Consider the following 72,089-nt stretch of genomic DNA (forward strand, 5'->3'; position numbering starts at 1 on the left):
TCAAAGTTGTTCCATTGTTACTCAAAAACACACCTCTTCATACATATGTTTGGGCCACATGCACTACAAAAAAAATACACTTCCGTGATGATATGTGTTTGTCACAGTAGGTCGCATTTTTTGTCATGCATGTACATCCATGATAAATTTATGACAGAATCAAGATACTCATACCTGTGATGTCGTAGAAGTGTTCCATGACATTACCAAAATTATCATCACGGAAGTGTCCACTTCCATGACGATAAATCGCGCGTCACAGAAGTGCTTTGGTCAAGGGTGACCGACACGTGGCATCCACCGTAACGGAACGCCGTTAAGCTATCGGGTCCGGTTTTGGATCCGATAACCCATTAACAGCCACGACCAACGGGGATTTTCCACGTGTAAAATCATCATTGGCTGGAGGAAACACGTGTCGGCTCACCATTAGGACAGATGTCATCCACTCATTGGACCCAAAGCGCCTATGATACGTCAACACGTGGCACGGCCCAACAGAGGCCCATTCTTGTGAAAAGGCCGGCCCATTTGACTTGGTCAAAAGGTGGCGGGCCGGCCCACAGCAAGCCTGTTAACGACCTGTTCGCATATAGCCCATTTACAGCCCGCTAACCCAGGGCCCGTTTACGGCCTCACCGAATTAGGCCCAGTAGCGTTATCTGGGCCGTCAAATATAATTCCAGCCCGTTTTAACTTCTGGCCCATGTATGGCCCATGACGTATTTCGGCCCATATGAGGCCCTTATTACTCTCGGCCCATTAACGGCCCGTGGTAAAACTGGCCGTAATGAACAGTGTATCACTTTATACCCATTAACGGCCCGTGGTGAAACTGGCCCGTAATGAACAGTGTATCACTTTATACCCATTAACGGCCCATTATTCAGTTGGGCGTTTCCAGCCCATGTTATCTTTCGGCCTTCTCAGGGCCCATTTATTCTTGGGCTCATTTCCAGCATTCGGTTACTTACGGCCCGTTACTGTCATTTTCTGCTTGTGGGCCAAATTCAGCCTGTGCTTACAGTCGGCCTGTTTGTGGCCCGTTAATACGTTGGGCCGTTTTCATAGCGTCATCAAATACGGTCGATTAACGACGGCCCATTATGGTCGGCCCATGAACGGACGATTCCAACTCTAGCCCGTTTACGGCCATAAAGCGGTATGTTATTGGCCCATGTTTAGGCAATCGATCATACGGCCCGTAGAAGGCCCATTGATAATACGGCCCGTAGAAGGCCCATTGATGATACGGCCCGTAGAAGGCCCATTGTTTCTACGCCCCGTAGAAGGCCCATTGTTTCTACAGCCCGTAGAAGGCCCAGTGTCACTACAGTAAATATGTAGCCCATGGTTATTGTGGCCTAGTTTTAAAAAAAAAGGTTATTGCGGCCACTAGGAAACCGCGGAAAAAGAACAGCACTGCCTACAAGCAAACAAATAAACAAGACAACAAAGCTGGGCTATCACGGCTATTACACATATTACATCCACTGGGCATCAAAGTTCGCCACCAGTGCAAATATAGGGAAGAATGGAGCATATCATATACACTGGTTGTCAAAGTTGGCGACCAGTGCAAATAAACGCCGTAGCAAAACATGTCCAGAACTGAAACCACTTCAGAAGATCTCAAGAAACAATATCCTGGGTACCCATAATGCTGGCAAGATGCTTAGCAAGCTTATTAACTTTCTCTTGTTTGGCGCTTAAATCCTCCAGCGCTTGTTGTCGCACCAGAAGGTATGCATCTGAATTCTGCAGGGACTTCCTCAGTCCTTCAGCTTCCTGTCACAACACATCTGATCGATGTCTTTCAACTTGAAGCTGGGACTCAAGAAGACGAACTGATTTAGGCAGCGAGTTCGAAGAGCTTGTGCCAGCAGTAGCGGCCAGTAACTCGAACACTACATCAAGACAGGACTTCTGGGTTCTCTCACTGTCGTCAAGGTAGTTTTTATCAGCTTTCTTGGAGACCAACAGGGATGTCTCACTATGTTGAACCTTATCTGCATTACTTCCTTCACCATTGCATAACGGGGTACTGTTCTCCAATATTTTGTCCCCATTCTAAAAGAGAAACACGCATACACATCACAGGTTTACCATGTTGTATGTGAAACTCATTTTGGTAAATCAGTTCAGTAGTAAAGTGCACAGGATAACAGCATGAAACAAACATATATCTATGTACCATGGTCACTTTATGGTCTATATCATTCTAGTTTTTGTTGCCAAATCAAGATAGAGACACAGTTCAAATAATATTTGTTCAAGACAAAGCAGAATAGACAGAATATAAGTGTGGGAAACTATAGAGACACTTGTAATGTGCATGACATGAGAACATAACTGTTTATTCAATTGAAACTGAAATCAATATAGAGCAAGTTACAACAGCAAACCAGTTAAAGAAACAAGTTTAAAACATACCTGTTGCACCATTGGAGTTTCAATTCCATCCTTCAAATTTGAAAATAGTTGGTCTGAGTAAATACAGTGATGCAAGAGCAAAGGAGTATGAACCATAGCTACAGAACCTGACCTGAGAACAATTCTTCTTCTCCTTTAAGCATTGAGTTGGATTCGGAGTGGTGGTCCTCGTGCTTTGGGCACTGCAGTTACCTTACTAACTGCTCGTGTTTGGGTGCTCTGTGGTGGAGACGGTGCTGTGTCAACTGGAACTGGGTTACTATCTGCTGGGGTTGGGGTTAGAAGGGGTGTAGCTGGTTCTCTGTCCAACTGGGTAGGGGTACAATCTGCGAGAGTCTGGGTTATGTGTGGTGGGGCTGGTTCTTGGGCAAGTACAACCGTGGTTCTATCTGCATCAACTGGTAGCACTATCTTTTCTGAAGACCGTGTTGTTACTCCCTTAGATACTGCCATCACCCTCTCCAATTCAAATGGTTGATAAACAAGAAAAGTAATTGAATGTACAGACATTGTATGATAGACAGGTGCAATGGATAGTGGGGAATAAAAGAGGGCATGAAATAATTCACATTTATGTTGTCTAACCAAACAGGATAGCATGACACAATTTCACATATATGATGGCTAACTAAACAGGATAGCATGAAACAATTTCACATTATGATGGCTAACTAAAAAAGATGTAAAGACATAGTTCAAAATATGATGACTATGTAAACATGATGACATGATATAACTATATAATGTGTTTATTAAATAGGTTGGCATGCCATAATTCACATACATGCCGCCTATGGAAACATGATAGCATGATATAATTCCCGGATAGAATGACATAATTCAAAATATGATGACTGTAAACACTAAACAGGATGAGATGATATAACTATATGATGTCTTTATTAAATGGGTTGCCATGCCATAATTCAGATAGATGTTGTGTATGTAAACATGATGGCATAATATAATTCAAATATATGATTTATATAGTAAGCAAGTAAGAAGATGGAAATCCATATATGATGTAAAAACTAAGCAATGCAAGACAACATGCATGACATGGGTAATATAACCCTGCCAAGTTTGAGCATAGACCTCAGGGGGGAACTAGGACTGATCATCAGTCTCTGAATCCTCCTCTGAAGAGCTCTGTGTATCCAGCAAGATGTCTGCTTCAGCAGGTAGCATTGTCTGCTCTGAATACCTTGTTTTCACTCCAGATACTTCCATCACCGCTTCAAATGGATGATGCACAGGAAGAGTAGTTGAATATACAAACATTGTCGACAAATGGAACACGTAATACAAAAAAATGATAGCATGATATAATTCACATACATGATGATTGGCTCAACAGCATGGCATTGCATAATTCACATATATAATGCCTTGGCAACAAGATAGCATTGCATAATTCACATATATAATGTCTTGCAACAAGATGGCAATGCATAATTCACATATATGGTAATTAGACACTAAACAGGTGGCATTCACACAAAGCATGTTTAAACTAATCAAATGACATCGCAATGCAAGACACCATACACACGATATGAGCAACATAATCCTGCCAAGTTAATTAGAGCATACACCTCGGGGGGGAAATAGGACTGGTCATCTGTCTCTGAATCCTCCTCTGAGGAGCTATCCGTAACCAGCGAGATATGCGCTTCGTCAGATAGCATAGTCTGCTCTAAAGAACTTGTTTTCACTCCAGAATTTTCCATCACCATGTCAAATGGCTGATGCACACGAAGAGTAGTTGAATGTACTAACATTGTTGAAAAATGTAATACGTAATGAAAAAAAAGATGGCCTGATATAATTCACATATAAGATGACTGGCTAAGTAGGATGGCATTGCAAAATTCACATATATGATGCTTGGCTAAACAAGATGGCATTGCATAATTCACATAAACGATGAATAAACTAAACAGATGGCATTCACACAAAGCATGTCTAAACTAAGCAGTTGACATATTTGATGTATAAAGTAAGCAATGCAAGGCACCATATGCATGATATAACCAACATCAGCATGCCAAGTTAGAGCGAAGACCTCATGGGGTAAATAGGAGTGGTATTCTGCTTCTGAATCACCCTCAGAACAGTTATCTTCCTCTTTATTACGATCCGAAATGGGTGGAGGGGGCTGCCTTTGTGCCCACCATGGAGCGACGTCTGCATGAAATTTTATTGCCACGCAAGGCTCGTCTCTTTTGCTCTACATGTTCAGTTCCATTGTGTACAATAACTGACATGCATAGGAATAAAACATAGTGAGATTATGTAAGGAGTGCATGCACAAATCCAGAGTGATGGTAGCAAACTGTGGATAGACCCAAAACCAATGATAGCAGGCAGATAATAGCTTTAGTTAAAAAATACATAGAATGGCTCCTTTAATGTTTGTTTGCACCCAACATGAAACTCAGAGTAGACACCCGAGATTAACCAGATAGTAGACAGATAGTATTGATTGCTGCCCCAATATGTACCCCACAACCATTTAAAAACTCAAGTTTTAGCATAAGTTTGGACCTGACTTGGAGTCTAATAGGTGAACACGACGATAAAGTAGCATTTCATCATATTAAGCGATGCATAACGTAAGCAGACACGGAAGAGTGCGACCTCTCTTGCGGACCCGTGTAGTCCTCAAGGTCATCTCCTCAGTTGATGATGGTAATGCAGTTGTCGTGGCTGCCGGTGGCGGGGAAGAAGATCTGAGGCGGCAAAAGACAGTCTGGAGAGCGGATCCCTGATGTGGTGAACCCTTCCGTCGTTGGAGCAGCTGAGCTGGGGTGGAACACAGCACCGCAGGAGCAGGACAAACCACACAAGGTTTTCTTGGACACATATCTGTAACAGAAATAATTGTGTAAGGGCTTGTTTGAATTTGAGGATTCTAATAATGCAGGGATAGGAAATAGACAGGAATAGGATAGGAATGCACGTGCAAAACAGAGAATTTAAAAACACAGGATTTCTGCCAATCTGGGTGTTTGGTTCACAAGAATTGGAAGATCACAGCATGCAAAGAAGCATGGTGAGATTAAGCCAAACCACAGGAAGTGTACAACCTCTTTGGGGAAGCCATGTCGATCTCAGCGTGATTGGGTTGGCCGGTGAGGATGCTCCGGCTGACTTGGCTGTCGGAGGAGGGGAAGAAGATCTTAGGCGTCTGGAGATGGAGCCCGAGGTACTGCTCCGCTGTGATGGAGGGTTTCATCGTTGGAGCAGCTCCGGTGAGTTGTACGACGCCGAGGCTGAAGCAGGACAAGAGAGACAACGTTAACCTGAGTAGAATTCTAATAGCATCTCCAATAGATGACGTAAAATACATAACGACAAAGTGCTAGATGTATACATCAACCGCTCATCTCTAAACTTAACTGTCGAAACTGAATTTAACTGTCGAAACTGAACTTAACTGCCGAAACTGAATTTTGCTGTCGAAACTGAATTTTACTGTCGAAACTGAACGCACTAGAGGTGAGGCTACACGTCAGTCGACTGACTTTTTCATCTCTGGTCAGTCGATTTTGCAGCCATTGGATACGAAATCAAGGGCCTGCAGTTCATCTTCAACCTCCACCCCCCTGAGCCGCCAGCCACCACCGGCCAAACAGCCCCCACCCGCCCCGAAAACACTCCCCACCGCCGGTCCGCCGCCGCCCCGGCCATCCCTCTAGGCCCCCCGTGCCGAGCTTTTTCTCCGGCGATCCCCACGCCACCGCCCCACCACCGCTGGCGACCACCGCCCCCACCCTGAACCCTAAGATAGATAGTGGGGTACTTCTCCGGCGAGCCCCCCTCCCCGCTGCAGCCGGTTCTTTCTTAACTCCGGTGAGCCCGCTCCCCGCTGCAGCCGGTTCTTTCTTAACTCCAGCGAGCCCCCCCCACCCCTTGAAAATTGATTGACCCAAAAGTCGATTCAGTCGACTGAAGTGTAGCTAAATCGGAGCAGCATCGCAAGCAAGAGCAAGAGCGAGAGCAGCAGCGCGAGCAAGAGCAAGAGCAAGAGCAGACCAGGCAGGGGACCGACAGCAAGAGCAGAGTGTAACATCCCAAATTTTCAATTTGGAATGTTATACATAGATCATCATTGCATACCATATTTTTTATTGCATTTTGACAAATCCTTGATAAATCCTAAGCAACTCAAGGACCCTTGGAGAGAGTTGGGGATTTTCTCGATTTTTCATATTTGATTTTATCAAATAATAAAACGAGGATTTTGGTTTTAATTATTTTCTCTCCGGAAAAATATTTCATTTAAAAATAAATGAGAGGAGAAAATATGACTTCTCCAAAACAATTGAAATATTGGAGGAAAAATATTAAAATCATATATTGGATTTTATCCGGATTTTATTTGCAATTTTAATTGCATTAAAAAATATTGCACGTTTTAAAAAAATGCATTTTTGTATCAAAAAATGTTCACCCTGTTCTAATTATTTTAACGAGACGGGGAAAATTTGTTTTATCTTTTTTGGATTTTTATTTATTTTTCTATGAATTTTTCGGCGGAATGTTTAAAAAAACAAAACGCGCCGCGCCCGACCGGGCCGAGGCCCCACCGAGCAGCCGGCCCAGCCGCGCGTCTCCTCCGCGAGCACGCCAGCGCCGCCGCGCCCGTGTCCGGCTCGGACACCGCCGGAGCCCCGCCGCCTTGCCCCCTCCTTATATACCCCGCCGCACCCCGCCGCCCTCGCCGAGCCCCGCCGGAGCCCGCCGACCCCGCCGGAGCCCCGTTCCGACGAGGTACCGACTCGCCGCCGTTGCCGGTTTTCTAAAAAAACCGTTCGTTTTTTAAAAAAAACCCTGGATCGGTTTATTTCTTCGGTTTTATTATTTAGTGAACGTTCACCGACCCGTTCGTTTTACCGAACGCGTTCGTCGGATTTTCTCTGTTAACGAACGTTCGTTCTTTAACCGTTCGTCAGTTTTTCTTTTTCGTCGGATATTTCCGCGATTATCTCAGATCTCGATTTCTGATCGGATCTTCGTTTCTGTTTAACTTTTCGCTCGTTTATCGGAATCAGGCGATTCAAGCGCCTAGAGTTTCATCTCGAAATTCTCTTTCCGTTTAACCTACTCAAACAAGTTTTTGCTACTGTAAAATTTGACCTAGATCCAGATTAGTAAACGAAGCTTGTTTCTTTCGCCGTTTGACTTTCGTTGCTTCGTTCGAGTTGATTCTTTTTGCAAACCGGAGTTCTTAAGTTGAACTTTCTGGTTGGATCTTTCATTCGAGTTTTACCTATGCATTAGATGAGTACTTATTGTTTGCTTGTTTGTTTGCGATAGAGTACCCGGAGTGTGCCGCTTGTTACTTCGAATCGCTAGGTTTCACGGATCATCAGCAAGGCAAGTAACACTTTGATCATACCTTTCCATACCCAGTTTTATTGCATTAGATCAATCCTCAAACATTGCATGGTTAGGATCTAATTAAATTGTGGGTATTGGGAAGTAGTTGAGGTAGTACCTATTACCTGTTTATTTATCAAACCCTTGGGAGTTACTTCTACGTTGCTATTATATTTGCCATGCTATGCTCGTAGACGTGGTTTGGGTTTGAGTGAAATTCATGACAGATGTGAGATTGTTAATAATGGTTTACTTAAGGTGGCAACTAAAACTCACATCTGGGTGGATTGAGGCACCTGGAGAACCCAGTGTTGTCTGATTTTATAAGGACCGCCACCCAGGCTCAAAGGGATCATAAGATTATTCATGCTAGAAACTTCCGTGTGCAGCCACAAGCTATTATGGGCTCTAGCATAGTTGAGTAGGTTACATGATCTCTTGAAGAGGTGGGCTAGCAGATGTAGGGGAAAGTAGGTGTAACTGTCCATCCGGAGTAAAGAGTGATTGTTTCTGAAAGACTGTGTCTCGGTCATCCGTTTCTCAAACATCATGTAGTGCGAGAATCAAGCGGAGGCGATCGAGTCTTGTGGGGAAAAGTGCGCAAACCTCTGCAGAGTGTACAAACTAATCATGGTTAGCCGTGTCCCCGGTTATGGACAACTTGAGTATCTAGTACCTGGATTATCATGTGAATCTCAACACTATGTTACTTTTAATTAATCTTGTTGGGTTAATGATGACATTTAATTGGGATTGAGATGCTGTCAACAACCTCAATGTTCAACAACCACCATGATAGTTAAATAAAATTGATTCCTTTGCAGTAGGGAAAAATTGGCTTTTCGCAAAACAGTAACCATAGAGCTTTCCACCAGCCATATATGCATGTAGTATAGCATTATTATGTTCATTTTCTCTATGTGTTATTTTGCCAGCATATTCCATGTGCTGACCCGTTTTCGGGTTGCAACGTTTCATGTTGCAGACTTTTCAGTCGACGAGTAAGGTGCTTAGGTCGTGGTCTTATACTCAGTGATGCCGTTGGAGTTGATGGACTCACTTATCTTCCAAGTCTTCCGCTGTTATCGTTTTTAGATGGCCTTAAGCCATATTTATCATACTTATTCTCTTTGGAGATATTCGATGTAATAAGTGTGTGTTTGCTACTCTGTTATAAATCCTCCATTTGTACTGTGCGTGTCAGCATTACTGATCCAGGGATGACACTGGTGCACAGCAGCACAGACCATTTGAGGTCTGGTCGCTACACAGAGCAGCAGCGCGAGCGAGAGCTAAAGCAGCAGCAGCTCCTACTGATGGGGACGTCACAGCCGAGGGAGCGACGCCGTGGAGGAAGTGGCCGGCAACGCCGTGTCGGCTCGGGACGAAGCGCCGGCAGCACCGTCAGATCGAATCAAGAAGAAAATGCGACGATTAGTGTACAACCTCTTTGGTGGCACCGATTAGGCCGCTGCTTCATCCGAGGAAACGGTGATGCTGATGTTGTTCCGGTGGTGCAGGTGAAGACGGCGGTGTGGGAATGGAGGTGGCGCGAAAGACGAGGGGAACGTCGGGGCAGCTCCTTGGAAGTGGAGGACGGGGTGGCTGAACCGGCGGGACGACCAGATCGACAATGGATCCTCATCCGGTACGGTGGATGAGGGACGTTGAGGTGTTGCTGTGGACGACGCCGTTGGGGAAGAGGCTCCGGCTGGGTGGCGGACGGAGGAGGGTGTGGGGCTTCGCGGGTTTTCCCGGCCTCGGTGTACGAATGGGTGGGCGGATGGGATGGGAGACGGGAACCATGGCTTAGGGACGCGCTTGTCCGAAATGTGGGGTAAGTTATGAAAGTACCCCCACCGATTTGAGGCGGTTCTTTCGGTTCAGGGGTATCACGGGCATTTCGCGTGTTGGGATTTCACAGGAGGTGGGAGTTTTCGCGTGCGTTGTAGTTTTGGAATAGCAAGGCGCGGGTTAAGATGGATGGAGTTGTGAGAGCACAACGAGACAAAGATATATCTTAAATATTTCAGGCTAACAAGGCGCGGGTTGAAGAGGCGGGAGTTTCGCAGCATGATAGACAGAGACGCTAGCTTGAAATTTCGGCATAACAAGGCGCGGCTTGAAATTTCGGGAGAACAAGCTTAACGTGTACCCAAAAGAAAAAAAGACAATTTAGACTAGTATGATATACTACGTACAATGTGTTTAACACGCACAACACACACAGACACCATTTAGACTAGTAAGGTACACGTGCATTGCACGCATGAGATTTGGCAACCAAATTATGAATAAATACCACATTATAGCATGTAAGCTTTGAGTCATATATGCATGATGTAGATGTTCGTTTAATTCTTATAGTTCATTTCATTCAAAATCATCTAGTTTTTATAAGAAAGCTAATCTATTTTAAGATTCATGGAATTGTGCTTTGTAAGGCATAAAGTAAAAACAAATCATGTAGAAAAACATTTGGGCAATTCTGATATGGAAGATTATAGAACAAAGAAGAAGTGCTTGTGTTTTGAGGTTTGTGCATTATGCTTAAGTTCAACCATAGAGTCTTCTAGATTGTACATGTGGCAAAATCTGGTGGAATCTAGATGATATACAACGGCCAGTAGTGCTCAAATTTGCCAGCTCTGCACCATCAGATTGGCCTCATCCAACGACCATCTTTCAAAGTTAAAGTTATCCGCACACTATATAAAAATAAAAAATATAATATATATATATATGGGTATAGATATAGATATGTGATGCGAAAGCCACCCATCATCTCCAATTAGAATAGTGTGTCCATGCACGGATGCAATGTGGCCAAACGATGTCTGCCATCGGTATCTCAAATTCAAACCAGTCTGACCTTGTTCAATGTGTATACATTACAACATGCTCATTTCCAAACCACACCGCGCAGATCTCCGTTATATTCATGCATGCATGGGTTTCAAACATCATGATCTCTTATTCAAATATTTGAATTCAACTTTACATTGATTATGACCTGACCTAGTCTTTTACACCCACACATTGGTCTTCTCTTTATAATTGTACCACTGACTTTCCCTCGTGCATGCATGCACACACACTACCAGTCGGCATTATCCATCGCACACATGCAATCTTTTTCTTCAGGTCGGTCTCCCATGAAGGTACACACACACACATCCCCTCTCCATCATATGGGGCATTCTTTATCTCTCACGTGCATGCGCAACGATCGATGTTCTATGTGTGTGTATATATAGCTAGGTCTTTCATAGTTTTCCACATAAACCGATCAATCTATATATCTAGTGAGGTCCCACCCTCTTTCCCATGTCCACATCGATCAATCTATACCTCTCTATATAGGATTACATATATAGCTAATACACCCACATTAATTATAAATCCAGCGCCCCCCTCTCATCATCCATGCCTTCCGCTTCATCTCTCAGACGCGCGCACAATGGCGAAGACAGGGGGCAGCAAGGGCCCTGCCCCCCTAACATCACTATATATCGAGGCTAATATGAATGCGATCATTAGACAATTGCTGGTAAAAATGGTTTAAGTTGATGAATTGTCCCTCCTCGTAAAGGATTAGCAATGCTTGGCCCCCTAGCTCATGGGACATTTTTCATGGCTCCGCCACTGCGCACAACAGCGCACGTTCTCGCCCCCTCTCTCTAAATATCTATCTCGCAGTTGTGCACTCCTTCATAGTCTCCGTCCACTCGGCCCCTCGCACCATCTTCTAGCCCCCCACCGGATTTTGCCACATGTACAATCTAGCAGACTCCATGGTTGAACTTAAGCATAATGCACAAATCTCAAAACAACAGTGGTTCTCCTTTGTTCTAGAATCTTCCGTATCATAACTGCCCAAACTTTTTTTCTAGTTGAATTGCCATTATTTGTTTTTACTTTATGCTTTACAACGTACAATTCCATGAATCATAAAATAGATTAAGGGCTTCTTTGATTCAAAGGATTCTCGAAGGATTTTGGAGGATTCTAATCCTTAGGAATTTTTCCTATCTTGGTTGTTTGATTCGTAGGATTGTAAACCATAGGAATTTTTCCATATGATTCATTTGCCCTAGATTTCATAGGAAACATCCCATCCACTCAAACCTCATTGAAAGAATTATGCGTTTTTTCTATGCACAATCAAACACTCGTACCATCCTGTAGGATTTAAGACAACATTCCACTCTAATCCCATGTTCTTCCTATTCCCGCGTTTTGGAAATCCTACGAATCAAAGAGGCCCTAGGTTTTTTATAAAAACTAATTGATTTTGAATGAGATGAAATATAAGAATTAAACGAAGGTCTACATCAGGCATATATGACTCAGAGCTTACATGCTACAGTGTGGTATTTATTTATAATTTGGTTGCAAAATCTGACGCGTGCAATGCACGTGTACCTTACTAGTACTTCGAGTATGTGCAAAACACAATGGCACGCTACATAGTGTCTCTCTTACAGTTCATGAAGCCACGTGGCACATGTGGAGGCGTTGTCGTGACATCCTTTGGTGGATTGATCACAGTGATGTGCTGCTGGTTCTAGAAGAATGTACTCGTCCTCCCTGAGCCGCACTGGCGGTACATGCATGAAGCGAAGATGTGCACGCACGCCACACACGCACTCATTCCCTCGCACGCACACGCGGGTACACGGGCGGATGCAATTTTGTACCAAGATCCACCCCATGTGATAATTTGACGCGCGTAAAGTCCTTCACTTCATTGATGGTCAATTAATACAGCGCATGCAAATTGAGTGGACGTAAGGGCGGAAGAAAGACATTACTACTCCACTGCGCGCATGCGAGTAGTTAAATCATGGGTTGCTAGTAGTACTTCCATTGGTCTCCTTCGAATTTTGTGCCAATTTTTGACAATAACATAATATTTACGTATCTGAGCAGTGTAGTCTACTTGAAATTTATGTTCCACTAAACTCATCGGGGGCTGTTTCGGGCCTCGAAACCAAAAACCATCAATTAATCTTTACCTTGTTCCCATCACATTCGAAAGTACTAGTGCTACAATTAAGTGCAAGCGTGCTCACACCTACCAGTACGTACCAAACCTAAACGTGTTCCAACTATGCAGGTTTTAGTACTAGTGCTAGTACTTAGGTTATAAAAAGGGGAACTACCTAACCGAAAATTACTCTACCTTCCTCCTCATAAGTCCTCCTTCTTCGTCCGTCCTTGCCATGGCCGGTGTGCAGATCTCTAGGTCGAGAACTACTCGTAACAAGGGAGGGGCAACCAAGGATGCGGAAAAAAAAGAGGGCTCGCCGCCACGAAGAGACCTCGAAAGATCTCTCACGGGCAGGCGATGGCTCCCAGGAGCGCCCTAGACGCGGAGGCGAACATGCCGAGCTGGCGGCGCTGGAGTCGTTATCCCTCGACGGCATGCCCGGTCAGCTCAATAAGCACCTCAATAAGCAGAAGGAGTTCATCCATGGCTTGGTGGAGCTGCTGAAGGAGAGCCTCGATGACATGCCCGCTGAGCTCAATGAGCAGGGGGAGTTGACCGCCGGCTTGGTGATGCTGCTGAAGAAGAGCATTGTCTCGGAGAAGAAGGCGACCAGCGAAATCCTGCAACTTCAGGAGGACAAGGTGAAGCTCTGCCACGAGCTCGACCTGCTGAAGGAGGAGAACGCCGGCTAGAAGAAGCTGCATGAGAATAGTAGTTCCTCGATGAAGATGTTGCAGGCCCTCGTCATGGAACAGAAGGAGGAGTTGGCGAAGCTCCGCATCGAGCACCCGGCTGCTGTGAAGGTACGTAATGCGGCCGTGGAACAGATGATGAAGGCTCGCGTCGAGAAATCCCGCGTGATGGACACAATGATGAAGATGGCGGAGGAGACGCGCAAGGAGATGGAGGTCGTGGAGGCGATGAAGAAGCAGTTACGACTCCGTGGCCAGCAACCCTTCATGTAGTGAGAGCAGCGCCCCAGACTTGTGTGTGCGTCTTCCTTCTTTTTTGGGGGTGATAATCCTCCTTCTTCTTTTGCTCCTGTGTTTCTTATTTTGCTTCGGGTGTTTCGCCGCACGTGTCAACTTCTCTGCGAGGCATGAATAGAACAATGCTAAAAATGAGATGACTAGCAAATTAGATCATTCTTTATCACCAATAGAACAATGCCTCTTGCTAGTAATATATAATAAGAGTAGAGAGTAGAGGATATGGCACTGGGCTGCCGTGTTTCGTGCTCCTCCGTCGTACTCCAGTGGAAAACTTGAGTATACCGCACAGTTCTTTGCTCCTCCTCAGGTCGTCGGCACATTTATACGAGCAGTCAAATCACAAGGCCCCGCCTTCCAGAAGTAATGAGCCGTCAAATCACAAAGGCCCTCGCCTCTCGTGAAAAGGACCAAGCTAGACTGCCCCGCCCTCTAGCCTTTTAAAAAATGTATACATTTGTACAGTAGTAGTAACAATGGATTGCGCCATGGAGCAAAACTAACAAGATGTAATTAAAGAAAAAATGTGGTACATATAGAGAGCGCTCATCGCCAAATTATGCATATACTATATGACACTACCCACTATGAAGGTACTAGTAACATAGACTAGTAACTAGTCTATGCTACTCTCCACTATGACCAGCCAAAGTTGAGGCGCGGATACCAACGAGGGCCTGGTTGTGTCTATACTTGGACAACTCACCCGACTGCATGCGCACCAGGCAGACGAAGCTCGTGTCGTGTTGGTGCCGTGTGCGGCCTGCACATTAACCAAAACCTCGCGCCTCCATCTTAGCCTCCGCGTTTTAAACTTCTCAATCTCAAGGCCAAGGAGCAACGTGAAACCTATGATAGAGCCAATCAGATGGTTGAGAACACTACAATTCGTAGCTACAGATGCGTGTGTGAGAGAGGATGAGTGCATGCGTGCACCTCTTCTCAGAGTACAAGTGTATGTGGGTGGCATCGACCTAGGGAGCAGTGATGGTGCGTGCGAGAAGTCCCGAGAGATAGGTGTAATGCATCTGAAAAAAAGACTAGTCTATAGCTCGCCACGAGGCTATTCCTGTCGAACGCCAAGCATAAGATATGTATCCGAAGGTCCCAGCTTTTGCACGTACACAGCAGTAGAAAAAGAACTAGTACCATGGCATATGCTACACCACGGCCGAGAAAACGTGCCGACGTTACGCCATCCGGGAATAGTGCCGCACTTCGAAACTAGAACCGTCAATAAATTTTGAGCGTGTCTCGTCACATTCCAAATTACTACTACTACCACGCTATATTTAATTGCAAACCTATTCACACCGATCACAACCTAAACGGTTTCCCACTTAGGAGCGTACTAGTAGTACTCGGTTATAAATACTACTATGCTAAGATGACTGCACATTCCTCCTCAACTCCTCATCCACAAAAAACAATCAAGTCAATCAAGCCATGCCCAGCATGAGTTCTGGGTCGAGAGATTTCCACTAGGGAGAGGTGAGCATGGAAGAGGAAGCACGAGAGATGTCCCTCCTCGCCGCGAAAGCAGCCGACATGTCCAGCTGTGCAGCAGTAGCAGCACAGAGGTCCTGTCACGCCGCCGAAGCAGCACGGAGGTCCCACCGCACCGTCGATGTAGCAGACTGGTCCGGCCACGCCGCGGAAGCAGCAGAGATGTCCCGCCGCGCCGCCGCAGCAGCACGGAGGTCCCGCCGTGCCTCGGCGGCCTAGGAAAATTTCTTGCGGGCAGGCGAGGACTCTTACAGGCGCATGCGTGCAATGGTCCATAGCCAGATGGATCAGATCTTCGGCTGGGCGAGGTTGCAGGACGATGCTACCGGCGTCATCCGGCAACTAGGGGAGGGCAATGTGAAGCTCCGGGGCGAGCGCGACCTGCTGAGGGTGAAGATCGCCGGAAGGGCGAAGCAGGCGGAGGAGACCGCTGCCTTGTTGTAGAGGACGGGCGTCATCGTCAAGAAACTTATGGACGAGAATGCCATGCTCCGCATCAAGCGCAATAGGCTGGTGGAGGAATCCGTGGATGCTGCCAAGCAGCGTATTAAGGACATGAAACTGATGAAAGAGATCATCGCCCGCCGCGAGAACTAGTCTCCGCGACCTGCAACGCATAAAGAAAGTAGAGATCAGCGAGCCAGATCATTGTATGCGTCTTCCTTCTTCTTTTGCCCTTGTGTATTTCGGGCGTAGCCGCATGTTGCTTTTTTTAATTATCTTCCTAATTATGTAAGACAATTATTATCCACTCTCGTCGTCCTTATATATATTCATCAGTCTTGCTATAAGTCGCAGTAGATGCTATATAGGTCCGTCGGATCTTACATCAAGATCCGTGCAAAATTTTCTTTTCAGATTTTCTTTTTTCTCTTAAATCTCAGTCGAGTGAGACATTGCCACGCCATTAAACAGAGGCTCGGGCGCCATTAATGGAGACCTTGGGAGAGAGGTGGATGGCAGACGGAAGTCAAAGGGCTCTCCTCCCGATAAGCACGCGCAGGGGTCTGATCGCACGCCTCCCGTACTCAAATAGATACCCTGCACGGCGCCTCCTAGCTAATAAAAAAAGGGGCGCGTGGCGGCACGTAAATGGTAAATAGAACGCCCACGGTTTCAATAATACTTGTGTTTCCGATTGTAACGTGACAGCACTTGTTCCAAAATGACTTTGTTGATTGTTAATGTGTGCGCCTTCGCAAATCGGACAGCAAAATTACCACAACATGTTGGTGCCATGTCATGACACCAAGCCAAGTTTCATGATTTTCATGCATCTTTCGGATTTACAGGAATTAAAAAACCAAGTTCCAGCCGAGCCATGACGCCCAGATGTTTGAATTCCATTCCCATTTCTGGCATGGGACCTAGAAATTTACCCGAGGACACACATGTGATTTTTCAACCAGCTTTGCTGCACTGGAGCATGTGCTTGTATTTAAAATTTGAATTATGTACACAAAGGTGACACGTTCCCTCTCAGAACCACGAGCCTTCTTGAGAGAAGCTCCGGTTTGCAGAAAGCTTATACCAAAACTTGTTCCTATTCTGCAATTTTTTTTACCACAGCATGGTAGTACCATGACATGACACCATGCCAAGTTTCATGATTTTCAGGCGTGTTTTGGATTTACAAGAATTTTAAAACCAAGCTTCTCAATGTTCTCGGCTGAACCACGATGCCCAGATGTTTGAATTTCATTCCCATTTCTTGCATGGGACCTAGAAATTCACCCGAGGACACAGATGTGATTTTTCAGTCAACTTTGGTGCACGGGAGCATGTGCTTATAGTTCAAATTTGAATTATGCACATTAAATGACCAGAAACTCAATTAATGTATAAAAAAGGCCAAACGAACCCGGAATAATTCCAAAATTTAACAGGGCACTCATATAGTTCTATGTTGCCTCTTTAAAGAAAATCTAGGGGGAGGCAGCGTATATTGTTTCGCACACAAATGTATAAAGAAATAAACAAATTAGCATACCTATTTAATTCTTGGGTTCTTATTATTTATCCCACTAGTTGTGTATCACTACTTAGTTTTGCCATTAGAAGTTACAACTACTCAAAAAATGTCATCGATCCGTGAGATGCATGCTCAAAAATGCAATTAGACATCTAAAAAATGCCATCGTTAAGTTAGATGTTTGCTCAGAAATGCCATTAGACATTGTTATTTTCACGTCAAACCCGTTGACCATGTTACATGACAAAAATAAGCCGATTCTCACAATGATAAGTTAATGGTGTCCAGAACAACACACCCCCCAAATAAAACTAAGCACCCTAGAATTCTTTGACAAAACTAAGCATCCTGAAATTCTTTGACAACTAAACTGCTGGCTATATGATGTTGGCCATATATATTGTACGTATATAATGTCAAGAAACGAGTGGTAGTACTATACCAACTAAAAGATGAAATGTACGAAATATAACGAGAAGAAACATAACATAGTTCTGCTGGGGGCTCAGCACAGCACACCCTCAAATAAAAATAAGCACACCAGAAATTAAACGAAGCAACTAATCCGGTAGACACTGCATTAGAACCACCATGAGCAACGACACTGCCACCTTACTCGGAGTCCTCGTCCACGTCCTCGACTTCGTCCTTGTACCTCTTCCTCTTGGGCAATACTTCTTTGCTTGAACCGCACACTTGGCTCTTGCTCTTCATGCACCCCTTGTAGATATGGAAACAAAGGTAGCCATCCATTGCAGCGTAGTGGATGTGGTCTATATCTAGTACATTCCACTACCATGCATGACGATTGAACGTGTACAGAGGTTTCTCTAGTTTACCGTACGAAGGATGAACCATGGCTCCTGCCAGCTGGGTCAGCATTGAAGGTTGATCAAGGGAGGGCACCAGCCCTTCCTTCTGGAGGTCAAAGGGGTCACCTACAACGAGGCCTATCCGACCCAGGATTTCCTTGTCGTTCCTAAAGTCTACAGTAACAAATTTGACTCGGCCGCCCTTGAGGAACTTCTTAAATTCCTCGCACTCAACGTCGGCATGGCATATGTGGTAGACCAACCATAAGTCATTCACGCAAACCTGGATCATGGCAGGCTTCTTCTTCTCTGTCTCCTTTATTTTCTTCTCGCTTCCCAGAACTGTGGTGTACTCAACATCTAGCCCAGCGACCCACTCATCATTTGAGTTTTCGAACATGCGTTTGAAGCGAGCAAGGCATTCTTTCACCGTTGCAGAAGAACGGGTGTAGATGACGTCGAACTCATCGCCGGTGATGGTTCTAACCTTGTACTCACTGCCGATCATGGAGATTTGGGAAGCCATGGATTTGGGAGGAGGGTTAGGATTAGTGGAACTGCCGTAATGTGAAAGGACGGGATGACTAGGAGCGGTTTATCAATTGTAAAAATGTCGAGTGGGGGGCGTGTGCGAATGGTAGGGTAGTGGCTTGCCTGGTGGATAAATGGATTCATGCACAGTACTATGGGGGCCCAATTAGATGTCATGTCTACTCGATGCCCAATTAAATGGCATTCGATGTCATGTCAAGCGTTAGGAAAATTAAGGTGATACGAGGCTTTCCATTCTCCCATGATACGGGCTTCCGAGAGCCCTTGGATCTGAGATCGAACGGTTGCATGGCGTGATTCTAGACCTATTGGTGAATATCCTATCCTGGAGGGTTATTCTGCAAATTTTCAGCAACTTAGCATGCGACTGTTCGATCTCAGATCCAAGGGCTGCCAGCAGCCCGTATCATGGTCGCACCTACCACGACCATCGCCTCGCTCGCGCGGTCGTGCCCTTGGAGATTTAACACGTTGCGTTAGGCTATCTGATGTTGGCATGTCATACATAGTCATCACTTAGTCACCCATACAACAAGGTTAGCTATAAGGTTGGCTATAAGAGTATTCTTTGTTTACTTCTCTCTATCTCTTTCTTCATAGTATTTATTGTATTTGCCAAGGAGTGACCTCTTACAATGAAATGGTGCTTAGATGAGGTGCTATGGGCATTAAATGGCTTAGCAACTCAAGCCCCCAATGCATAGGTGCTTAGTTTTTTGTTGCTAAGTTTGCTTCATCTAGGTACACGCGCTTATCACCATTTCTTCCTGGGGTCACCAAACTAGTCTCTCTCTTCTTAATTAACTTGCCACATCAGACTTTATGCCTATGTGGCAGGCTTAGCACCTGTAGGATCAAGTACAATAGTGGGCTATAAGCCCGCTTTACATGGCATTTTTGCATATGTGGGGGAAAGAGGCAAGGAAAATGTGGAGGAGTGGGCTCTCAAGCAAGAGCCAGCATCTACATGGTGGAGCATCGGGAGAGGCACCTGTATGGAGGTGGTCAGGAATCGGGAGACTCACGCCGGTCGTAGTGCCGCAGTTAAAATGATAATGGCAAGTCAAATCAGCGGGCCCCACCTGTCCAGAAGTAACTCGCTATCAAATCACACAGCCCTACGTTTGCAGCAGCCTACTCCCTCATCTTCTCGCATCTCTGTCGAACCGACTAGGCGGAACTGCCCTGCCTACCGCGCGGGAAAAGCTCCGCCCTCGACTTTTAAATAGTACAGTATACTAATTTTGTATCCATGGATTGCGCCATGGAGCAAAGCCTCAAGAAAACGGCAGTACACATGTACGGAGTATACAGCACGCCCGTCGCGTTCGCGTCGCACCCCAAACGGTCGGTCGGTTTGGCACGCCGCTCTCCGAATGGAATGCGCGTCATATTGCGTTTGCACACACATGTGGGACCGCAATTGAGAACCGACCATAGGCACACTCCCCGGCCCTGCAAGTCGGGTGAGTTAATAGAAGAGAGAGTTGAACGATGGTACTACTAGAGAAGTGTTGTAGGAGTACATACGTTGGTACCTAGATGATCCCTGCAAGACACGGAAGATCAGTTCATCCATGCATGTGACCAGACTCCAGCAGACACGCCTGGATTGGCTATCGTCTACATATCGTGCAGGCTGTGTTGTACAGGGTTGTAGTTCTGGTGAGAAATCTAAAAAATGGTTTCTTTTCATCTCGCAAAATTAGGTGTCATGTGCTTCAGATCACTGCGAGGGTTAAACAGCGACAACGGAGTTGGGCTAGTCATTGGGGGCACATGCACGAAGACTACTCGGCTGCCATCTAGGTCAAGCCAGCTATGTTAATTAGGACATCTATTGACGGACCCCTTTTCTACGAGTTTATCTTTAATTTGAGCTTTGATCCTCGTCTAGTTTGTCCGTCGGGATTCATCTTGTCTCCTTTGGGCAGTGAGGTTATGATTTCATGTCATGTGGCATTTTTTTCGTGTTATATGTTATAATCCGGTGCTTCAGATCAAAATGACGACAACTGCGCCTCTGGGGCACATGCATGAAGACTTCTCGACAGTCATTGCCGAGGTCAAGCCGGCTCTGGACGGTAGATAAAGGAAAACTATGTTGGGGAACGTAGTAATTTCAAAAAAAATCCTACGCACACGCAAGATCATGGTGATGCATAGCAACGAGAGGGGAGAGTGTTGTCCACGTACCCTTGTAGATCAACAGCGGAAGCGTTATCACAACACGGTTGATGTAGTCGTACGTCTTCACGATCCGACCGATCAAGTACCGAACGCACGGCACCTCTGAGTTCAGCACACGTTCAGCTCGATGACGTCCCTCGAACTCTGATCCAGCCGAGTGTTGAGGGAGAGTTTCGTCAGCACGACGGCGTGGTGACGATGATGATGTTCCACCGACGCAGGGCTTCGCCTAAGCTCCGCAACGGTATTATCGAGGTGTAATATGGTGGAGGGGGGCACCGCACACAGCTAAAATATCGTATATCAAGTGTGTCTTTGGGGTGCCCCCCTGCCCCCGTATATAAAGGAGCAAGGAGGAAAGGGCCGGCCAAGGGGAGGTGGCGCGCCCAAGGGGGGAGTCCTACTCCCACCGGGAGTAGGACTCCTCCTTTCCTTGTGGGAGTAGGAGAAGGGAAGGGGAAAGGAGAAAGAAGGAAGGGGGAGCCCCCCCTCCCTAGTCCAATTCGGACTAGCCCATGGGGAGGGGTGCGGCCACCCTTTGGGGTCTTTTTCTCCTTTCCCGTATGGCCCATTAAGGCCCAATACGAATTCCCGTAACTCTCCGGTACTCCGAAAAATACCTGAATCACTCGGAACCTTTCCGAAGTCCGAATATAGTCGTCCAATATATCGATCTTTACATGTCGGCCATTTTGAGACTCCTCGTCATGTCCCCGATCTCATCCGGAAATCCGAACTCCTTCGGTACATCAAAACTCAATAAAACTGTCATCGTAACGTTAAGCGTGCGGACCATACGGGTTCGAGAACTATGTAGACATGACCGAGACACCTCTCCGGTCAATAACCAATAGCGGGACCTCGATGCCCATATTGGCTCCCACATATTCTACGAAGATCTTTATCGGTCAGACCGCATAACAACATACGTTATTCCCTTTGTCATCGGTATGTTACTTGCCCGAGATTCGATCGTCGGTATCTCGATACCTAGTTCAATCTCGTTACCGGCAAGTCTCTTTACTCGTTCCGTAATACATCATCCCGCAACTAACTCATTAGTCACAATGCTTGCAAGGCTTATAGTGATGTGCATTACCGAGTGGGCCCAGAGATACCTCTCCGACAATCGGAGTGACAAATCCTAATCTCGAAATACGCCAACCCAACAAGTACCTTTGGAGACACCTGTAGAGCACCTTTATAATCACCCATTTACGTTGTGACGTTTGGTAGCACACAAAGTGTTCCTCCGGTAAACGGGAGTTGCATAATCTCATAGTCATAGGAACATGTATAAGTCATGAAGAAAGCAATAGCAACATACTAAACGATCGGGTGCTAAGCTAACGGAATGGGTCAAGTCAATCACGTCATTCTCCTAATGAGGTGATCCCGTTAATCAAATGACAACTCATGTCTATGGTTAGGAAACATAACCATCTTTGATTAACGAGCTAGTCAAGTAGAGGCATACTAGTGACACTCTGTTTGTCTATGTATTCACACATGTATTATGTTTCCGGTTAATACAATTCTAGCATGAATAATAAACATTTATCATGATATAAGGAAATAAATAATACTTTATTATTGCCTCTAGGGCATATTTCCTTCAGTCTCCCACTTGCACTAGAGTCAATAATCTAGTTCACATCGCCATGTGAATTAACATCAATAATTCACATCATCATGTGATTAACACCCATAGTTCACATCTCTATGTGACCAACACTCAAAGGGTTTACTAGAGTCAATAATCTAGTTCACATCGCTATGTGATTAACACCCAAAGAGTACTAAGGTGTGATCATGTTTTGATTGTGAGATAATTTTAGTTCAACGGGTCTGTCACATTCAGATCCGTAAGTATTTTGCAAATTTCTATGTCTACAATGCTCTGCACGGAGCTACTCTAGCTAATTGCTCCCACTTTCAATATGTATCTAGACCGAGACTTAGAGTCATCTAGATTAGTGTCAAAACTTGCATCGACGTAACCCTTTACGACGAACCTTTTGTCACTTCCATAATCGAGAAACGTATCCTTATTCCACTAAGGATAATTTTGACCGCTGTCCAGTGATCTACTCGTACATCACTATTGTATTCCCTTGCCAAAATCAGTGTAGGGTATACAATAGATCTGGTACACAGCATGTCATACTTTATAGAACCTATGGCCAAGGCATAGGGAATGACTTTCATTCTCTTTCTATCTTCTGCCGTGGTCGGGTTTTGAGTCTTACTCAATTTCACACCTTGTAACACAGGCAAGAATTCTTTCTTTGACTGTTCTATTTTGAACTACTTCAAAATCTTGTTAAGGTATGTACTTATTGAAAAAAAACTTATCAAGCGTCTTGATCTATCTCTATAGATCTTGATGCTCAATATATAAGCAGCTTCACCGAGGTCTTTCTTTGAAAAACTCCTTTCAAACACTCCTTTATGCTTTGCAGAATAATTCTACATTATTTCCGATCAACAATATGTCATTCACATGTACTTATCAGAAATGATGTAGTGCTCCCACTCACTTTCTTGTAAATACAGGCTTCACCGCAAGTCTGTATAAAACTATATCCTTTGATCAACTTATCAAAGCGTATATTCCAACTCCGAGATGCTTGCACCAGTCCATAGATGGATCCCTGGAGCTTGCATATTTTGTTAGCACTTTTAGGATCGACAAAACTTCCTGGTTGCATCATATACAACTCTTCTTTAATAAATCCATTAAGGAATGCAGTTTTGTTTATCCATTTGCCATATTTCATAAAATGCGGCAATTGCTAACGTGATTCGGACAGACTTAAGCATAGATACGAGTGAGAAACTCTCATCGTAGTCAACACTTTGAACTTGTCGAAAACCTTTTTGCGACAATTCTAGCTTTGTAGATAGTTACACTACTATCAGCGTCCGTCTTCCTCTTGAAGATCCATTTATTCTCAATTGCTTGCCGATCATCGGGCAAGTCAACCAAAGTCCACACTTTGTTCTCAAACATGGATCTCATCTCAGATTTCATGCCCTCAAGCCATTTTGCGGAATCTGGGCTCACCATCACTTCTTCATAGTTCGTAGGTTCGTCATGGTCTAGTAACATAACCTCCAGAACAGGATTACCGTACCACTCTGGTGCGGATCTTACTCTAGTTTACCTACGAGGTTTGGTAGTAACTTGATCTGAAGTTACATGGTCATCATCATTAACTTCTCACTAATTGGTGTAGGAGTCACAGGAACAGATTTCTGTGATGAACTACTTTCCAATAAGGGAGCAGGTACAGTTACCTCATCAAGTTCTACTTTCCTCCCACTCACTTCTTTCGAGAGAAACTCCTTCTCTAGAAAGGATCCATTCTTAGCAATGAATGTCTTGCCTTCGAATCTGTGATAGAAGGTGTACCCAACTGTCTCCTTTGGGTATCCTATGAAGACACATTTCTCCGATTTGGGTTTGAGCTTATCAGGATGAAACCTTTTCACATAAGCATCGCAACCCCAAACTTTTAAGAAACGACAACTTTGGTTTCTTGCTAAACCACAGTTCATAAGGCGTCGTCTTAACGGATTTTGATGGTGCCCTATTTAACGTGAATGCAGCTGTCTCTAATGCATAACCCCAAAACGATAGTGGTAGATCGGTAAGAGACATCATATATTGCACCATATCTAATAAAGTACGATTACGACGTTCGGACACACCATTACGCTGTGGTGTTCCGGGTGGCGTGAGTTGCGAAACTATTCCGCATTGTTTCAAATGTAGGCCAAACTCGTAACTCAAATATTCTCCTCCACGATCAGATCGTAGGAATTTTATTTTCTTGTTACGATGATTTTCAACTTCACTCTGAAATTCTTTGAACTTTTCAAATGTTTCAGACTTGTGTTTCATTAAGTAGATATACCCATATCTGCTCAAATCATCTGTGAAGGTGAGAAAATAACGATATCCGCCACGAGCCTCAATATTCATCGGACCACATACATCTGTATGTATGATTTCCAACAAATCTGTTGCTCTCTCCATAGTTCCGGAGAACGCTGTTTTGGTCATCTTGCCCATGAGGCACGGTTCGCAAGTACCAAGTGATTCCAAAATTCCATCAGTATGGAGTTTCTTCATGCGCTTTACACCGATATGACCCAAACGGCAGTGCCACAAATAAGTTGCACTATCATTATTAACTTTGCATCTTTTGGCTTCATTATTATGAATATGTGTATCACTACGATCGAGATCCCACAAACCATTTTCGTTGGTGTGTATGACCATAGAAGGTTTTTATTCATGTAAACAGAACAACAATTGTTCTCTAACTTAAATGAATAACCGTATTGCAATAAACATGATCAAATCATATTCATCCTCAACGCAAACACCAAATAACACTTATTTAGTTTCAACACTAATCACGAAAGTATAGGGAGTGTGCGATGATGATCATATCAATCTTGGAACTACTTCCAACACACATCGTCACCTCGCCTTTTACTAGTCTCTGTTTATTCTGCAACTCCCGTTTTCGAGTTACTACTCTTTAGCAACTGAACCAGTATCAAATACTGAGGGGTTGCTATAAACACTAGTAAGTACACATCAATAACATGTATATCCAATATACCTTTGTTCACTTTGCCATCCTTCTTATCCACCAAATACTTGGGGCAGTTCCGCCTCCAGTGACCAGTCCCTTTGCAGTAGAAGCACTTAGTCTCAGGCTTAGGTACAGACTTGGGCTTCTTCACTTGAGTAGCAACTTGCTTGCCGTTCTTTTTGAAGTTCCCCTTCTTCCCTTTGCCCTTTTCTTGAAACTAGTGGTCTCGTCAACCATCAACACTTGATGTTTTTCTTGATTTCTACCTTCGTCGATTTCAGCATCACGAAGAGCTCGGGAATTACTTTCGTCATCCCTTGCATACTATAGTTCATCACGAAGTTCTACTAACTTGGTGATGGTGACTAGAGAATTCTGTCAATCACTATTTTATCCGGAAGATAAACTCCCACTTGATTCAAGCGATTGTAGTACCCAGACAATCTGAGCACATGCTCACTAGTTGAGCGATTCTCCTCCATCTTTTAGCTATAGAACTTGTTGGAGACTTCATATCGCTCAACTCGGGTATTTGCTTGAAATATTAACTTCAACTCCTGGAACATCTCATATGGTCCATGACGTTTCAAAACGTCTTTGAAGTCCCGATTCTAAGCCGTTAAGCATGGTGCACTAAACTATCAAGTAGTCATCATATTGAGCTAGCCAAACGTTCATAATGTCTGCATCTGCTCCTGCAATAGGTCTGTCACCTAGCGGGCATCATGGACATAATTCTTCTGTGCAGCAATGAGGATAATCCTCAGATCACGGATCCAATCCGCGTCTTTGCTACTAACATCTTTCAACATAATTTTTCTCTAGGAACATATCAAAAATAAACACAGGGAAGCAACAACGCAAGCCATTAATCTACAACATAATTTGCAAAATACTATCAGGACTAAGTTCATGGTAAATTCAAGTTCAATTAATCATATTACTTAAGAACTCCCACTTAGATAGACATCCCTCTAATCATCTAAGTGATTATGTGATCCAAATCAACTAAACCATGTCCGATTAACACGTGAGATGGAGTAGTTTCAATGGTGAACATCACTATGTTGATCATATCTACTATATGATTCACGCTCGACCTTTCGGTCTCTGTGTTCCGAGGCCATATCTGTATATGCTAGGCTCGTCAAGTTTAACCTGAGTATTCCGCGTGTGCAACTGTTTTGCACCCGTTGTATTTGAACGTAGAGCCTATCACACCCGATTAACACATGGTGTCTCAGCACGAAGAACTTTCGCAACGGTGCATACTCAGGGAGAACACTTTATCTTGAAATTTTAGTGAGAGATCATCTTATAATGCCAAGATAAGATGCATAAAGGATTAACATCACATGCAATCAATATAAGTGATATGATATGGCCATCATTATCTTGTGCTTGTGATCTTCATCTCCGAAGTACCGTGCTTGTGATCTCCATCTCCGAAGCACCGTCATGATCACCATCGTCACCGGCGCGACACCTTGATCTCCATCGTAGTATCGTTGTCGTCTCGCCAACTTATTGCTTTTACGCCTATCGCTACCGCTTAGTGATAAAGTAAAACTATTACATGGCGATTGCATTTCATACAATAAAGCGACAACCATATGGCTCCTGCCAGTTGCCGATAACTCGGTTACAAAACATGATCATCTCATACAACAAATTATATCACATCATGTCTTGACCATATCACATCACAACATGCCCTGCAAAAACAAGTTAGACGTCCTCTACTTTGTTGTTGCAAGTTTTACGTGGCTGCTACGGGCTTAGCAAGAACCGTTCTTACCTACGCATCAAAACCACAACGATAGTTTGTCAAGTTGGTGCTGTTTTAACCTTCGCAAGGACCGGGCGTAGCCACACTCGGTTCAACTAAAGTGGGAGAGACAGACACCCGCTAGTCACCTTTAAGCAACGAGTGCTCCGAACGGTGAAACCAGTCTCGCGTAAGCGTACGCGTAATGTCGGTCTGGGCCGCTTCATCTCACAATACCGCTGAACCAAAGTATGACATGCTGGTAAGCAGTATGACTTATATCGCCCACAACTCACTTGTGTTCTACTCGTGCATAGCATCAATGCATAAAACCTGGCTCGGATGCCACTGTTGGGGAACGTAGTAATTTCAAAAAAATTCCTACGCACTCGCAAGATCATGGTGATGCATAGCAACGAGAGGGGAGGTTGTTGTCCACGTACCCTCGTAGACCGACAGCGGAAGCGTTATCACAACGCGGTTGATGTAGCCGTACGTCTTCACGATCCGACCGATCAAGTACCGAACGCACGGCACCTCCGAGTTCAGCACACGTTCAGCTCGATGACGTCCCTCGAACTCCGATCCAGCCGAGTGTTGAGGGAGAGTTTCGTCAGCACGACGGCGTGGTGACGATGATGATGTTCCACCAACGCAGGGCTTCGCCTAAGTTCCGCAACGGTATTATCGAGGTGTAATATGGTGGAGGGGGGCACCGCACACGGCTAAAATATCGTATATCAAGTGTGTCTTTGGGGTGCCCCCTGCCCCCGTATATAAAGGAGCAAGGAGGAAAGGGCCGGCCAAGGGGAGGTGGCGTGCCCAAGGGGGGAGTCCTACTCCCACCGGGAGTAGGACTCCTCCTTTCCTTGTGGGAGTAGGAGAAGGGAAGGGGAAAGGAGAAAGAAGGAAGGGGGCCCCCCCTCCCTAGTCCAATTCGGACTAGCCCATGGGGAGGGGTGCGGCCACCCTTTGGGGTCTTTTTCTCCTTTCCCGTATGACCCATTAAGGCCCAATACGAATTCCCGTAACTCTCCGGTACTCCAAAAAATACCCGAATCACTCGGAACATTTCCGAAGTCCGAATATAGTCCTCCAATATATCGATCTTTACGTCTCGGCCATTTCGAGACTCCTCGTCATGTCCCCGATCTCATCCGGGACTCCGAACTCCTTCGGTACATCAAAACTCAATAAAACTGTCATCGTAACGTTAAGCGCGCGGACCCTATGGGTTCGAGAACTATGTAGACATGACCGAGACACCTCTCCGGTCAATAACCAATAGCGGGACCTGGATGCCCATATTGGCTCCCACATATTCTACGAAGATCTTTATCGGTCAGACCGCATAACAACATACATTGTTCCCTTTGTCATCGGTATGCTACTTGCCCGAGATTGGATCGTCGGTATCTCGATACCTAGTTCAATCTCGTTACCGGCAAGTCTCTTTACTCGTTCCGTAATACATCATCCCGCAAGTAACTCATTAGTCACAATGCTTGCAAGGCTTATAGTGATGTGCATTACCGAGTGGGCCCAGAGATACCTCTCCGACAATCGGAGTGACAAATCCTAATCTCGAAATACGCCAACCCAACAAGTACCTTTGGAGACACCTGTAGAGCACCTTTATAATCACCCATTTACGTTGTGACGTTTGGTAGCACACAAAGTGTTCCTCCGGTAAACGGGAGTTGCATAATCTCATAGTCATAGGAACATGTATAAGTCATGAAGAAAGCAATAGCAACATACTAAACGATCGGGTGCTAAGCTAACGGAATGGGTCAAGTCAATCACAACATTCTCCTAATGAGGTGATCCCGTTAATCAAATGACAACTGATGTCTATGTTTAGGAAACATAACCATCTTTGATTAACGAGCTAGTCAAGTAGAGGCATACTAGTGACACTCTATTTGTCTATGTATTCACACATGTATTATGTTTCCGGTTAATACAATTCTAGCATGAATAATAAACATTTATCATGATATAAGGAAATAAATAATACTTTATTATTGCCTCTAGGGCATATTTCCTTCAAACTAGTACTCCACTATATAGGCAGGAGCCTCCGCGCTTGCTTGCTAGTGTTGCTCTCTTCACACTGTCTCGTCCTCTCCAGATCTAAAAACGACAGCGGTGGCCACACTCCCTCTCTCTCTACTCACCGCTGGTCACAGATCCAGCCGGATCCTCTCCACCGGGGAAGGTGAGAAGGTGCAAAGCTCACACGGTCGTCCTCGGCAACGGCTCTTACGCACTGCCGGCGCGTCCCGATCAGCATGCCATGCCGTTCTTTCCCAAGCATCGCTGGCGAGGGAGGGCCTCCCACCCCATCTTCCTCGCTGTCGTAGTGTGGGCAGATCCGGCCTCCCGCCGCCCACCTAGCGACATCCCGGCGACCCTCAGGTATAACTTCCTTCAAAACCGGCCTTGCTCTACTTCCCGAGCTCCTGACGTCGCTGCATTTGTATCTTTTACTATTTCTCAGGGCCCCTCGTGTAGATAAGATCGATCGACTGTTCGAAAACCATATAATTTTTTACTGTTAAGAGGTAAAACTAGTTCATGCACTCGAATCTAGTAGTACTTGGTTCAAACAAGGAAGAAAGGGGGTGGGGGTGGGGGAAGATTTGTTACCTGAATCTAGGACTTGGCCGAAAGAGGGAATAATGGGGGCGAAAAGTAGCAGAGACTGGCTATCCAACTGGTCTCTAGGTGTAATAGGGAAATAAAGGGAACGCAGTACAAACTCAATATAAACCCGATCTATTGGTTGAAAAAGGAAAGAAAGTGGGGACTGGGGGACAAGTCAACAGAGTAAGTCCAGCACTAGATTTGCTAGCCTCACACAGTATAAGGTGGCTATATACCGAACAAAAATGGGACCAACCCAGATATCCTCTTCTGATGTTTGTTTCCCCGAGCCGCTCTTATGTAATGCCACTGGTAAAATGTAGCAGTCGCACTGTTAAAAGTAAGGAGTTAAACCAATGTTGTTTTCAATGTAATGCCTCCAGTAATATGAATCGATGGAACTTTTTTTCATGTCCTGCTAAATTTCCCGTTAAGATAAGTTGCTTCTTTTCCTTAGAGATGCAACTGTCCTGGTCCGCCTACTCTCCAGGAGCTTCACGACCAACCTTGATGTTGCTCAATTTTATTGCAACTAATGAAGAAGAAGCTTTGTGGGTTTCGTTCTTTGATGGAAATGGAACCGGGGCTGGAGCCCTTTTCTTAAAAAAAGAAGAAGAAGAAGCTGCTAGCTCATGGGACATTGCTTCATTTTAGGTGAACTGCACCAAAAGGTCCCATGAATTGAGTCATCCATGTTGGTGACTGGTGTCATCCCTTCTATGATGGCGTTGACTGCAGATATGGTTCCCATCCCGAGGTATGTTCCTTTTTGGTCTGACCGTTCGCCAAAGATCCTGCATGTTGATCCTGCTCTTGTGCTACTGTTTTGGCACTGCCATGATAAAGCAGTAATGTTATTATTTTGCACCTTAATCTAGTGGCACTATTAATTTGAGGCAATGTTTTGGCACCGCTAGTGCCACTGTTTTTTTATATATCGAAAGAGGGGGTTCCCTCCGATTTCATTAAACAAACCCAACCATAGAGAACCATTATCTGACAACATCGCAGTGTAAACAGGCAGTTATGCAACTACTACTAGAACGGACTGAGTACTAGCAGGAGACAAGTTCGCCACATAAGCTAGGCAGGTAGGGGGACGCAGCACCAGCTCGACCAAGTTTGGATTACAACCCAAATGCTACCACAGAAACATCAGGGGGGAAGATAGGGACTGAAAGAGCCAGCTTCAGCATCCCAGTCTAAGCACCCCCGGCCTTCATCCTTGTGACGCACGGTACACCTCGTTTTCCACCTGCTCGACCCTAGTGTCACTGATAAAATGAAGTAATAATACAGTTAAAATAGAGCGAGTGTCCTCTCTATCATCCAATGTAGATAAAGAAAGTGCTTCTCTTTGTTAATGTATGTTTCATCAACTAGTCCCATTGTTAATGTTTAAGCGTTTCTGCAAACTGGGGTGCTTAATTTTAGTTGATCTGCACAAAAATAGAGATTTGAATGTCTCAAGGCCCCTCCTTGTACTACCGCTGTACACTGATGTTCATCACTGGCAGAAGGTGTATCGGGGAGACTTGGGTCGATTTCCAGTATGATGTAATATTTTCTTCTGTTTATTAGTGTATGTTTCATCAACTAGTGCCACTATAATGTAATCACGCCTTTTCATTATCTGTGCAAACAGGGTTATTCAGCTGCATTTTGGTGGTACTACACAAATGTACGGATGGAACCGGCATATATGCAGAGTGCGAGGTGCCAAGTAAAAATTACCGACACCAACCCTACTCCATCTAAACATTGGCATCCACCACCATCAGTGGGATGTGTGGCGCTCACTGTGGACGGATCTTTCTCGGCAGCAAATCCTCTAACCAAATACTAGTAGCTTAGACTTAAAAAAATACTAGTAGCTAATATTGGCAGTTTTCTAGGGGTGTACTCTTTTTTGAAAGAAGCGCCAATTTATTTTTCTTTATTTCTTCACATTGTCACAACTTTGACCCAAAGGTCCAGAGCTATTTTAGGGTGATTGGCATAGTACTCGGAGACTGATTGTAAGCATGATTTTTATTAGTTGTCACACTGATTGTAAGCATGAGCAGATGGAAGATTAGGTTAGTGCGAAGCTTACCTTAAACCCTACCGACGCCATTGAAACGAGGCGAGCGTCGAGGGAACCGTGGAGAACGGCGGGGAAGCGACGTCGCGCCATCCGGCCTCCTCTTGCGGTGGGAGAACGAATACTCCTGTGGCTCCGGCTGGCTCTGCACCCTCACGAACGGCACACCGTACTCGATCGATTCGTTATCCTCTGGGTGCTCGACCTTCGACCTGTACGCCCACCACCTCCGCCTGACTTTCGCCTTGGGCGAATCTGTCTGCTCCATGGCCTAGAGGAGATACTCGATGAACTCGAAGGACTGCGACGTGACTGCCACTGAGGAGTACATCGCCGCCCTCATCACCATCGTCTCGCTCTTTCGCATACATTGCCACATGTCCCTCATCGTCCTCGAAATCTCCCACTCATTGTCAAACCAAGTAAGGATCTCCTTCAACCTGGCTAACTTTGCCTGGTCGCCGCCGGCGATCTGCCTGATTCACTGCGGCATCCCCTCCATAGATGTCCTTCTGAGTGGTCCGGTGCTAGCTTTAGAAGATGGCAGGAGAGACGGTGGTCTTGCAATAGAGAAGAGGGAGAGGCGAGACGATGGTTTTGGAATGGAGATGATGGAGAGGACAGGGGTGGTTTTGAAATGGAGAAGAGGGAGAGGTGAGACGGTGGTTTTGGAATGGAGATGATGGAGAGGAGAGGTTCCCCTGCCTTTCTGTCGCTGACAGGTGGGCCCGCGCTTGGTGGGACCCATGTGTCATTGTCTCAATGGCAGGATGGGCTACGTCAGGGGATCCTCGTCCGAGGAGAGAGGAGGTGGTTTTGCAATGGAGAAGAGGGAGAGGCGAGACGGTGGTTTTGGAATGGAGATGATGGAGAGGAGAGGAGGTGGTTTTGCAATGGAGAAGAGGGAGAGGAGCGTGCGGCAGCGATTTAGGATTGGACGAGAGGGCCGGCGTGCTGTGACTGGATCAAAATCAAAATCAATTTACCCTTCAATTAAGAAAGCGACCCCACATTAACTAGTCTCCCTTTTATTCTGGGTCATAATTGACCATGATTTTCGCAAATAAAATATATGTTATACGTTGCAAAAATAATATAATTTGAAAGTACATTCAGATACGAACCAAACGATACAATTTTTGGTGACATGCATTCGCATTTTGCTTGTCAAATACAATACGTGGTCAAACTTTGACCCAAAATACGCAAAACAAAAAAATACTTCCAAGACCAGCGCCGCTCTTCCGCTCTTCTCCTCTTAAACCACCGTCGCTCCTCTCCTGTTCCAATCTAAATCCAGCGCCGCTCCTCTCCTCTTCCATTTCAAAACCACCGCCCCTCCTCTCCTGTTCCAATCCAAAACCAGCGTCGCTCCTCTCCCGTTCTAAACCAAAACCAGCGCTGCTCCTCTCCTCTTCCATTAAAAATCCACCGCCGGCGAGTGAAGGTGCTGTGGAGAAGTAGATCGATGGAGGAGTACAACCGATACGTGAGGATCGCAGACGGCGACCCTGTGAAGCTAGCTAGGATGTTGGAGATACAGTCTTGGTTTGGAAACAGGGACCAACTAGCGGCGACGGCGACATCCATGGCCAAATATCTGCAATAGAGCGAAAAGGCGACGATACTCCCAGAGGGAGTCGCGCGGGAGTACATAGAGCTGCTCCTCTGGGCCATGGAGCAAACAGATTCACCGAATCCGATCGTGAGGGAGCGGTGGTGGGAGTATCGATCCCAGATGAAGCATCCACCAGAGATTGAAGGATCGAGCATCTACAGGGTGCCGTTTGTGAGGGTGTCGTGCCAGAGCGAGCTGGTGGAGTCTTCGTCGACCAAACCCAACTATAAGAGGAGAAAAACAGTTGGCCCGACGATGCTTCGCCGCCATCCTCTCCCTCGCCGTTCACATCGTCTCACGGGGCGGTGTCTGCCGCCAAGGAATAGGAGGGATTGCCCCTCCCCCCGGCAGACCAATAGTCGAGCAGGTTGTGAATTGTCAGGAGGAGCTTAGGGTTGTTAGTATTTGCAGGTTGTGAATTGTGTTTTGTGTTGTGTATTTTGAGAGTACTTTCAGATATGAATGTCTTTTGAATTTCAGATTTGCAGTATTGAGCATATGAAGTATTTTATGAATTCCAGAGATATATTTTTAGCACTTAAAAAAATGTAGTTTCATAGGAGTATAAAAGTGCAGACAATGTGATTCTCAGAGAAGAAACTACAAGTTTCAGTTTCAGATAAGAAACTCCAAGTTCAGTTTCAGATAAAAAACTGCAACTTTCAGAGGCAGAGCATTTATATTAACACGGCCTTTTCAAATAGTGTTAACATCATGCTGGAAGTTTTATTCATGGTCGAAACTAGAACTACCAGCCAGTTAACATCATGCTGATCAACATTCAAGCATAGCACATCTTCATATGATGCACAGTCAAAAAGATATGCTATTTTCAAGATGCCCACACAATGTCGAGTGTGCGAAAAACAGAGAAAACGAGGGACGCCGCTGTCTGCCGTTGTGAACATGCTGAACAAACGAGAGGAATCTAGAGAGGACTGTACGTGGAGAGGCGGACAGTCGGGACCCACCAGGTCTATGGCCGTACGCAAGCAAGTGCCTCATCGAAAAAATACTTCCTCCTAATGCTATACTAACGTTGGGGCCCACGGGTTTGTCAACATAGTTACATTTTTTTAGGTGCTTCAACGTAGTTACGATGGGAGATAAATTCACAACGAAGCCGGGGAGCTGGCAGGTATCATTTATTATCACTGGGGCAGCAAGTATCAACTGGGTTTTGGGCTGCCCCGTCTAGACTTTCTTTTTTAACATGCACAGCCCACGACCTCGGATGGGAGGTCCATAGGCCTGTTTGTATTTTCTTCAGGGCCGTCATGTAGCGACTGGCCTATGGACCTCCCATCCTAGGTTTTATTTTTCCTGAAACATCGGCAGCCCAATTTATGTATTTTTTTGAAGAAAACGCAGAGGTCTGTTCTATTTTTCTATATAAGAATAGGAACGCCTGGCCCAACTTATGTTTTCCTTCTAACTATATTATATATATATATATATTATTTTATATGTTATTATATATTACTGTTATTTTCATCATATATTTAACAGATACTTACATATGTAAGAAAACAATATCCCACATCTTATTAACTTATAAAAATAATTTCTTAACAATAAAATCCTGGATTTTTTTGGCAACGAAAATCCTGGTGATTGTGTACAAAAGCTTGGTAAGATTTAAGGACCAATGTAATAATAAATCACTTATTATTTAAATATATATATATATATATAACAATATGCTCAGCCCCTGTTTATTTTTGAGAGAATTCCTTATTTGGCCATTTCTTAAAGTTTGGTTCCCTATTTGGCCTAAAATAAAATTTTCTACCCTATTTGACACCTAAAATAATTTTTGTTCCTTATATGACACTTCCGTCCATTTTAGTCACTAACAGTGTTAAGTGTGAGGTGAAAAGACCATGTTGCCCCTAGTGCAATGTGTAAGTATCCTGGATGTAATAAAAAGCAAACAGTTTACTCATGTTTTATGGATGTTCAACGGATGTTGTGCATGTATAGGTATGGTCCAATATTTTGTTCCTTAGGTCGCCATACACAACATCCATGATCGATACATACCATATTTTGGTTAGTTCATCACGTTCCAAAGTATATTATTACACCTAGTCACAACTCACAACGGAGGACAAGGGGAACACCCGCAATCACCTACACGTAGCCGGAAACCACGCGTGGCGGCGTCCGGCCCTCACAACTACCGCTGACTCCTCTCTGACGGTGCACAACGACGCCTGTAGCCTGAGCCTCCTCTGTTGGAATTAAGCATGATAGAGAGTTTGTCTGGCCTGGACTGGAACAATCATTCGAGTCGTGTTATGGGAGGTTGGCTCTGTAGGCTATCGTGTACCCCTGTAATATTTTTGTACCCAGATCATCATCATCAATCCGAAGAAAGAAACGACATGCATGTGGCTGTGGCCAACCAATCTCGCTTGTTGTGTGCCTTGTGTTCTCGGGTGTGTGTTAGCCGGCGGCTTAGTACGTAGCTACTTGTGTATGTGCAGATCGTGTATACGTGCATGTAATAGGTTCACGTGGAATCAATCCACCTGGTTGTCTGCCTGCTTGGTGTGCATGTGTACCTCAACTCCGGCGGGCTGCAGATGACGACGCCTACGGCAGCTCGACGGAACCAAGTTACGTACCTGCAGATGACCGGGAAGTGAAAATCTCTCCCATTTTAAGGAAGCAACTACTCCCTCTGTTCCCCCTCGCGTCGCCTCCCCCCAGGCGGCGCCAGGGGCCCCGACACCCTAGCGCCGCCAGCACCTTCTTGCCGCCCCTTCCTGCCGCCGCTGCCGCCGGCGTGGGCCGCGTTGGCGGCGGGTCCGGTGCCGAAGGTTTCTGGGCGGGTGGATGCGGCGGATCCCATCTGAGGCGGCGGGGGCGGCTCCTCTCGTGCGATCCAACGGCGGCGGCTAGGACGGCGAATCCGGGCTGTGCGGCGGGGGCCGGAGCACCATCGCCAGCGGAGCGGCGGGCCTGCATGGACGGCGGCGGTGGCAGTGCCCCATCCGGCGGGATGGGCTGTCCTGGTCGTGATGGTGATGGCGGTCACTGCGGATCCAACGCCCCGTTTGGATCCGTCGCGGGGAGGCCTTCCACCGACCGGCAGCGCGTGGAGGGGACCGGTGAGGAGATGTCGGATCTCCGCCGGAGTACCGACGGTGACATACGTCTTCGTGGCGAGGTTCCGCTCGGTTCCAGCCAGCCACGAGGTCGGGAAGACGTGGCTTCCGGTGAAAATCGCGCCTGACTGCGGTCTTGACAGACGATGGCGGCGTCTCAAACGTCGTTCCCTTCTGGAGGCATCATCGTTGCAGGTCACATCAACCTGACCGGGAAGTTCCAGGGGAAACCCTAGATCTGGGTATACCGGATCGGACGATGACGGTGCCTTCGGCATCGTTCTCCCTCGTGGTGGCATCGTTTTGGAGCAAGTGCTGGTTGGAGGAGACAAGAGGAGGAGCGGTGTTTCCTCTGCTCCATTGATGACGGCGGATCTCGGCGGCGTAGCGCAGTGGAGACTCGGCGCCTGATGAGCGGAGAAGGACTCGCGCAGGAGGGTGACGCTGCCTGGCGTCGTGGTGGCGTCGGCAGCAGTTAGACCGGGCAAGGTTGATGCAGCAGTACAGCTCTGAAGATGGATTGGTGGCAGGTGGCTGCAGCGGCCTCATACCCGGCAGGCATCCTGGTTGAGAAGCACGCCAGGCTGATGGGTGCCCATACTTGGCAGGCGTCCTGGTTGGGACCTCAAGTCTTAGATGTTAGGTTTGGCTGCGAGGTCTGTTTGGTATTAGGCCAAGACTTTCAGTGCCCCTACATCAACTGGATAGGGATTGCGACAGATGTTGCTTAGTTTGGTGGCTTTAGGCTTATTGTTGTATGACTCTATAAGGTCTTGTGTCAATAATTAATAAAATGGCCGTATGCATCGTCCAGATGCAGAGGCCGGGGGTCGTCCTCCTTTTCTAAAAAAAACATACCTGCAGATGACGGCGGCCAGGGCCGCTCCATCGCTCCATCCAGGGCCTCACTCATGAGCTCGGGCATAGCTGTGCTATGTCCGACTACCAAAGGCGCATCTTTAATTGCGGCTGTCACGAATTGTAGGCAATGACAGCGCCGTCCGCAACTCATGGCACCACTGTGGTATGGGTAGACGCGCCAGCAGTGTCATGTTTACGTGAACGCCCAAGGCCGAGCGTGCCTCAGCGTCGTGGGTCATCCACTCTGCAGCCACACTCGCACATGATGTACTAACCAAAATATTGGAGCATGTATATACATGCACGGTATTCGTTGAACATCCCTAAAACATGAATGAGCTGATTGCCTTTTTACTAAATCCGGAATAGTTACACACTACATTAGGGGCAAAATAGTCTTTTCGCCTCACACTTAACACCGTTAGTGTCTAAAATGGATGGAAGTGTCATATAAGGAACAAAAATTACTTTAGATGTTAAATAGAGAAGAAAGTTTATTTTGGGTCAAATAAGGAACCAAACTTTAAGAAAGGGCCAAATAAGGAATTCTCTCTTTATTTTTTTGATAACATTGCTGTGCCCACCCCAACATTATAATTAGAATAAGCCCAGCAAAGAGGGGTATTTCGAGAAAGTGCAAATGGCCTGTAATTTTTTAGGAAAAACATAAATGGGCCGCATGGACGCTACATTATTTGTTCATCCAGCCCAGCTAATTGACTGTAGTTCAAAAAAAATATCAAATGGACTGTAAATTCTACCCCGCAAAAAAAAGACTGTAAATTCTGAAAAAATGGGTTGAATACGTGCCACATTTTTGGAGGCTGAAATGTGGGCCAATAGGTCGAAGCCAATGCAAGTCGTTGTCAACTTAGTCAACAAATGATTCTGACATCGTTAGCCATTGGATTTACATCCAACGACCGGCATCCATCTTCAATCTCTCGTCTTCTTCCTCCAGCGTCGCCGGGACCACCTGCTCCCGCCTCCTGCTGCTAGCAGCTCTGCTTAGCACGCTTCGCTGTGAAGCGCTACTCCACCGTTGGCCAGGCCATCCCTCCACCCCTCCACACCTCCTGTTCTTCTCCACCGACTGCCGAACCACACCGCACCAGAACCAGTTAACCCTCGTACACCTCTCCGTCTGCGACTGTACTCCCGCGTCTTCCCATCTCCGGCTCGTTGCTGTCCGGGGCCTCGCCGTCGTCCACCACCTTGGATGCGCTCAGCGCGGCCTGGTGAACGTGGTCAACGAATGACACCATCGGAAGTAGACTGTGCGTGGAGAGGCTGACAGCTGGGTCCACAGCCGCACGCAAAGAAATGCCTCCTTATTACACGCAAAATAATGATTCCTCCACCTGACAGCTGGGACCCACCGGAAGGGCCTCTATATTTCGCGAAAAACGTTCCCACCGCTGACAGGCCGGACCCACCAGCTATATCTTCGCACGCAAGGAAGTGCCCCCTTATTACGCACAAAAAAATGAATACCCCCTGCTAGCTGGGACCCACAATAGTGGGAGGCTGACTTGTGGGCCAACTAAGTTGACGGGGACGGAGGGCTTTATCAACTTAGTCAATATGCACGATTCTAGCTCCAGTGACCGTACGATGTCCATCCAACGGCCGTAGTGCTTCTTCAACCTCTGGTCTTCTTGCTCCAGCCGCCCAAACCAGCGCCGGTCGTTCCTCGTGCTCCTGCCTCCCGTGGCCGGCTGCGATGCGGCGGAGGCCTCACCGCTCCCTACTACTCCCACCGCTAGCCAGGCCATCCCTCTACTCACCCACAGCCCCTGTTATGATGTGGCGATGGCAGCCTGACACCGCAGCGAACTAGTGAACCCTCATACTCCTCTATGCGTGGGCATCCACTGCTGTGTCTTCCCCGGCTCCGCGTCGTCCCCTTCCTAGGCCTCGCCGTCGTCCACCGCCCTGGTGCTCTCGGCGCGGCGTGGTCAATGTGGTCAAGGAACGGCTTCCATCGGATGTGGACTGTACGTGGAGAGGCTGACATCTGGGTCCACGGCCGCAGCAAGGAAGTGCCTCCTTATTATGCGCAAAATAATTATTCCTCCACCTGATAGCGGGGACCCACCAGACGGGCCACCATATTTCGCGAAAAAAATGTTTCCCCTGACTATTGGGACCCACCTGTTGGGGACCGTAGCAGAAATTTAAAATTTTCTACGCATCACCAAGATCAATCTATGGAGTAATCTAGCACCGAGGGGAAGGGGAGTGCATCTACATACCATTGTAGATCGCTAAGCAGAAGCGTTGCAAGAACGCGGATGAAGGAGTCGTACTCGTAGCGATTCAGATCGCGGTTGATTCCGATCTAAGCGCCGAACCACGGCGCCTCCGCGTTCAACACACGTGCAGCCCGGTGACGTCTCCCACGCCTTGATCCAGCAAGGGGAGAAGGAGAAGTTGGGGAAGACTCCGTCCAGCAGCAGCACGACGGCGTGGTGGTGGTGGAGGAGCGCGGACCTCCAACAGGGCTTCGCCAAGCACTACGAGAGAAGAGAAGGGAGAAAGGTATGGCTGCGCCTGGGAGAGAATAACTCGTGTATTGGGCAGCCCCTAGACCTCAACTATATATAGGGGGAGGGGAGGGGGCTGCGCCCCCTCTCGGGTTCCCACCCCAAGGGGTGCGGCAGCCCCAGATCCCATCTAGGGTGGCGGCCAAAGGGGGGAGAGGGGGAGGCGCACCTGGGGTGGGCCTTAGGGCCATCTGCCCTAGGGTTTGCCCCCATCTTCTCTTGAGGCGCCTTGGGCCTTGGTGGGGGGCGCCCCAGCCCACCTAGGGGCTGGTCCCTTCCCACTATTGGCCCACGCAAGCCTCTGGGGCTGGTGGCCCCTCCCGGTGGACCCCCGGACCCTTCCGGTGGTCCCGGTACATTACAGGTGATGCCCGGAACACTTCTGGTGGCCAAATCCTCACTTCCTATATATCAATCTTTACCTCCAGACCATTCCGGAACTCCTCGTGACGTCCTGGATCTCATCCGGGACTCCGAACAACATTCGGTAATCGCGTACATACTTTCCCTATAACCCTAGCGTCATCGAACCTTAAGTGTGTAGACCCTACGGGCTCGGGAACCATGCAGTCATGACCGAGACATATCTCCGGCCAATAACCAACAGCGGGATCTGGATACCCATGTTGGCTCCCACATGTTCCACGATGATCTCATCGGATGAACCACGATGTCAAGGATTCAATCAATCCCGTATACAATTCCCTTTGTCTACCGGTATAGTACTTGCCCGAGATTCGATCGTCGGTATCCCGATACCTTGTTCAATCTCGTTACCGGCAAGTCTCTTTACTCGTTCCGTAACACATCATCCCGTGATCAACTCCTTGGTCACATTGTGCACATTATGATGATGTCCTACCGAGTGGGCCCAGAGATACCTCTCCGTTTACACGCAGTGACAAATCCCAGTCTCGATTCGTGCCAACCCAACAGACACTTTCGGAGATACCTGTAGTGCACCTTTACAGCCACCCATTTATGTTGTGACGTTTGGTACACCCAAAGCATTCCTACGGTATCCGGGAGTTGCACAATCTCATGGTCTAAGGAAATGATACTTGACATTTGAAAAGCTTTAGCAGAAGAACTACACGATCTTGTGCTAGGCTTAGGATTGGGTCTTGTCCATCACATCATTCTCCTAATGATGTGATCCCGTTATCAACGACATCCAATGTCCATGGTCAGGAAACCGTAACCATCTATTGATCAACGAGCTAGTCAACTAGAGGCTTACTAGGGACATGGTGTTGTCTATGTATCCACACATGTATCTGAGTTTCCTATGAATACAATTTTAGCATGGATAATAAACGATTATCATGAACAAGGAAATATAATAATAACCAATTTATTATTGCCTCTAGGGCATATTTCTAACAGTCTCCCACTTGTACTAGAGTCAATAATCTAGTTCACATCGCCATGTGATTAACACTCACAGGTCACATCACCATGTGACTAACATCCAAAGAGTTTACTAGAGTCAATAATCTAGTTCACATCACTATGTGATTAACACTCAATGAGTTCTGGGTTTGATCATGTTATGCTTGTCAGAGAGGTTATAGTCAACGGGTCTACAACAATCAGATCCGCATGTACTTCGCAAAACTTTATGTCATATCGTAGATGCTGCTACCACGTTCCACTTGGAGCTATCCCAAATGGTTGCTCCATTATACATATCCGGTTTTTCTACTCATAGTCATCCGGATAGGTGTTAAAGCTTGCATCGACGTAACTCTTAACGTCGAACTCTTTATCACCTCCATAACCGAGAAATATTTCCTTATTCCACTAAGGATAATTTTGACCACTGTCCAGTGATCCACTCCTGGATCACCTTTGTACCCTCTTGCCAGACATGTGGCAACGCACAAATCAGGTGCGGTACTCAGCATGGCATACCGTATAGAGCCTATGACAAAAGCATAGGGGACGACCTTCGTCCTTCCCCTTTCTTCTGCCGTGATCAAGCTTTGAGTCTTACTCAACTTCACACCTTACAACTCAGGTAAGAACTCCTTCTTTGACTGATCTATTTTGAACTCCTTCAAAATCATGTCAAAGGTGTGTGTTCTTTTGAAAGTATCATCGGGCGTCTTGATCTATCACTATAGATCTTGATGCCCAATATGTAAGCAGCTTTATCCAGGTCTTCCTTTGAAAATCACTTTTCAAACAACCGTTTATGCTTTCCAGAAATTCTACATCATTTCGGATCAACAATATGTCATCCACATATACTTATCAGAAATGTTGTAGTGCTCCCACTCACTTTCTTGTAAATACAAGTTTCTAGCAAACATTGTATAAACCTAAAAACTTTGATCACTCCATCAATGCATATATTCCGACTCCGAGATGCTTGCTCTAATCCATAGAAGGATTGCTGGAGCCAGCATACCTTTTAGCATCCTTAGGATCGACAAAACCTTTGATTGTATCACATACAACTTTTTCTTACGAAAACTGGTAAGAAAACTTGTTTTGACATCCATCTGTTAGATTTCATAATCGAAAAATACAGCTAATTCTAACATGAATCCGACGGACTTAAGCATCGCTACGGGTGAGAAAATCTCATCGTAGTCAACTCCTTGAACTTGTGAAAAACTCTTTGCCACAAGTCGAGCTTCATAGACGGTAACATCACCGTCCACGTCCGTCTTCTTCTTAAAGATCCATTTATCTCAATGGCTTGCCGATCATCGGGCAAGTCCACCAAAGTCCATACTTTGTTCTGATACATGGATCCTATCTCGGATTTCATGGCTTCTAACCATTTGTCAGAATACGGGCCCACCATCGCTTCTCCATAGCTCGTAGGTTCATTGTTGTCTAACAACATGATATCTAAGACAGGATTACCGTACCACTCAGGAGTAGTACATATCCTTGTCGACCTACGAGGTTCGATAGCAACTTGATCCGAAGCTTCATGATCACTATCACTAACTTCCTCTTCAACAGACGTAGGCGCCATAGAAACATCTTTCTGTGTTGCACTACTTTCCGGTTGAAGTAGAGGTTCCACAACCTCATCAAGTTCTATCTTCCTCCCACTCAATTCTTTCGAGAGAAACTCCTTCTCGAGAAAGGACCCGTTCTTGTGACAAACAATTTGCCCTCGAATCTAAGATAGAAGGTATACCCAACTGTCACCTTTGGGTATCCTATGAAGATGTGTTTGTCCGCTTTGTGTTCGAGCTTCTCCGGTTGAAGCCTTAAGCATCGCAGCCCCAAACATTAAGAAACGACAACTTTGGTTTCTTGCCAAACCAATGTTCATATGACGTCGTCTCAACGGACTTAGATGGTGCCCTATCTAAAGTGAATGCAGCTGTCTCTAACGCATAACCTCAAAATGATAGCGGTAGATCGCTAAGAGACATCATAGATCGCACCATATCTCATAAGGTTCGATTACGACGTCCGGACACACCATTTCGCTGTGGTGTTCCAGGTGGCTTCAACTGTGAAACAATTCCACAATGTCTTAAGTGATTGCCAAACTCATAACTCAGAAATTCTCCCTCGATCAGATCGTAGGAATTTGATCTTCTTGTTATGATGGTTCTTAACTTCACTCTGAAATTGCTTGAACTTTACAAACGTTTCAGACTTGTGCTTCATTAAGTAAATATACCCATATCTACTCAAATCGTCAATGAAGATGAGAAAATAACGATATCCACCACACGCCTTAATTCTCATTGGATCACGCACATCAGCATGTATGATTTCCAACAAGTCACTTGCCCGTTTCATTGTACCTGAAAACGGGATCTTAGTCATCCTGCCCATGAGGCATGGCTCGCATGTGTCAAGCGATTCAAAATCAAGTGACTCCAAACATCCATCAGCATGGAGTTTCTTCATGCATTTTATGCCAAAATGACCTAAGCGGCAGTGTCACAAGAAAGTGGTACTATCATTATTAACTCTACATCTTTTTGGCGTGAACATGTGTATTACCACGACCGAGATTCAATGAACCATTCACATAGGGTGCATGACCATGAAAGGTATTATTCATGTAAACAGAATAACCATTATTTTCTAACTTAAATGAATAACCGTATTGCAATGAACATGATATAATCATATTCACGCTCAACGTAGACACCTGATAACATTTATCTAGGTCCAATACTAATCCCGAAGGCAGATGGAGCGTGCGATGGTGATCTCATCAACTTTGGAAACACTTCCAACACACATCGTCACCTCGCCCTTAGCCAGTCTCCGTTTAGTCCGTAGCTTTTGCTTCAAGTCACCAATAATAGCAACTGAACCGGTATCCAATACCCAGGTGCTACCAGGAGTACTAGTAAGGTACACATTAATAACACGTATATACTTTGTTGAAGTTGCCAGCCTTCTTATCTACCATGCATTTGGGGTAGTTCCGCTACCAGTGACCGTTCCCCTTACAATAGAAGCACTTAGTCTCAGGTTTGGGTTCAACCTTGGGTTCCTTCATTGGAGCGGCAGCTGGTTTACCATTCATGAAGTTTCCCTTCTAGCCCTTGCCCTTCTTGAAACCAGTGGTCTTGTTAAACCATCAACACTTGATGCTCCTTATTGATTTCTACTTTTTGCGGTCTTAAGCACCGCAAACAGCTCCGGGATCATCTCCATCCCTTGCATGTCATAGTTCATCACGAAGATCTAGTAGCTTAGTGATAGTGACTAGAGAACTCTATCAATCACTATCTTATCTAGAAGTTTAACTCCCACTTGATTCAAGTGATTGTAGCACCCAGACATTCTGAGCACATGCTCACTAGCTGAGCTATTCTCCTCCATCTTGTAGGCAAGGAACTTGTCAGAGGTCTCATACCTCTCAACACGGGCATGAGCCTGAAATCCCAATTTCAGCTCTTGGAACATCTCATATGTTTTCTGGCGTTCAAAACGTCATTGGAATCCCGATTCTAAGCCGTAAAGTATGGTGCACTTAACTATCAAGTAGTCATCAGGACGTATCTGTTAGATGTTCATAACATCCACAGACGACGCTGGAGGGGTTGGCACACCGAGCGGTGCATCAAAGACATAAGCCTTCTGTGTAGCAGTGAGGACACTCCTCAGGCAACGGACCTAGTCCGCGTCAATGCTTACAATATCTTTCAACTTAATCTTTCTCTAGGAACGTATTGAAACAGGGAGCTACAACGCGAGCTATTGATCTACAACATATTTGCAAAGACAATTTAGACTATGTTCATGATAATTAAGTTCATCTAATCAAATTATTTAATGAACTCCCACTTAAATAGACATCCCTCTAGTCATCTAGGTGATACATGATCTGAATCGACTAGGTCGTGTCCGATCATCACGTGAGACGGACTAGTTATCATCGGTGAACATCTTCATGTTGATCATATCTTCTATATGACTCATGTTCGACCTTTCGGTCTTCCGTGTTTCGAGGCCATGTCTGTACATGCTAGGCTCGTCAAGTCAACCTAAGTGTTTCGCATGTGTTCCGAGGCCATGTCTGTACATGCTAGGCTCGTCAACACCCGTTGTATTCGAACGTTAGAATCTATCACACCCGATCATCACGTGGTGCTTCGAAACAACGAACCTTCGCAACGGTGCACAGTTAGGGAGAAAACTTTTCTTGAAATTTTAGTGAGGGATCATCTTATTTAAGCTACCGTCGTTCTAAGCAAATAAGATGTAAAACATGATAAACATCACATGCAATCTAATAGTGACATGATATGGCCAATATCATTTTGCTCCTTTTTTATCTCCATCTTCGGGGGGCCATGATCATCGTCGTCACCGGCATGACACCATGATCTCCATCATCGTGTCTTCATGAAGTTGTCTCGTCATCTATTACTTCTACTACTATGGCTAACGGTTTAGCAATAAAGTAAAGTAATTACATGACGTTTATGTTGACACGCAGGTCATAAATAAATTAAGACAACTCCTATGGCTCCTGCCGGTTGTCATACTCATCGACATGCAAGTTGTGATTCCTATTACAAGAACATGATCAATCTCATACATCACATATATCATTCATCAGATCCTTTTGGCCATATCACATCACACGGCATATGCTGCAAAAACAAGTTAGACGTCCTCTAATTGTTGTTGCAAATTTTTACGTGGCTGCTATAGGTTTCTTAGCAAGAACGTTTCTTACCTACGCCAAAACCACAACGTGATATGCCAATTTCTATTTACCCTTCATAAGGACCCTTTTCATCGAATCCGATCCGACTAAAGTGGGAGAGACAGACACCCGCTAGCCACCTTATGCAACTAGTGCATGTAAGTCGGTGGAACCTGTCTCACGTAAGTGTACGTGTAAGGTCGGTCCGGGCCGCTTCATCCCACGATGCCGCCGAATCAAGATAATACTAGTAATGGCAAGTAAATTGACAAAATCGACGCCCACAACTACTTTGTGTTCTACTCGTGCATAGAAACTACGCATAGACCTAGCTCATGATGCCACTGTTGGGGATCGTAGCAGAAATATAAAATTTTCTACGCATCACCAAGATCAATCTATGGAGTAATCTAGCACCGACGGGAAGGGGAGTGCATATACATACCATTGTAGATCGCTAAGCAGAAGCATTGCAAGAACATGGATGAAGGAGTCGTACTCGTAGCGATTCAGATCGCAGTTGATTCCGATCTAAGCGCCGAACCATGGCGCCTCCGCGTTCAACACACGTGCAGCCCGGTGACGTCTCCCACGCCTTGATCCAGCAAGGGGAGAAGGAGAAGTTGGGGAAGACTCCGTCCAGCAGCAGCACGACGGCGTGGTGGTGGTGGAGGAGCGCGGAACTCCGGCAGGGCTTCGCCAAGCACTACGAGAGACGAGGAGGGAGAAAGGTATGGCTGCGCCTGGGAGAGAATAACTCGTGTATTGGGCAGCCCCTAGACCTCAACTATATATAGGGGGAGGGGAGGGGGATGCGCCCCCTCTAGGGTTCCCACCCCAAGGGGTGCGGCAGCCCCAGATCCCATCTAGGGTGGCGGCCAAAGGGGGGAGAGGGGGAGGCGCACCTGGGGTGGGCCTTAGGGCCCATCTGCCATAGGGTTTGCCCCCATCTTCTCTTGAGGCGCCTTGGGCCTTGGTGGGGGGCGCCCCAGCCCACCTAGGGGCTGGTCCCTTCCCACTATTGGCCCACACAAGCCTCTGGGGCTGGTGGCCCCTCCCGGTGGACCCCCGGACCCTTCCGGTGGGCCCGGTACATTACCGGTGATGCCCGGAACACTTCTGGTGGCCAAATCCTCACTTCCTATATATCAATCTTTACCTCCGGACCATTCCGGAACTCCTCGTGACGTCCGGGATCTCATCCGGGACTCCGAACAACATTCGGTAACCGTGTACATACTTTCCCTATAACCCTAGCATCATCGAACCTTAAGTGTGTAGACCCTACGGGCTCGGGAACCATGCAGTCATGACCGAGACATATCTCCGGCCAATAACCAACAGCGGGATCTGGATACCCATGTTGGCTCCCACATGTTCCATGATGATCTCATCGGATGAACCACGATGTCAAGGATTCAATCAATCCCATATACAATTCCCTTTGTCTACCGGTATAGTACTTGCCCGAGATTCGATCGTCGGTATCCCGATACCTTGTTCAATCTCGTTACCGGCAAGTCTCTTTACTTGTGCCATAACACATCATCCCGTGATCAACTCCTTGGTCACATTGTGCACATTATGATGATGTCCTACTGAGTGGGCCCAGAGATACCTCTCCGTTTACAAGGAGTGACAAATCCCAGTCTCGATTCGTGCCAACCCAACAGACACTTTTGGAGATACCTGTAGTGCACCTTTATAGCCACCCAGTTACGTTGTGACATTTGGTACGCCCAAAGCATTCCTACGGTATCCGGGAGTTGCACAATCTCATGGTCTAAGGAAATGATACTTGACATTAGAAAAGCTTTAGCAGACGAACTACACGATCTTGTGCTAGGCTTAGGATTGGGTCTTGCCCATCACATCATTCTCCTAATGATGTGATCCCGTTATCAACGACATCCAATGTCCATGGTCAGGAAACCATAACCATCTATTGATCAAAGAGCTAGTCAACTAGAGGCTTACTAGGGACATGGTGTTGTCTATGTATCCACACATGTATCTGAGTTTCCTACCAATACAATTTTAGCATGGATAATAAATGATTATCATGAACAAGGAAATATAATAATAACCAATTTATTCTTGCCTCTAGGGCATATTTCTAACACCACCAGCTACATCTTCGCACGCAACGAACTGCGTCCGGGCAAAAAAACGGTTCGCCCCCTGACTGCTGGGACCCACCAGCTACATCTTCGCACGCAAGGAAGTGCCTGATAGTCGGGACCCACCTGGTCGAAGCGTACGTAGCGTTGTCATTCTGGTCGCGGACGTGTACGTACATACTGGTCGATGTAGAGGCGCGCACGTGTCGTAGTAGAGGCGCGCACGTAGCATGTACACGTACGTACAGTGGCTAGGGTGCAAGAAAGTAAATACAACCACGTACGTACATGCGAGCGGGGTATCGAACGCCTACTCGCGCGTACGTCCGGTCAGGGCTCGTGTACATGGCTGGGTCGGAACGGAGAAACAGTGTCGTCATCGTGTTCATGGGGAGCCAACCGGCTGGGTCGGAACGGAATGCGTCGTCGTGTTCATCGGGAGGGCTTGGATGGAACAGCCGATGGAAACAAGGCCTGGCGTACCGCAGAACAGAGGAAACAGCCTTGTGTTCGACCGGCCACGTTCGAACCGGGATCCTGTTCATCGGGAGGGGTCTGGCGTACCGCAAAATGGAGGAAACGGACCTCCTACGGTCGAAACGGGGGTCCTGTTGATCGGGAGGGGTGTGGCGTACCGCAAAACGGAGGAAACGGACTTGTGTTGGAGCGCTACGGTCGAAACGGGGGTCCTGTTCATTGGGAGGGGTGTGGCGTACCGCAAAACGGGACTCCACGAGATACTGTTCATATCCACCGTCGACCCCCTCCAGCCTCCACGGTCTACTGTTCATCCACCGTCGACCTCCTCCAGCCTCCACCTGCGACTGTTCATCCACGGGCTCCTATTCATCCAGCCTCCACCGCGCGCTACTCCACCGGCTACTGTTCAACTAGCCCTCTCCACGGGCTCCTATTCAACCACCCCTCCACGGGCTACTAATCATCCAGCCCTCCACCATCTACTGTTCATCCTGCCCTCCACGGGGTCCTGTTCATCCAGCCCCAACCGGCTCGGACGATCGGGGTCATGTTCATCCAGAGGCAACGCCACGGGGTCCTGTTCATCCACCCCCACCGGGAACTGTTCATCCAAACCCCCCCCAGCAACGCTCACTGTTCATCCAGAGGCAGCATCGATCGGCTTCAGTTAGCAGCAGTAACGAAGGAATCGCTCGATCAGGTTCAGTTAACAGCCATCGATCGATCGCTTGGGTTCAGTAACGCGTAGCCAGCAGTGCAATCGCTCGGGTTCAGTTAGAGCCCAACGCCTCGCTCGGGTTAAGTTAGAGCCCAACGCCTCGCACCCACGCGCGTGCGTGTACGAGAGAAACGCGCATCGCTCGGCCCCGACCACCCACCGTAACCAGGAACACCCCGATATTTTCCTCGCCCTCGCTTCTACCATGGTTTTTTCCGTCATGGACGCCCCAAAGAATGTCATGCAGCTGCGTCTCCGGCCCGCCCAGGACGAAAAGCCCATTTTCTGTCATGATTTTTTGTCATAGAAGTACGACCCCACCACATCTATGATGATACCTTGTTTTGTCACAATTATTGTCATAGAAGTGTCATAAGTATGACACAAAAGATTTTTGTTCGGCCCAAAATGTCACGGATGTGTCTTTTTTTGTAGTGATGCATGCAGTGGTTGTCTTCGGGGATTAGCTACTTGCGTGATTATTGGTGAGCTAGCACATCTCCGGGGTCGCATGGACGGCCATCACTTTGACCAACAACAAGAGAGAGGTTCTACGACCAAGGTGGATTATTCTTGGTCTGTTTTACGATCCATCTTGGTGAGATGAATGCCTCTCTGGCCCGCCGACTGAAAGTGTGTGTGGGGGGGGGGGGTTGCTACTTCACACTTTGCTAGGTGAACCTCGGTTGGGGGGCATGCATTCATAGCTTAGGATTCCCTTTGTGGCGACACGAGGGGGGTGGGGGCTGCTAGCTACTTCGCACTTTGCTAGGTGAACCTCGGTTGGGGGGGGGGAGGGGCATGCATTCATAACTTAGGATTCCCTTCGTGCCGACACGGGGGGGGGGGGGCTGCTAGCTACTTCGCACTTTGCTAGGTGAACCTCGGTTGGGGGGCATGCATTCATAGCTTAGGATTCCCTTCATGACGACATGAGGGAGGGGTGGCTGCTAGCTACTTCGCACTTTGCTAGGGTGAAGCTCGGTTGGCGGGGGGGAGGGCATGCATTCATACCTTAGGATTCCCTTTGTGCCAACACGAAGGAGGGGCTGCTAGCTACTTCGCACTTTGCTAGGTGAACCTCGACTGGGTGGGGGGCATGCATTCATAGCTTAGGAATCCCTTCGTGCCGACACGAGGGAGGGGGGCTGCTAGCTACTTCGCACTTTGCTAGGGTGAACCTCGGTTGGGGGGGGCATGCATTCATAGCTTAGGATTCCCTTCGTGCCGACACGAGGGAGGGGGGCTGCTAGCTACTTCGCACTTTGCTAGGGTGAACCTCGGTTGGCGGGGGCATGCATTCATAGCTTAGGATTCCCTTCGTGCTGACACAAGGGAGGGGGGGCTGCTAGCTACTTCGCACTTTGCTAGGGTGAACCTCGGTTGGGGGGGCATGCATTCATAGCTTAGGATTCCCTTCGTGCCGACACGAGGGAGGGGGCTGCTAGCTACTTTGCACTTTGCTAGGTGAATGAACCTCGGTTGGGGGGCATGCATTCATAGCTTAGGATTCCCTTCGTGCCAACACGAGGGAGGAGGGGGCTGCTAGCTACTTCGCACTTTGCTAGGTGAACCTCGGTTGGAGGGGAGGGCGCATGCATTCATAGCTTAGGATTCCCTTCGTGCCGACACGAGGGGGGGTGGGGGCAAGCAATACCGTGCGCTTTGCGAGAGAGGTGCCACATCAAAGTTGCATTTGGTATTTCAAAATCAAACCACCCTTTGATACATAAATTTGGTCCACATGCAAGTGTGTTCGTGTTCTGACCCTCTCCCGCGTCATTTTTCGCCAAATTTATGAACATTAGACAAGTTGGATGACGCAACAGACACGGTTCACTCAAACTAACCGTGTGCCACGCCGGTTCACCTGTCATGCACACATCCGCACAGTACATTGGGCTCCTCGAGGCTCCCCCTCTAAAAAATATTTGCCCGCCTCGAGGGTTTTTTATTTCATAATACACGGTTGTATCATTGGACCATGTGCGATGTTTCTTGTTCCCAACCCCGCCTGCATCCATAGAAAATATCTACCCGCCTGGAGGGTTTTTCTGTTTCATAACACACAATTGTTATCTCCGGACCGTGTGCGATGTTTCTTGTTCCCTATCCCGCCTGCATCCCTAGAAAATATTTGCCCTCCTCGAGGGTTTTTCTGTTTCATAACACACGGTTGTTATCTCCGGACCGAGTGCGATGCACTATCATCAAAATTTTCAATAGCCCAGCATTTCACTCCCGCGTAGTAAAATTTTCAGTACCCGCGTCATTTCCTCAAACACCCCGCGCCCCCTCCACACACACACAACACACAAACACACACACCAAAACCTCCTTGGGCGTGTGCGCGCACACACACACACACACACCCTCCCACACACGAAACCCTAGCAAGGTCCCCGCCGCCGCTGCAAGGCCTCCATTGTCACCATCTGCCGGTTTGCCCGTGCAGCTTACCCATCGATCTCCGTACCCAGGCCGCCCTGAGTTTCTTAGATGACGCCTGCCAAACGCCCCCTTTCCCATAGATCCCCATCCCCCACTTCAGAGCATCGCAGCCTAAGCCCGGCTACGCTTCCCGTGGAGCTCGAGGAGCGACTGGCCCAAAAGAGGTGTACAGCGGTCTCTTCGCCTGACGTCGCCGAGGAAGCTGACGACCATTACTGGCGGCAAGTACTCAAGCAGCGGGCTAGAGTATGCGGGCATGTCTCGGTCGCCAGCTACAACATCGAGGTCATCAACGGCGACGTCCTGAGGCGAGCTATGTCACAGGTTAAGTGGCCCACCCCAACCCCTCGGGTTCAACCGCCATCGATCTCATCCATGGCCCCGCCGCTTATCTCCTCTGGCTCGCTGTCAACGATTTGCCATTCTACATCGCCATCGAGCCCCTTTTGTCATTTCTGAAGGACACGTTCTGCGGCGCTGTCTTGGGATCCACAGCTTCCAAGTCAGACCTCATCGACGGCGTCCACGAGGAGGGCACCCTCTCCAGCTCTTCCAAGGGGAAAGCGCCTGTCTACGACACCAGGGAGGGAACCCTGCAGCCATGCTCTTCCAAGGGGAAGGAGCCCATCTGCGACAACATGGAGCACATCCAGGGTCCGTGCTCTTCCCACGGGAACGATCCCATCAGTGACAAGTGAGGAAACCCATGATTTTTTTTGCCGTGCCTCTTCACAGGGGGAAACCCATGATTTGTTTTGTCGAGTCCCTTTTGTAGTGTAGTGAGAATATGTTCAGTTTTAATTGCTATATCTGGTTGTTTGCAGTATGCCTTGTTTATTTCAGTTGTTCACAATGTGATGCTCTATATGTGCAATTATTTACTATGCAGTACATTTCATCAATCCAGTTTTAAACATACCGATAGGAATGCATATATTAGCTTGTTGTTAAGCCTGTTATAGCTAGCATATGCCCCTTTTAAAGTTTTTTGATTGTTTGGTTGTTTGTAGTTAGCATATGTCCAGTTTCAAATGCTATCTTTGGTTGTTCGTAGTATGCCTTGTTTATTCCAGTTATTCACAACGTGATGTTCTATATGTGCAAGTATGAACTATGTAGTTCAATTTCATCATTACCAGGTTCAACAATACCACTATGAATGACTACATTTGGATGTTGCATCTTGTAGTTAACACGCCTTTCCATTTTTATTTCACAATAACCAGTGTACTTAGACCGGCACAATACCAGTTTGAATGACTATGTTTGCTTGTTGTTAAATGTTAGGCTTATTGCAGTTAGCACACCTTTCCACTTGTTTTTCTTTACTAGCGTGCTTAAACCTGCACACTCAAGCTATCTTTTGGAGATTATTTCATCTGCCATGTATAATTTTGGTTGATGTTTAGCCTGTTGTGCTTAACATGCTTCTCGATGTACCTACACAGGACAATTTTGGGAACAACTGTTGTTTTCCATCGAGGTTAGTTTCATCCCATGGCTTATATCTGCTCACTGTTCAGGATATCGGTAGCTGGTACCATATAGGCCGGCAGCTGATAAGGGACTAATTGGTGAATCGGACTTTTAACTGAATATATCTGATCCCATTTTTCGTTTGGTTAACTAGGGCCATATGTAATATATCTGAGGCTACATAGCAACACGCACTGTACTTAATGTCTAAATATGCAATCCTAGGCTACATAGCAACAAGGAAGAGTGTTACATTAATGTTCTAATGATGTCTAGATATACATAGAAGAGCAGCAGCAGCAACAACAACAACAACACAACCCTGTTTGGATACTCAACTTAGCTAGAGGTTAGAGTTAGTTTCTAGCTCATTACTAACCCTGAACTAACTCCATCCAAAGAGTTGTTTGGATGGCAGGGTTAGATTGACAATAAATGCACTAGGAGAACTAGCTCCAATTAGCACCTCTTGGGTTGGATAGTTTTTTTGGGTGGGTTATAGATGCAACTAGCTCAAACTAGCCCTCATGTTTAGATATACTTTAGGGCTATTTGAGCCCGAACTAGCTCAAACTAACTGTAATCCATGGATACAACAGCAGTTAATCAGCCGATAATTTGTAAGAATGCACTAAACTCCTTCTGGCCCATAATATAAGATGTTAATTCATCTAATATGTGAGTATATTGGATCACTGGTACGCGTCGGTCCTAAACAAACGGTTTTTAACCCCTTTCCGCGACGGCATTTGGAACCATCGCCAAGTGAGTGTGGGCGATAGGGGGGTCCTTCCCACACGACCCAGAAACCATCGGGGATAGGGAGCCTTGATGCATAGAGTTGTCCCTATATAACCGTTTCCGATGTCTCGAATATCCCAAACGCTTCATCCTTGCAACTCGTTTGTGCTCGCATTGCCATTGCAGTCGGAGTTTTGTGGTTCTGCCTAAAACCAGGCAGATTCCAGGCATGGGAGTTTTCCAGGCAGATTCTAGGCATGGGAGTTTTACGATGCCTGGCGCATCACAAACAATTCATGAATATAAACCGTGTACGATGGGTAGAAAACCACACACATTTAGTTTTCCCGCACCATATGTGATAGTGTCTGACATCGCGCACGCTTTGCAAACGGCAACTGTGTGCATGCTTGCACACGTTTCCTCTCTGTGAACCGTCTCAGATTATGGTGTATATCGCAATCGTTTGTGTTTTACCAACCGTGTGTGCCGTAATGACCTGCACAACGTAATTTCGCCCTAATTTAATTGCTGCTATTGAAAATTGTACCTAATTTAAACTTGAAAGTAGGCTATAGCTTTATTCATATCCATCAGGTTCAAACAACCAATGCATTATTCGATTCACAGGTACATATGTTTAAGAATTACATAAGCACCAAATAAAGAATAATGTACCAGGGTTCTATACTTGTACTATTACAGATGGTAAAGAAAGAGGCGACAGACATTCCAGTTGCTGAACAAGGTGAAGCGGAATGGCCCTATTGTGCTCTCCTGGATGCAGAAGGCATGCAGGACTCTAGTCCAACCCCTTGTGATGGTCGGCCGCCAACATGTAGTTTGAGAGGTAATCTTGAGTAAACTGCTTTAGGATCCACTGCAAAAGAAAAAAGATTCAGATATTGTCATCTGACACAACTCATTACGAGTAGTAAAAAGAAGGCTACAGGGTTCTTACTTACCATCCTGCAGTTCACTGTTGTCTTGCATAAAGTGTAAACAAATAGTTTGATTGACATATTTTGACCCATTTTAATAACAATCTTTATCAGTTTCCTCACTTGATGCTGGTTCATGAATATCTCATTGCCCCATACGTAGAAAGGGTCGAAGTGTGGATCTTTGGCAATGATATATGTACCTAAAAGCACCAAGTTAATATTAGAAGCTAAAGAACAATTGAAAAATGATGTAGTGCAACAATCCATCCATCCCATTATATATGATTTTATTACATGTATATCTAGACATCATCAGAACATTAAGGTATAATGCATATTTAGTCATTCAGTATAATGCATGTTGCTAAACAACAATTGAAAAACGAAAAGGCATGTTAACTGCAATATCATTAACAGCAACCAAATATAGTGGTATTGTTGAAACTGTTATTGATGAAATTGAACTGCACGGCAAATAGTTGCACATATAGAGCATCACATTGTGAAGAACTGAAATAAACAAGTCATAAGGACATCTCTAGGCGATCCTTAAAAAGTTAAAGGACTAAAACCCTTAGTGGATATATATATACTCCAGCAATTTTTGGCCTTTTCTAGTCGATCCCCTAAACTTAAGGTTGTAAACTTCAATTTGATCAAGTTCAAAGCAGGTTCAACCGAAAGTAGCATGTGTTCAAACATAAACATAGATAGTTTTGCATAACCGAACATAAAACATAAATTTAAACTAAGCTAAACTACTTTCAGTTGAAGTAGAGGTCGAGCCAATCCTTCCTCGTCACGTACGGTGTGCCGCGAGCCGGGTCCGGGCCAGTACCGTCGTCAGGGTCATTGGGGAAGGCACTCCTCCACTCGCCGACGTTGATCTCCTCGTCCTTGGGGCCCACCTCGACGCCCTCCGTGCCGCCGTTGCCGCCGCCTTCGACCTCGTCATCACAGGAGATCGCGATAACCTCGCCGCACTCCGTGCTGCCGTCCTCGCTGCCTTCGACCTCGTCATCGGAGGAGAGCGCGATAACCTCGCCACCCTCCGCGCCGGCAAAGATTGCCCATTCCGCCTCCACGAGCTCTGGGTGCTGCTGGTGGAGCTCTTGCATGTAGGCCTTGGCGGCGGCCTCGGCCTCGAGGCGCTCCCGTGCCTCGCGGTCCTCCCACGCCATAGCCGAGCTCACCACCCCTAGCTCCGGCGGAACGAGGTGGAACGGACGTATGCCGAAGGGGAAATTGAGCCTAGCCGCCGCGCCGTGGTAGCGGACCTGCCAGCGGTCGTACTCCATGGCCGCGAGCTCGGCCGTGTGGAAGCTACCGAGCCACCGGCGAGTGTGGGTCTCTCGATCTGTAATCTTGGCGACCCACGTCCCCCACCGCCGCTGCCGGACCCCGAGGTAGGACTTCCTCGGCTGCCGGGTCCGAGGGAGGACGGGGAAGTCCTCGAACCAGCGTAGGGGCGTGGCGGCGGGCGGAGCGGGGACCGGCGACGGCGGATCAGGCCCGCGGAGGACGACGGGGACACCTCGGCGGCCACCTCGCCGTTGTCGGGCGAAAAGGCCGCATTAAACCTCTTTTTGGCAATTGGCTCATCAAGCTCCCCGGCACAAGGGCAGAGGTTGAGGATGGTAGCGCCGGCGATGGCGGCGACCTACCAATGGTTTCGAGGGTTGTGTGTGTCTATGTGAGCGGAGGTTTTGGGGTGAGTGTGGAGGGGGGGCAAGGTTGTGTTTGAGGAAATACTGCGGCAACTGAAAATTTAACTAGGCGGGAGTAACAAGGCGGGGCTACTGAAAATTTGGATCAAGGGTCAGCAGATATTTTTGGGATTGTGAGGGATGTAGAGGCGGGAGTAAAATGCCGGGCTACTGAAAATTTGAATCAAGGGACTGAAGCAGAGCGGGAGTAACAGACATCGCACACGGTCCACACATACTAATCGTGTGCTATCAAACATTAAAACCTTCCAGGCGGTAGATATTTTCAAGATTGCGAGGGATGCAAAGGAAGGAGTTTTTGGGGAGTGAGCTAGTGCGCTTGACACGCCGGCTGTGGACTGTAGCCGACGCACATTCTCGCGTAAGCCATAGGCGTACTATACACCGACGGTGCTCCAAGATATTTTGTACTACATCTCACATGGTTGGTGATAACAAACTGTGTGGGATCTTCTTGATTTGAATTACGAAATGGGGTCAGAGCGGCAATGGACGATGTTTGAATTGCTAGACCTTTTATCTGCAGTGAACATGCAACTATATGTGTGTCATAAAAGAATTGGAATTATCCAGGGTTCATTTGGACATTTTATACATTAAACTGGTTTTCTAGCCATTTCACGTGCACAATTCAAAATTAAACTACATGCACATGCTCCGGTGCAGACAAATTGGTTGAAAGGTCCCATGCAAGAAATCGGAATGAAATTTTTAGGGTTCGTTTGGCCTTTTTTATACATTATCTGGGTTTTCTAGGCATTTTATGTGCATAATACAAATTTGAACTACAAGCACATGCTCCAATGCACCAAAGTTGGTTGAAAACTCACATGTGTGTCCTTGGGTGAATTTCTAGGTCCCATGCAAGAGATGGGAATGAATTTCAAACACCAGGGCACTATTGATTGCCGGCAAAACGTTGAGATGTGTGGTTTTTAAATTCTAGTAAATCCAAAACTCGTCTAAAATTCATGAAACTTGACATGCTATCATGGAGCGGCATCAACATGCCGTGGTAAAAAAATTGTCCCATTTGGAGCAGGTTCGGGTATAAGCTTCTCACAACCAGAGCTTCTCACAACAAGCATGATGGTTTCGATAGGGAACGTCCCACCTTTGGGGACGAAACGATATCCATTGCCTCTTATTGCTTTCAAAAAATTTCTAGTGTCAACATAGAACAACAAGAGTGTTGTGTTTAATCTTGGAATTTTTTGGGGTTCGTTTGGCCTTTTTTATACATTAACTGGGTTTTCTAGGCATTTTATGTGCATAATTCAAATTTGCACTACAAGCCTCCAATGCACTAAAGTTGGTTGAAAATAACATGTGTGTCCTTGGGTGAATTTCTAGGTCCCATGCAAGAGATGGGAATGAAATTCAAACACCAGGGCACTGTTGATTGCTGCAAAATGTTGAGATGCCTGGTTTTTAAATTCTAGTAAATTCAAAACTCGTCTGAAATTCATGAAACTTGGCATGCTATCATGCAGCGGCATCAACATGTTGTGGTAAAAAATTTGTCCCATTTGGGGCAGGTTCGGTGTAGCGACCAGACCTCAAATGGTCTGTGCTGCTGTGCACCAGTGTCATCCCTGGATCAGTAATGCTGACACGCACAGTACAAATGGAGGATTTATAACAGAGTAGCAATCACACACTTATTACATCGAATATCTCCAAAGAGATTAAGTATGATAAACATGGCTTAAGGCCATCTAGTACGATAACAGCGGAAGACTTGGAAGATAAGTGAGTCCATCAACTCCAGCGGCATCACTGAGTATAAGACCACGACCTAAAGCACCTTACTCGTCGTCTGAAAAGTCTGCAACATGAAACGTTGCAGCCCAAAAACGGGTCAGCACATAGAATATCCTGGCAAAGTAACACATAGAGAGTAATGAAGAGTAATAATGCTATACTACATGCATATATGGCTGGTGGAAAGCTCTATGGTTAAAGTTTATGCGAAAAGCCAATTTTTCCCTACTACAAAGGAATAAATTTTATTTAACTATCATGGTGGTTGTTAAACATTGAGAAGGTACCTCCAACTCAATCCCAATTAAGTGTCATCATTAACCCAACAAAATTAATTAAAGGTAACATGGTGATGAGATTCAAATGATAATCCAGGTACTAGATACTCAAGTTGTCCATAACCGGGGACACGGCTAACCATGATTAGTTTGTACACTCTGCAGAGGTTTGCGCACTTTTCCCCACAAGACTCGATCGCCTCCGTTTTATTTCTCGCACTGCATGGTGTATGAGAAACGGATGACCGAGACACAGTCTTTCAGAAACAATCACTCTTTACTCTAGATGGACAGGTACACCTACTTTCCCCTACATCTGCTAGCCCACCTCTTCAAGAGATCATGTAACCTACTCAACTATGCTAGAGCCCATAATAGCTTGTGGCTGCACACGGAAGTTTCTAGCATGAACAATCTTATGATCCCTTTGAGCCTGGGTGGCGGACCTTATAAAATCTGACAACACTGGGTTCTCCAAGTGCCTCAATCCACCCAGATGTGAGTTTTAGTTGCCACCTTAAGTAAACCATTATTAACAATCTCACATCTGTCATGAATATCACTCAAACCCAATCCACGTCTACGAGCATAGCATGGCAATAAAGTAGCAACGTAGAAGTAACTCCCAAGGGTTTGATAGATAAAACAGGCAATAGGTACTACCTCAACTACTTCCCAGTTCCCACAATTTAAATAGATCCTAATCATGCAATGTTTGAGGAATAGATCTAATGCAATAAAAACTGGGTATGGAAAGTATGATCAAAGTGTTACTTGCCTTGCTGATGATCCGCAAAACCTAGCGATTCGAAGTAACAAGCGGCACACTCCGGGTACTCTATCGCAAACAAACAAGCATACAATAAGTACTCATCTAATGCACAGGTAAAACTCAAATGAAAGATCCAACCAGAAAGTTCAACTTAAGAACTCCGGTTTGCAAAAAGAATCAACTCGAAAGAAGCAACGAAAGTCAAACGGCGAAAGAAAGAAGCTTCGTTTACTAATCTGGATCTAGGTCAAATTTTACTGTAGCAAAAACTTGTTTGAGTAGGTTAAACGGAAAGAGAATTTTGAGACGAAACTCTAGGTGCTTGAATCGCCTGATTCCGATAAACGAGCGAGAAGTTAAACAGAAACCAAGATTCGATCAGAAATCGAATCTGAGATAATCGCAGAAAAATCCAACGAAAAAGAAAAACGGACGAACGGTTAAAGAACGGACGTTCGTTAACAGAGAAAAACCGACGAACGCGTTCGTTAAAACGAACGGTTCGGTGAACGCTCGCAAAATAATAAAACCGAAAAAAACCGATCTAGGGTTTTTTTTAAACGAATGGTTTTTTTAACAAAAACCGGCAAAAATCGAGGGGGCGGCGGCCGCTCCCGTGCGGAGCTCGGACTCCGAGCGGCGGCGGCGGTCGTGCGCGAAGGGGACGACGCGGGCGGGCCGGCGGCCTGGCGCGGCTGGGCTCGGCCCAGCGGGCGCGCGCTTTTTTTTTCTTAAAAAATGTATCGCGGAAAATAATTCGTAGAAAAATAAATAGAAGTCCAAAACATATATAATAAATTTTCCCCGTCTAGTTAGAAAATCTAGAATAGTGTGGACATTGTTTTAACACAAAATAAATATTTTGAAAACATGCAATATTTTTAATGCAATAAAAATTGCAAATAAATTCCAAATAAATTCCCATAAATGATTTTAACATTTTACCTCCAGTATTTCAATTGTTTTGGAGAAGTCATATTTTCTCCTCTCATTTATTTTTAAAATGAAATATTTTTCCGGAGAGAAAATAACTAAAACCAAAATCCTCGTCTTATTATTTGATGAAAATCAAATATGAAAATTCGAGAAAATCCCCAACTCTCTCTGAGGGTCCTTGAGTTGCTTAGGATTTATCGAGGATTTGACAAAATGCAATAAAACATGATATGCAATGATGATCTATGTATAACATACCAAATTTAAAATTTGGGATGTTACAAACCTACCCCCCTTAAGATGAATCTCGCCCTCGAGATTCGGGTTGGCTAGAAAACAGGTGGGAGTGGTCCTTCCGTAGATCTTCCTCGCGCTCCCAGGTGGCTTCATCCTCCGTGTGGTGACTCCACTGAACTTTGCAAAACTTGATAACCTTGCTGCGGGTAACTCGGCTGGCATATTCAAGAATCTTAACTGGTTTCTCCTCATAGGTCAAATCACTTTCCAGCTGAATCGCTTCCAGTGGCACCGTATCTCTCAGTGGTATCTCAGCCATCTCTGCGTGGCACTTCTTCAACTGGGAGACGTGAAATACATCATGAACTCCAGACAATCCTTCGGGCAATTCCAGCTTGTAGGCAACCTCTCCCATACGTTCCACAACTCTGTATGGTCCGATAAAACGGGGTGCTAACTTTCCCTTAACTGCAAAGCGCTTCACTCCTCGAAGTGGTGATACTCGAAGATACACTCGGTCTCCGACTTCGTGAACTGTCTCCTTTCGTTTAGAATCAGCATAACTCTTCTGCCTGGACTGGGCTACCTTGAGCCTATCGCGTATCAACCTCACTTTCTGTTCAGACTCCTTAATCAAATCTGGTCCAAACAACTGACGGTCTCCAACTTCGTCCCATAACAACGGTGTTCTACACCTTCCTTCCGTACAAGGCTTCGAAAGGGGCCATCTTCAAACTGGTCTGATAACTGTTGTTATAAGAAAACTCTGCATATGGCAAATTATCGTCCCAACTAGATCCATAATCTAGTGCACATGCTCTCAACATGTCCTCCAAAATCTGGTTGACTCTCTCGGTCTGTCCATCTGTCTGCGGGTGAAAAGCTTTACTGAATTCCAGCCTGGTTCCCAATGTTTCATTTAACTGCTTCCAAAACTTCGAGGTAAATTGGGTTCCTCTGTCTGATACAATGGTCCTCGGAACTCCATGCAAACATACGATCCTGGTCATGTATATCTTTGCCAACTTAGCACTGGTGTAAGTGGTCTTCACTGGAATGAAATGAGCCACTTTCGTCAAACGGTCGACTACAACACATATCGAGTCATAGCCTGAACGAGTCCTGGGTAATCCTGTGATAAAATCCATGCCTATTTTATCCCACTTCCATTCGGGTATCGGCAATGGTTGTAGCAATCCTGCTGGCTTCTGATGCTCTGCCTTCACTCTCTGACACACATCACAAACTGCTACATACTCTGCAATATCCTTCTTCATTCCGGTCCACCAGAAAGTATTCTTCAAATCCAAATACATCTTGGTATTCCCTGGGTGAATCGAGTATGGTGAATCATGGGCTTCTTGCAAAATCAACTTCCTGATCTCCGGATCATTTGGCACATATACGCGGTCTTCAAACCATAAGGTATCGTGCTCATCCTCATGAAATCCCTTGGCTTTTCCTTTGCTCATCTTCTCCTTTATCTCTTCAATCTCCTTGTCTGTCTTCTGGGCTTCTCTGATCCTTTCCATCAAGGTAGACTGAATCTCCAATGTCGCTAAATAGCCCCTTGGGACTATCTCCATACATAGCTCGCGAAGGTCCTCGGCTAACTCCTGAGGTAAATCTCCTGTCATGAGGGTGTTGACATGACTCTTGCGGCTCAACGCGTCTGCTACTACGTTAGCCTTTCCAGGGTGATAATGCAATCCCATATCATAGTCTTTAATGAGCTCCAACCATCTCCTCTGTCTGAGATTTAACTCCTTCTGCGTGAAAATATACTTCAAACTCTTGTGATCTGTATACACCTCACAATGGTTTCCGATGAGAAAATGTCTCCATGTCTTCAATGCATGCACCACGGCTGCTAATTCCAAATCATGCGTAGCATAATTCTTCTCATGAGGTTTAAGTTGTCGTGAAGCATATGACACAACTCTTCCTTCCTGCATAAGCACTGCTCCAAGTCCTCGACGAGAAGCGTCGCAATAAACTTCATAGTCCTTGCGTTGATCTGGCAGAATCAACACTGGTGATGTAACCAATCGTTCCTTCAACTCTTGGAAACTAGCTTCACACTCCTCAGTCCAATTGAATTTGGTGTCCTTCTTCAATAACTCAGTCATGGGCTTAGCAATCTTCGAGAAATTCTCGATGAATCTCCGGTAATATCCTGCGAGTCCAAGAAAACTCCGGATTTCTCCAACTGTCGTGGGTGATTCCCAACTTGTCACTGTGTCAACCTTGGCAGGGTCTACTGCTATTCCTTCTCCAGAAATAACATGTCCAAGGAATCCAACTTCCTTCAGCCAAAATTCACACTTCCTGAACTTGGCATATAACTGATGTTCTCTGAGCTTCTCAAGTACCAATCGCAAATGCTCCTCATGCTCTTCCTCGTTCTTGGAAAAGATTAAAATATCATCAATGAACACCACGACGAACTTATCCAAAAACTCCATAAACACTTTGTTCATCAGGTTCATGAAATAGGCAGGGGCGTTAGTCAGACCAAATGACATAACGGTATACTCATACAATCCATATCTGGTGGTAAAAGCCGTCTTAGGTATATCCTGCTCTCGAATCTTTAACTGATGGTATCCTGATCGTAGATCGATCTTGGAGAATACTTTAGCTCCTTGTAGGCGGTCAAACAAATCATTGATCACCGGCAGTGGATACTTGTTTTTGATGGTCACTTCATTCAATCCTCGGTAATCAACAACCATCCTCAGCGATCCATCTTTCTTCTCCACTAGAAGTACTGGTGATCCCCAAGGTGACGAACTTGGGCGAATATAGCCTTTATCCAGTAACTCCTTGATCTGCTTCTTAATTTCCTCCAAATCCTTTGCTGGCATCCTGTACGGTCTCTTAGATATTGGCCCTGTGCCTGGCAAAAGTTCAATCAAGAACTCAATGTCTCTATCTGGTGGCATGCCTGGCAACTCTTCTGGAAATACATCCGGATAATCCTTCACCACTTGTACTTCCTCCTGTACAACTCCTGATAAGGAATTTACTTGATCCTTTTTCCTTCCGGGGTGGTAAGCAAAATCGTCTTGCTGGCGCAATCGATGTTTCCTCCATACAACGATAGCCAATCCATTCCCAAAATCACATCCAAACCTTGCGATTCCAAAACAATGAGGTCTGAGGGGAAAACATGCCTTCCAATGGCCAATGGTATCTGAAAACATCCTTGGGTTGCCATATACTCTGCTCCTGGCGAGGTTACTAACATAGGGGTTTTGAGAACTTGGGTAGACATCTTAAACTTATTCACGAATCCCCTTGATATGTATGAATGCGATGCACCAGTATCGAAAAGAACGGTTGCAGTAAATGACTTAACCAAAAACTTACCTATTACTGCATCAGGCTGAGCTTCAACCTCCTCCACGCTCATGTGGTTCACATGTCCTTTATTGAACGGGTTCGGCTTCTTCCCAGAGCATCCATTGCCATTTCCATTTTGGGCTTCAGGACAATCAGTTGCATAATGTCCAGTCTTCTGGCACTTGAAACAAGTAATGTGACTTAGATCCCTCTTGGTTGGGGTAGATGGGTTGGTGCGTTTCTGTCCGTTGCCTCCTCCATTCCCATTACCATTCTTGGAGCCATTATGGTTGTGCAAACTACCTCCTCCATGGGTATGCTGAAACTGTCCTCCCGATTTCGGGGCAAATCGCGGCTTCTGCTGAGCTCCAGAATTGTACTTCCCTTGTCCATACTTCCTCTTACGATTTTCAATCTGCTGTTGCTTTCCTTCAATCATGAGAGCTCTATCTACCAGCTCCTGGTAGTTGTTGAAGGTTGCTACCATCAACTGCATACTCAGTTCATCATTTAGCCCTTCCAAAAATTTCTCCTGCTTGGCAGCATCTATAGCAACGTCATCTGGTGCATAACGTGCTAACTTACTGAAATCCTCCACATACTGGCCTACGGTGCGTCCTCCTTGGCGTAGGTTGCGAAACTCGCGCTTCTTCATAGCCATAGCTCCTGCTGAAACATGTGCTGTACGGAAAGCTTGCTGAAAGTGGTCCCATGTGACAGTGTCAACAGGGTGCGTGGCTGTATAATTCTCCCACCATGATGCTGCGGGTCCATCAAGCTGATGTGCGGCAAAACGCACTCTTTCCGCATCTGTGCATCCTGCAGTGGTCAACTCCCTTCCAACTTTGCGGAGCCAATCATCTGCAACAATCGGCTCGGTGCTACTGGAAAACACCGGCGGGTTTAGCTTTAAGAAACGGGCTAAGTGATCAACAGGTGGTGGTGGCGGTGGGTTGTTGTTGTTGTTGTTGTTGTTGCCTTGGTTATGCACTAACACTGCATCAGGGCATTCTGTTGCTGAATCAACTGGGTGATCTCTGGCTGAAAAACAAATCCGGTGTCGCGTCTCGGAGGCATCTGATAGGTTTAGAAAAAAGATGAGAGTTAAGAATAGAATGAGGTCTAGAGAGAAACACTACCCATATGCTCATGAGACAAATACAATCAATATCACTCAATCAATTCAAACAAGGCATAACAATCGATCTAACTAGCGTTACAAAGTGCTTGAACTATACTATTATGGTGGTCTACTAGAAATTCTGATCCGTTGAAGACTCCATGATGTCTGCTCCAGCTTCGTCAACCCAGTCATCTTCACTTGGTTCCGAGTCGGTGTCGTCGATGATGATGTAGTTATCCGGACAAGTGCATTCATCGACTTCTGCTTTTGGCACTGGATTTCTCATGAATACTCCAATCTTCTTCTCCAGGTCGTCATTCTTCCCTACTAGTGCGTTGATTTCCTCCAAATAATCCTCGCGTGTAGCCTTGAGTTCTTCTTGGAGCTCATTGATCTTGGTTAATGCCTTCTTCAGTTCTTCCTTGTCCGTGCACATCTGGTTCTCCTGGCGACGAATATGTTGATTTTGCTCCTGGATGAAAGCTGCAATTGATCCATCCTTCTTGGTTCTGATCATCTCCCATTGCGCGTCTCGGCGTCCACAAATTTGGTAAATTGTATCCTTAAGCTCCTGGTGATAGACTTCTCCAATGTGTCCCATGGCGATGTGTGCGGCCATGCTCTTCCCTAAACTCCAGGTTGGTGCTTCGAAAACCAATCTTATGGGTTCAATAACTGGCACAAACGTCCTTCCTGGAATGTGAACTTGAATCTTCCAGCTCTCCTCTTCGGGTAATGTGGCGTTGTAGGTTCCGGTGATGCTTGGTATTCCTATGTTCAAGTACTTGGTGACTTCCTTCAAGTGTCGACCAAAAGGCATGCCTTCATCTGGTTGCATGAACTTGCTCCTTGCATCCGCCATTCCTAGAAGAGTAGAAAAAGGAGAGGGGTCAGAAATGAGAAGAGAGAAGCTTTCTAGGGCTTAAGCTTAGTGGTCGTGTCCTACAGTCAGCGTGTGCTCTGATACCAACTTTGTAGCGACCAGACCTCAAATGGTCTGTGCTGCTGTGCACCAGTGTCATCCCTGAATCAGTAATGCTGACACGCACAGTACAAATGGAGGATTTATAACAGAGTAGCAATCACACACTTATTACATCGAATATCTCCAAAGAGATTAAGTGTGATAAACATGGCTTAAGGCCATCTAGTACGATAACAGCGGAAGACTTGGAAGATAAGTGAGTCCATCAACTCCAGCGGCATCACTGAGTATAAGACCACGACCTAAAGCACCTTACTCGTCGTCTGAAAAGTCTGCAACATCCCGAAAACGGGTCAGCACATAGAATATGCTGGCAAAGTAACACATAGAGAGTAATGAATAGTAATAATGCTATACTACATGCATATATGGCTGGTGGAAAGCTCTATGGTTAAAGTTTATGCGAAAAGCCAATTTTTCCCTACTACAAAGGAATAAATTTTATTTAACTATCATGGTGGTTGTTAAACATTGAGAAGGTACCTCCAACTCAATCCCAATTAAGTGTCATCATTAACCCAACAAAATTAATTAAAAGTAACATGGTGATGAGATTCAAATGATAATCCAGGTACTAGATACTCAAGTTGTCCATAACCGGGGTCACGGCTAACCATGATTAGTTTGTACACTCTGCAGAGGTTTGCGCACTTTTCCCCACAAGACTCGATCGCCTCCGTTTTATTTCTCGCACTGCATGGTGTTTGAGAAACGGATGACCGAGACACAGTCTTTCAGAAACAACCACTCTTTACTCTGGATGGACCGGTACACCTACTTTCCCCTACATCTGCCAGCCCACCTCTTCAAGAGATCATGTAACCTACTCAACTATGCTAGAGCCCATAATAGCTTGTGGCTGCACACGGAAGTTTCTAGCATGAACAATCTTATGATCCCTTTGAGCCTGGGTGGCGGACCTTATAAAATCTGACAACACTGGGTTCTCCAGGTGCCTCAATCCACCCAGATGTGAGTTTTAGTTGCCACCTTAAGTAAACCATTATTAACAATCTCACATCTGTCATGAATATCACTCAAACCCAATCCACGTCTACGAGCATAGCATGGCAATAAAGTAGCAACGTAGAAGTAACTCCCAAGGGTTTGATAGATAAAACAGGCAATAGGTACTACCTCAACTACTTCCCAGTTCCCACAATTTAAATAGATCCTAATCATGCAATGTTTGAGGAATAGATCTAATGCAATAAAAATTGGGTATGGAAAGTATGATCAAAGTGTTACTTGCCTTGCTGATGATCCGCAAAACCTAGCGATTCGAAGTAACAAGCGGCACACTCCGGGTACTCTATCGCAAACAAACAAGCATACAATCAGTACTCATCTAATGCACAGGTAAAACTCGAATGAAAGATCCAACCAGAAAGTTCAACTTAAGAACTCTGGTTTGCAAAAAGAATCAACTCGAAAGAAGCAACGAAAGTCAAACGGCGAAAGAAAGAAGCTTCGTTTACTAATCTGGATCTAGGTCAAATTTTACTGTAGCAAAAACTTGTTTGAGTAGGTTAAACGGAAAGAGAATTTCGAGACAAAACTCTAGCCGCTTGAATCGCCTGATTCCGATAAACGAGCGAGAAGTTAAACAGAAACGAAGATTCGATCAGAAATCGAATCTGAGATAATCGCAGAAAAATCCGATGAAAAAGAAAAACGGACGAACGGTTAAAGAACGGACGTTCGTTAACAGAGAAAAACCGACGAAAGCGTTCGTTAAAACGAACGGTTCGGTGAATGCTCGCAAAATAATAAAACCAAAAAAAACCGATCTAGGGTTTTTTAAAACGAATGGTTTTTTTTAACAAAAACCGGCAAAAATCAAGGCGAGGCAGCGAGGTACCTCGTCGGGGCGGGGCTCCGGCGGCTCGGGGGGGAGCGCGGGGTGCGGCGGGGCTTGGGGCTCGGGCGAGGGGCGGCGGCAACCGGCGGCGGCGGAGGCTCCCGTGCGGGCGGCGGCGGCGGGCAAGTGCGGCGGCGGCGGCTCGGCGAGTGCGGCGGCGGCGGGCGAGGTGAGGGGAGAGAAGAGAGCGGGGGTATATAAAGGGGGGGCGGAGGTGGCTTGGGGAAGGGGGCGGCGGCGGCTCCCGTGCGGAGCTCGGACTCCGAGCGGCGGCGGCGGTCGTGCGCGAAGGGGACGACGCGGGCGGGCCGGCGGCTGGGCTCGGCCCAGCGGGCGCGCGCTTTTTTTTTTCTTAAAAAATGTATCGCGGATAATAATTCGTAGAAAAATAAATAAAAATCCAAAAAATATAAAATAAATTTTCCCCGTCTAGTTAGAAAATCTAGAATAGGGTGGACATTTTTTTAACACAAAATAAATATTTTGAAAACATGCAATATTTTTAATGCAATAAAAATTGCAAATAAATTCCAATAAATGATTTTAACATTTTACCTCCAGTATTTCAATTGTTTTGGAGAAGTCATATTTTCTCCTCTCATTTATTTTTAAAATGAAATATTTTTCCGAAGAGAAAATAATTAAAACCAAAATCCTCGTCTTATTATTTGATGAAAATCAAATATGAAAATTCGAGAAAATCCCCAACTCTCTCTTAGGGTCCTTGAGTTGCCTAGGATTTATCGAGGATTTGACAAAATGCAATAAAACATGATATGCAATGATGATCTATGTATAACATACCAAATTGAAAATTTGGGATGTTACATTCGGGTATAAGCTTCTCACAAACTAGAGCTTCTCACAACAAGCATGATGGTTTCGATAGGGAGCGTCCCACCTTAGGGGACGAAACGATATCCATTGCCTCTTATTGCTTTCAATTTTTTTTCTCGTGTCAACATAGAACAACAGGAGTATTGTGTCAATCTTTGGGATTTTTTGGGGTTCGTTTGGACATTTTTATGAATTAACTGAGTTTTCGATGCATTTATGTGCATAATTCAAATTTGAACTACATGCACATGCTCTAGTGCATATAAATTGGCTGAAAAAACAAATATGTGTCCTTGGGTGCATGCTTAGGTCCCATGCAAGAAATGGGAATGAATTTCAAACACCAGGGAACTGGCGGCAAAACATTGAGATGTCTGGTTTTTAATTCTAGTAAATCCAAAACTCGTCTGAAATTCATGAAACTTGGCATGCTATCATGGAGGGGCATAAACATGTCGTGGTAAAAAATTTGTCCCATTTGGGGCAGGTTTAGGTATATGCTTCTCACAAACCAGAGCTTCTCACAACAAGCCTGATGGTCTCGGTAGGGAACGTACGTCCCACCTTTGGGGACGAAACGATATCCATTGCCTCTTATTGCTTTTAAAAAATTTCTCGTGTCAACATAGAACAACAGGAGTGTTGTGTCAATTTTTGGGATTTCTCGGGGTTCGTTTGGACATTTTTATGCATCGAGTTTTCTAGGCATTTTATGTGCATAATTCAAATTTGAACTACATGCACATGCTCCAGTGCATATAAATTGGTTGAAAAATCACATGTGTGTCCTTGGGTGCATGCTTAGGTCCCATGCAAGAGACGGGAATGAATTTCAAACACCAGGGCACTGTTGTTTGCCGGCAAAACGTTCAGATACCTGGTTTTTAAATTCTGGTAAATCCAAAACTCATCTGAAATTCATGAAACTTGGCATGCTATCATGGAGCGGCATCAACATGTCGTGGTGAAAATTTTGTCCCATTTGGAACAGGTTTGGGTATAAGCTTCTCACAAACCAGAGCTTCTCACAACAAGCATGATGGTTTCGATAGGGAACGTACCACCTTTGGTGACGGGACGATATTCGTTGCCTCTTATTGCTTTCAAAAAAATTCTAGTGTCAACATAGAACAACAGGAGTGTTGTGTTTAATCTTGGAATTTTTTGGGGTTCGTTTGGCCTTTTTTATACATTAACTGGGTTTTCTAGGCATTTTATGTGCATATTTCAAATTTGAACTACAAGCACATGCTCCAATGCACCAAAGTTGGTTGAAAATCACATGTGTGTCCTTGGGTGAATTTCTAGGTCCCATTCAAGAGATGGGAATGAAATTCAAACACCAGGGCACTGTTGATTGCCGGTAAAATGTTGAGATGCCTGGTTTTTAAATTCTAGTAAATCCAAAACTCGTCTAAAATTCATGAAACTTGGCATGCTATCATGGAGCAGCATCAACATGCTGTGGTAAAAAATTTGTCCCATTTGGGGCAGGTTCGGGTATAAGCTTCTCACAACAAGCATGATGGTTTCGATAGGGAACGTCCCACCTTTGGGGACGAAACGATATCCATTGCCTCTTATTGCTTTCAAAAAAATTCTAGTGTCAACATAGAACAACAGGAGTGTTGTGTCAATTTTTGTGATTTTTCAGGGTTCGTTTGGACATTTTTATGCATTAACTGGTTTTTCTAGGCATTTTATGTGCATAATTCAAATTTGAATTACAAGCACATGCTCCAATGCACTAAAGTTGGTTGAAAAATCTAATCTATGTCCTTGGGTGAATTTCTAGGTCCCATGCAAGAGATGAGAATGAAATTCAAACACTAGGGCACTGTTTATTGCCGGCAAAACGTTGAGATGCCTGGTTTTTAAATTCTATTAAATCCAAAACTCGTCTGAAATTCATGAAACTTGGCATGCTATCATGGAGCGGCATCAACATGTCATGGTAAAAAATTTGTCCCATTCGGGGCAGGTTCGGGTATATGCTTCTCACAAACCAAAGCTTCTCACAACAAGCATGATGGTTTCGGTAGGGAATGTCCCACCTTTGGGGACGAAACGATATCCATTGCCTCTTATTGCTTTCAAAAAATTTCTCGTGTCAGGATAGAACAACAGGAGTTTTGTGTCAATTTTTGGGATTTTCGGGGTTCGTTTGGACAGTTTTATGCATTGACTGAGTTTTCAATGCATTTATGTGCATAATTCCAATTTTAACGACATGCACATGCTCGAGTGCATGTAAATTGGTTGAAAAATCAAATCTGTGTCCTTGGGTGCATGCTTAGGTCCCATGCAAGAAATGAGAATGAATTTCAAACACCAGGGCACCGTTGATTGCCGGCAAAACATTGAGATGCCTGGGTTTTAAATTCTAGTAAATCCAAAACTCATCAAGTTATTATTTATATTTCCTTATATCATGTAAATGTTTATTATTCATGCTATAATTGTATTAACCGGAAACTTAGTACATGTGTGAATACATAGACAAAACAAAGTGTCCCTAGTATGCCTCTACTTGACTAGCTCGTTAATCAAAGATAGTTATGTTTCCTAACTATTGACATGTGTTGTCATTTGATAAACGAGATCACATCATTAGAGAATGATGTGATGGACAAGACCCATCCGTTAGCTTGGCATAATGATCGTTTAGTTTTATTGCTATTGCTTTCTTCATGACTTATACATATTCCTCTGACTATGAGATTATGCAACTCCCGAATACCGGAGGAACACCTTGTGTGATATCAAACGTCACAACATAACTAGGTGATTATAAAGATGCTCCACAGGTGTCTCTGAAGTTGTTTGTTGAGTTGGTATAGATCGAGATTAGGATTTGTCACTCCGTGTATCGGAGAGGTATCTCTGGGCCCTCTCGGTAATGTACATCACTATAAGCCTTGTAAGCAATGTGACTAATGAGTTAGTTGCAGGATGATGCATTACGGAAAGAGTAAAGAGACTTGCCAGTAATGAGATTGAACTAGGTATGAAGATACCGACGACCGAATCTCGGGCAAGTAACATACCGATGACAAAGGGAAT

The sequence above is a fragment of the Aegilops tauschii genome, chromosome 4, assembly GCF_002575655.3.
Source record: "Aegilops tauschii subsp. strangulata cultivar AL8/78 chromosome 4, Aet v6.0, whole genome shotgun sequence".
Classification (NCBI taxonomy): domain Eukaryota; kingdom Viridiplantae; phylum Streptophyta; class Magnoliopsida; order Poales; family Poaceae; genus Aegilops; species Aegilops tauschii.